The sequence below is a fragment of the Gymnogyps californianus genome, chromosome 1, assembly GCF_018139145.2.
Source record: "Gymnogyps californianus isolate 813 chromosome 1, ASM1813914v2, whole genome shotgun sequence".
Classification (NCBI taxonomy): Eukaryota; Metazoa; Chordata; class Aves; order Accipitriformes; family Cathartidae; genus Gymnogyps; species Gymnogyps californianus.
In genome coordinates, this window is record NC_059471.1 from 602,234 (window position 1) to 674,010 (window position 71,777).

Consider the following 71,777-nt stretch of genomic DNA (forward strand, 5'->3'; position numbering starts at 1 on the left):
TGCGGTTCCCGCCCTGCCGCTCCTCTCTCCTCCGCCGACTCGCCTCAAATCCTCAGCCGTTTGAGGAAAGCCTTCGCGGCACCGGCAAAACCAAAGAGAAACGCTCGGCCGAGTTACTGTGAGATCCTCGGAAATTTGAGCCTGAGCGGACCGCTTAACGAGTCTCTCGCCTTTTCTCCAACCGCTCGTGGCTGTGCAGCTTCGCCCCTCTGGAAAGGGGCGCGGCCCCTGCCAAAAAAAGAGGAAAAAGTACATGCTGACGTATCGCCCAAATCCTCCGCCCGCTCGCGGCACTTCCTCTCTCCTGCTCCTTCACCTCGGCCGCTCAGAGTCAGATTCTTCGGTCCTCTGTGCCGAGCCCTGCCCGCTACCTGTAAATCTGAAACAACAAAGTATGATTTTAGCTACGTCAATAATACGACACCACAAAAAAGCGCTACTTCAGCACACCGGTCATCGCTCACCTTGCCAAAGTCCGCTCCGGTGCGGATATCCCGCTTCATACATCGATTTGCATCTAGAAAAGCATAAACTGAAAAAGCATAAGCTAGTCAGAACCGCCGACAGTTGTGCCGATCCTCCGACATCGGACGCCGGCCCGCCTTCACCCGGCGCTCCGCTCGCCTCTTCTGTCGTCCTTCGGCACGCGGCTCGTCGCTCCGCGTTGGAAAAACCCGAACAAACCGTGTAAAGCGAGTCACCCAGATGCTGACCGATAGCTTGGCGAGACCAAAGGTCTGTCTTCTTTTTGCATGTGCCTTCTAACTACACCTGGAAAAAAAAAAAAAAAAAAAAAGAAAAACCAAACCCCAGATATTGAGCCCCACATATACAAGCTAAGGCACATTCAAGATTCAACCCGCTCGACCGCCACGCAAACTGCCGCTCCCAGAAGGCCGGAGTCTGACCTCTGGCACCCGCAAAACACAATGAAAACAACTCTGTGGCAGCTGTCTACAGCTACTTGCCCAGAGATGAACCGTACGGTCTTTGCCAAAAGAATCTGAGCAGATCGACATATTATCACAACACCGTGCCTTGCTACACCATATTGCTACACCCCTGGGCAGGGCAGCTCCGACCCCGACGCAGACCGACACCGCACACAGACGCCACAAATAACGTGACCGTGAGACACGAGACGACCGTGAGCGAGAAGACCGACTGCCGTAGGGAAGATGTGGCCGACAGAAGCCCTACGGTGCCACGATGGCGCAGATGCTTTATAGCGGCCTTGAGAAAGAGAGGCGACCGCTGCGGCCTGCGAGAGAAAGCTACCGTCAAAACCAGAATGATGGATGCATAAGCCAGGCTTTAAGACCTAAGACCGTTAAGAACATGGGAACGAAACCCCAGAAGACAACTGTACAAACAGAACTCTCAAGAGCGGAGCCGCAAGCGCCGCCTAGCTCGCCACCTCGAGAGATGACCGCTCAAAAACATCTATGGCACGACATGTGCCAGACCGATCCACGCTTTAAGCTATAATTGCAAGACAAGAAGGCTCGATGGGCGCTATGCCAATGAGGCGATGAGCTCGGGACTCTCGGGAAGGCTACCGAGGTGCCTGCCGATCAGAGAGCTACAAAGACATTAAGACCTGATAAAGGTACGGTATAAGACACAGAAGACAGACTACACAAACTACACAAACACAGACGCAGGCTGGAACTGCCCTGCCCACGCTAGTCTTGTGCTGAAAAGTTCCTGGACGGCCCTCTCCCCTACGCTAACTTCAAAACCCCTCCCTGCAGTTCCCGACCTCGTCCCCTCCCCCGGGGCCCGCTCCCCATCGCTGCTCCCTCAACTTAGCTTTCAGAGGGCCAGGGGTCTGAATCCATCCTCGACAAAAAAGTCACATTGGCTAGCCGGCATGTTCCTGCAGTTGCCGAGCTCTTCATCATCTGCAATAAAACCAAAAGACAAAACAGTGCTGACAGTCAGCATCGCACTGGTCAACGCCAACTTCTTCCGCAACACCTCCCTCCTCAAAAGGGCCGTAGCATTCCCCTTACCCTCATCGTAGCTTGTGGCTACTAAGATACTGAGACACACCAACGTACGATTGGGCTTGAGAAGTCACCGGCCCCGTGATCCTCCTTGCTACTACCCAGCTCGCCTCAAATGCCCATCCAATTCCAATATAGACTCTTTTTGCTATTCCACCTACCCCTGACTCTACACCCCTGGGCAGAGCAGCTCCGAGCCAAACACACACACGCACAGACCGACACCACAAACAATGCAACTCAAAGATGAGAGAAAACTCTCAGCAAGAAGAACGACTCCCGGACCGGAGATGCTGTCAGGCAAGGAGACCTGCAAGGCCGCAATGGTGAGGCGGGGAGGCTCTACGGCAACCCCAGAAAAAGAGTCTAACGTGACGGCCCGTTACGAAAAGTTGCTGTCAAAACTAAGATGATGGATGCGCAAGAAGCCCGGCTTCAAGACCTAAGAACGTGAGGACGCAGGGAAGAAGCCCCAGTCCGTGAAAGCGGATGGCTATAGAACAGAGCTGCTGACACAGCCTGGAACAAGAGAGCAAAGGAGGACCGACCGGAAGCTGCCGAGAAGCAAGAACGATCCACGCTTTACGTTTGTTACGCAAGAAAAGCGGCACCCGATCGGCGCTACGCCGATGCGTACGGGCATTCGAGACCCGAGGGATGGTGCCAGAGATGCGTGCCGTGCCCCTCGAGCGCAAAGAGGACATTGAGACCTGAGGAAGGTCTAAGACACAGAAGACAGACTACACAAACAACACAACAAGACAGACACAGGCTGGAACTGCCCTGCCCGGCACAAGATAGCGTCATGCTGAAGAGTAACCCGCTCCCTTATGGGCCCAAAGGGGACCATTCCTGGACAGCCCTCTCCCCTACGCTAATTTCAAAACCCCTCCCTGCAGTTCCCGACCTCGTCCCCTCCTCCCAGCCCCTCCCCAGCCCTGCTCCCTCAACTTAGCTTTCAGAGGGCCGGGGGTCTGAATCCATCCTCGACAAAAAAAGCCACACCCATATCAGCTAACTGGGAGGTTCCTACAGTCACCGTGTTCCTCTTCTTCATCTGCAATAAAAAACCCAAATAGTGCCAGCAGTAAGCATCACATCGATCGATGCCGACCTCTTCCACGACACCCCCTCCTCAAATGCGCCGCGGCATTCCGCTCACCTGCTCGTTCCAGAGTTGTACGCTGCAGCCATCATTGCTTGTGGCACGTAAGATATCGAGAAAAAAAAGAGTTACTGTTGCGCTTCGGAGAAGTCACCGGCCCCGCGCTCCTCCTCGCTGCTACCCCAGCTCACCTCAACTGCACGTCCAATTCCAAAGGCAGCCCGCAGGGCACCTGCAAGACCAAAGAGAAATGCTTAACCGAGTGGCCATGTAACATTTTGCTATTAGACACCGACCCGGCCCACAACCACCTCGCCTTCTCGGACCGCTTGTCAGCATGCGGCTTCGCCCCTCCGAGCCTGCTTGCGGCATCTGAAAAAAACCAAAGCAAAAGGCACATGCTGAGATACTGCCCAAAACCACGGCCTGACCGCACCAATTCCCATCTCCCGCTCCTTTACCTTGGCTGCTCGCTAGCCCTGCTTCTGCTGTTTACAGGTTGCCACGTCGAGGCTCGGGTACCACCTATAAGAGACAAACAACAAGGGATGCTTCTAACTTCACCAACAATATGACACCTGAAAAATAACTGCTACTTCAGCCCACTAGACAGGGCTCACCTTGCCCGAGTCGGCTCCAGTACCGATATCCTGCTTTGCTCATCGCTTCACACCTTCAAAAAAAAAAAAAAAAAACAAAAACCAAAACCACACACACCACACAACAACAGACCACACACCATAATGTAGTCATATAGCCACCAGTCCCATCTTCCCTCCAACACCACACGCCGACCTACCTTCTCACAGCGCTCGACTCTCCTCCATTGCTCTTTGGGGCGTATCTTGTCCCTCTGCATCTGAAAAAAATTATTAAACAAGTCACCCAGATGCCGATCAATAGCTTAACAATTCCAGAGGTCTTGTTTCTATTTAGGAATACCATCTAGAGTCCAGCTACAGCTTGCCATTAAAAAAAATAAAAAATTAGACCAAACTTTAAGCCCCATACATACAAGCCTTCACACCTTTGAGATTCAATCTGCTTCACTACCGCTGAACAGCCCCTCCCAGAAGGCTCCAATCATCTCCATAAAACGCTACTGAAATGACTGTCCACGCAGTCTGCCGACAGCTACTCGATCTGAGATGACCGTACAACCGTCGCCTAAATGGTCTAGGCATATCAACATATTAACCATAGACTCTTTTCGCTATTCCACCTACCCCTGACTCCACACCCCTGGGCAGAGCAGCTCCAAGCCAAACACACACATGCACAGACCGACACTACAAACGCTACAAACAATGCGATTCAAAGAGGAGAGAAAACTCTCAGCAAGAAGAATGACTCCCAGACAGGAGACTCTGTCGGGCACGAAGACCTACAGGGGTGCAACAGTGAGGCGAGGAGACTCTATGGCAGCCCCAGAAAAAGAGTTGAACATAACGGCCCGTTAAAAGAAGTTACTGGCAAAACAGAGATGATGGATGCGCAAGCAGCCTGGCTTCAAGACCTAAGAATGTAAGGATGCAGAGAAGTCATCCCAGTCTGTGACAATGGATGGCTAGAGAACAGAGCTGCTGACACAGCCTGGAACGATGCCGCAAAGAGAGGACCGACCGGAAACTTCCAAAGACGATCCACGCTTTAAGCTTGTAACACAAGAAAAGAAGCACCCGATTGGCACTATGCCGATGAGTACAGGCATTCGAGACCCTAGGGATGGCACCCGAGGCGCACGCCGTGCTCCTTGAGCGCAAAGTGCAACGAGGACATCGAGACCTAAGAAAGGTCTAAGACACAGAAGACAGACTACACAAACACAACAAGACAGACACAGGCTGGAACTGCCCTGCCCAGCACACGCTAGCATCGTGCTGAGAAGTAACCTGCTTCCTTTAGCTGCCCAAAAGGGACTGTTCCTGGACAGCCCTCTCCCCTACACTAACTTCAAACCACCTCCCTGCAATTCCCGACCTTGTCCCCTCCTCCCAGCTCCTCCCCAGCCCTGGTCCCTCAACTTAGCTGTCAGAGGGCCAGGGGCCTGAAGCCATCCTCTACAAAAACTACATTGGCTAACTAGGATGTTCCTGCAGTCAGCAGGTTCCCCTTAGTCATCCGCAATTAAAAAAAACCCCAAAAAACCACAAACAGTGAAGGCAGTAAGCATCACATTGGCCAGCGCCAACCTCTTCCACAACTCCCCCCTCCACAGAAGCACCATGGTGTTCCGGTCACCGGCTCATTCCGGAGTCAGACACTACAGCTGTCATTGCTTGTGGCACCAAGATACACAAAATTATCATTGCGCTTGTGCGAAGTCACCAGCCCCATGCTCCTCCTCACTACTACCCCAGCTCACCTCAAATGCTCATCCAATTCCAAAGACAGCCCACACAGCACCTGCAAAACCAAAGACAAATGCTTAACCGAGTGGCCATATAATACTTCGCTGTTAGACACTGACCCAGCAGACAACCGCTTCACCTTCTCAGGCCGCTTGTCAGGATACGGCTTTGCCCCTCTGAGCCTGCTTGCGGCACCTGAAAAAAAACAAAGCAAAAGTCACATGCTGAGATACTGCCTGAAACCATGGCCTGCCCACACCGATTCCCATCTCCCATCTCCCACTCCTCTTCCTTGGCCGCTCGCCTGCCCTGCCTCTGCTGTTTACAGGTTGCCAGCCCACAGGTGCAGCCATGGCCCCTTACACCCACTATGTAACCTGCTCCCCTGGACTCTGTGACAGCCACTCACCAAGTACAAAGGGCTACAAACACAGCCATGAGTGCAAAAGAGACAGCAAGTGTTTATTCATTAATGCGTGTAAGTCCCAGGAGTGAGTCTGCTCTGGGGCTCGGTGCCTGTACATGCACATTTCCCCTGGGACAACCCGGCAGTCATTAGTGGAGCAGCAGATACAGATAATGAAAATAGAGTGATGGGGAGCAGAACAAGAAAAATAAGATGAGGGAGAAGGACTGAGGAGCAGAGAAAGAAAGGTACAGGGAAAAGGACAGTGAGATGGAGAAATCAATTAAAAAAAGGGAAGAGGAGCCCTGCAGGGATGTGGCAGAAGAAAAACAAGGTCAGGGAGCAGGACAGAGGGAAATAGAAAAAATGATGAGCAGGGAGCAGAACAGATGGATCGAGAGAGAAATTGAATGAGAGGAATAAAGAAGGCAGGAGGGAGAGCAAAAGACAGGGAACAAGCCAGAGGGATTGGGCGGGGCGGGGGGGAGGAAGAGACACACAGATGAGGACAAAGAGATGGAGAAAGATTAAACAGTGATGGACTGCAGGATGAGAGAAAAGGCCAGGGAGCAGGACACAGGGGAATAATGGGACAGCAAGCTGGGCAGGGGGCTATAGCGAGAAATGACGGGACAGGCAGTGGTATGGAGATATACAGACAAAAAGTTATGGGGAGATTGGAGGACAGAGAGAATAAGAGAAAAGGAACAGGGAGCAGGGCAGAGATGGAGAAAAATCCAGAGATGGGGAGTGCAGGCAGCACCCACGGGTCCAGAGGCGGGGGGGTGGGGTGGGTGCATTTCACACAGCAAAAAGCTCGCATGGGGAAAAAAGCTCGTGTGGGGAGGAGCCACAGATGGACACGGGGGGCGGGGGGCAGGGAGGGGGAGGAGGGCAGGAGCCACAGACAGACACAGGGCGGGGGAGGACATGCATGGGGATGACCTACACGAGGGGGTCCACCTGGGATAACCTGCAACAGATAATCTAGAATATCCGTTTAGACAGATACATATTTCCACATATATCTATTTCCACATATTATATAGAATATCTGTTTAGACATAGACATATTATCTCTATTTGCACATATATCTATTTCCACTTATTATACAGAATATCTATTTAGACTATGTATCTGTAGACCTATTAGGTATTTTGACACTTGAGCATCTTTTTAGACATCTCCACTTAGACTTACTATGTGTTACACAGTGTAGTGTAGATAGGTCTACCTATTCAGACTTTTTTCTATGTTAAATTTCTTCATATATAAAATATCAATTTTTTGCATTTTAAAGTCCTTTAATTTTTAATTTATATATACATGAGGTTTTTTTTATTTTAAATACAAAATATAACTATTTAGAATTTTTTTTGTATTCTAAAATCCTTTAATATAGTAGATACAGGTTTTTATTTTGAAATCCTTTTATATATATAAAAGAATATTATTTTTCAATATATATAAAAATGAGATCTTTTTCTCAACACCTCATACCCATATTTACGGTTTGTTGGTTTTTTTTTTTTTTTTTAAACCCCCATCCATGAATTTTCAGGCATTTTTGGGCTGTGACCCCCCATCCACCACTCACCTGCTCCTCTGCCACATTATCGATCCCCCCAGTGACACTGGGGTGCCCCAAATAACATCATCACCTCCCCAGGCCCCCCCAACCCCCCCCTTTTTATTCAACCCCCAAAAAAGGCACAAAATGAGAGAAGCAGCCCCAACTAGCAGCTCATTACTTTAATAATGCTATTGACATATGTACACGCCCCCCCCCCCCCCCCCCCGCCAAAGGGGGCTCTGCTAGAAAAATAAACGGGAGGCGGCCCCCCCCCAAACAGTTGCAGCCCCCCAGCCCCTGTCCTGCAGGCTGGCAACTGCCCCACGGGAGGGTGAGGAGGGGGGGGCAGATGGGAGTGTGCCAGAGGATGGTGCCACATCTCTTGCTCAGGCTCTGCTCTGCAATGTTCCCCCTCTGTTCCCATGCTGGGACGGGCTCCCCAGGGCAACAAATGTCCCTGGTCCCTCCCCACCAGACAGCCCTTGCTGCCGCGCCTGCGGGACACCCACTGCAGACAGAGCCAGGAGCCTCCAGACACAGGGCTGGCCCCTTACGGTGAGTATTCTTAATGACTGGCAGGTAAACCTGGGCTGGGGGGTATCTATTGAGCATCACGAGACGCTTACACCACCACATCTGAAAAACAAAAATCCCAAACTATATTTCAGCATATTAAAATGACACAGAAGTAGAGGAATTCAGTCAGAATAAGCGATAGGATATATCTATTTTCCATAATTCTCTTGGCTGTACTGAAGCATGCAGAGGAACATGTTTTTATGATATCTCAACTGTTACAACTGAGAACCCCAAGACCTGTGATGCCATCGACTTTTGGAAGACATGTTGTGCTTGGGTCTTTGGAAGGAAGTAAGTTTTCTCTTTTTTTTTTTCTTTCTTTTTTTTTTTTTTTGTTTTTTTTTTGTTTTTAAGAGTGAAAAGTCTTGCTGCTGGCGACTTCTGCTACCAAGCACATCATCTCTGAAGATCCACTCTGATGGGAAGTTCATAAAATGCAACTTCTTTGAATGAGAAAGATTTCCATTTTGGAAAATTTCTTTCCAACTGAGGTCAAAATTACACACTGTAGGGCAGTGGTCCCCGGTCCCTCAACTTAGCTTTCAGAGGGCCAGGGGTCTGAAGCCATCCTCAACAAAAAACACATCAGCGAACCAGGATATTCCTGCAGTTGCCAGGTTCCTCTTCATCATCTGCAAAAAAAACAGTGCCAGCAGTAAGCATCTTGTCAGTTGACACAGACCTCTTCCACAATGCCCTCCTCCTCAAAAGGAACACGGCCTTCCACTCACCTGCTCTGCAGGAATCCCAGTGTCGGATGCTGCGGCCGTCATCACTTGCGGCACCTACGAAACGAAAAGACAGAAAACTACCATTGCGTTTGCAAGAAATCCTCCTCACTACTACCCAGCTCACCTCAAATGCTCATCCAATTCCAAAGGCTGCCTGTATGGTGCCCACAAAACCAAAGACAAATGCTTAAACTAGTTACCATATAATACTTTGCTATTAGACACCGACCGGGCCGACAACAGCCTCACATTCTAGAACCGCTCATCAGCATGCAGCTTCACCCCTCCAAGCCCACTTGCGGCACCTGAAAAAAAACAAGAGGCACATGCTGAGATACTGCCCAAAACCACAGCCTGCCCATACCAATTCCCGTCTCCCACTCCTTTATCTCAGCTGCTCACCCGCCCCACCTCTGCTGTTTACAGGTCACCACATTGAGGCGTGGGTACCACCTGTAAAACACAAACAACAAGGGATGCATCTAACTTCACCAACAGTACAGCACCTGAAAACTAACTGCTACTTCAGTTCATGTCCTGGTTTCAGCTGGGACAGAGTTAACTCTCTTCTTAGGAGCTGGTATAGTGCTGTGTTTTGGATTTAGTGTGAGAATGATGTTGATAACACTCTGATGTTTTAGTTGTTGCTAAGTAGCACTTAGCTTAAGTCAAGGACTTTTCAGTTTCCCATGCTCTGCCAGCAAGCAGGTGTGCAAGAAGCTGGGAGGGAGCATAGCCGGGCCAGCTGACCTGAGCTAGCCAAAGGGGTGTTCCATGGTATGGAATGTCATGCCCAGTACGTAAACACGGGGGAGTTGGCCGGGAGGCGCAGATCGCAGCTCTGGCATCGGTCAGCAGGTGGTGAGCAATTGCATTGTGCATCACTTTTTTTCCCCCTCCCCCCCCCCCTTTTTTTGTTATATTCCTTTTCATTACTATTATTATATTTCATTATTACTATTGTTAGTATTATATTTTACTTCAGTTATTAAACTGTTCTTATCTCAACCCACGAGTTTTACTTTTTTTTTTTCTCCTTTCCTCCTCCTCACCCCACTGGGAGGAGGGAGGGGGAAGCAGCTGCATGGTGTTTAGTTGCTGACTGGGGTTAAACCACAACAGTCCACTAGACATGGTTCACCTTGCCCAAGTCAGCTCCGGTGCCGATATCCCGCTTTGCTCATTGCTTCACACCTTCAGAATAAAAAAAAAAAACCACACCCAAACCATAAGGTAGTCATATAGCCACCAGTCACATCTTCCCTCTGACACCACAGGCCGCTTACGGTGCTCTGCTTGTCCATTCTCTGTCACCCTTTGGCACACAGCTCGTCCCTCTGCATCCGAAAAAAAAAAAATTAAACAAGTCACCCGGATGCTGATCAATAGCTTAACAATTCCAGAGGTCTTGTTCCCATTTAGGAATGCCATCTAGAGTCCAATTACAGCCTGATATTAAAAAACAAAACAAAAAAATAGACCAAACTTTAAGCTCCACACATACAAGCCTTAACATCTTTGAGATTCAATCTGCTTCACTACCGCTGAACAGCCCCTCCCACATGGCTCCCCATAAAACACTATTGAAATGACTGTCCACACAGCCTGCCAATAGCTACTCAATCTGAGATGACTGTACAACCTTTGCCTAAACAGTCTAGGCATATCAACATATTAACCATGGACTCTTACTGCTATTCCACCTACCCCTGACTCTACGTCCCTGGGCAGAGCAGCTCCAAGCCAACCACACACACATGTAGAGACCAACATTAGACAGAACACTACAAACAATGCGACTTAAAGATGAAAGAAAACTCTCGGCAAGAAGAATGACTCCCGAACTGGAGATGCTGTCAGGCAAGAAGACCTACAGGGCCGCAACAGTGACATGAGGAGGCTCTATGGCAATGCCAGGAAGGAGAAGGAAAAAAAAAAAAAAAAAAAAAAAAAAAAAAAGAAGTCAAACGTTATGGCCCATAACAAGAAATTGCTGTCAAAACTGAGACGATGGGTGTGCAAGAAGCCTTGCTTAAAGACTTAAGAACATAGAGGATGAAGGGAAGAAGTCCTAGAACAGAGATCCGAGAAAACAGATCACTCAAGATCAGAGATGCTGACGCAGGCTGGAATGCTGCTGCAAAAGAGGACTGACCAGAAACTTCCGAGACGCAAGACCGATCCACACTTTAAGCTTGTAACACAAGAAAAGAAGCGTCCATTTAGCACTATGCCGATGAGTACAGGCATTCAAGACCCTAGGGATGGTGCCCAAGGCACATGCTGCACTCCTTGAGCGCAAAGAGGACATCGAGACCTGAGGAAGGTCTAAGACACAAAAGATGGACTACACAAACTATGCAACAACACAGACACAGGCTGGAACTGCCCTGCCCATGCTAGCATTGTGCTGAAAAGTAACCTGCTCCCTTTACCTGCCCAAAGGGGACTGTCCCTGGACAGCCCTCTCCCCTACACTAACTTTATAAACCCCTCCCTGCATTTCCTAACCTTGTCCCCTCCCCCCCAGCCCCTCACCAGCCCTGGTCCCTCAACTTAGCTTTCAGAGCACCAGGGGTCTGAATCCATCCTTGACAAAACAAACAAAAAAAGCACACAACCACAAAACACCACATCAGCTAACTGGGATGTTCCTGCAGTCACCAGGTTCCTCATCATCATCATCTGCAAAAAAACCAAAAACAAAAACCACCCCTACCCAAACAGAGCCAGCAGTAAGCATCATGTCAGCCAACGGAAGCCTCTTCCACAACATCCCCCTCCTCAGAAGAGCCGTGGCATTCCACTCACCTGCTCATTCCAGAGTCAGACGCTATGGCTGTCATTGCTTATGGCACCTAAGATACCAAGAGACACAAAATTACTGTTGCGTTTGCAAGAAATCACCAGCCCCATGATCCTCCTCACTACTACCCAGCTCACCTCAAATGCTCATCCAATTTCAAAGGCACCCTGCACAGCACCTGCAAAACCAAAAGAGAAACATTTCACTGAGTTGCCGCAGGATACTGTGGTCTTAGACACCAACCCAGCTGACATTCGCCTCACCTTCTCAGACTGCTTGTCAACATGCTGCTTCACCCCTCCGAGGCTACGTGTGTCACCTCCAAAAAAAAAAAAAAAAAAAAAGGCAGATAGCACATGCTGAGATACTGCCTGAAACCACGGCCTGCCCTCACCAATTCCCATCTCCCCCTCCTCTACCTTGGCTGCTTACCCACCCTTCCTCTGCCATTTACAGGTTGCCATGTTGTTGAGGCTTGCGTACCACCTGTAAAACCCAAACAACAAGGGATGTTTATAACTTCACCAACAATATGACACCTGAAAAATAACTGCTACTTTAGCCCACTCGTCATTGCTCACCTTGCTTGAGTCAGCTCTGGTTCTAATATCCTGCATTGCGCCTTCAAAGTTAAAAAAAAAAAACAAAAAAAACACACCACCAAAACACCAAACCATAAAGTAGTCATATAGCCACCAGTCACATCTTCCCTCTGTGGTGGGTTGACCCTGGCTAGATGCCAGGTGCGCACCAAAGCCGCTTTATCACTCCCCCTCCTCAACTGGACAGGGGAGAGAAAATATAACGAAAGGCTCATGGGTAGAGATAAGGACAGTTTAATAAAGCAAAAGCAAAGGTTGTGCACAAAAGCAAAGAAAAGCAAAATATTTTATTCTCTACTTCCCATCAGCAGGTGATGTCTGGCCACTTCCCGGGAAGCAGGGCTTCAGTACGTGTAGCGGTTGCTCTGGAAGACAAACAAATAACAAATGCTCCCCCTTCCTCATCCTTCTCCTAGCTTTTATTGCTAGGCAGACATCATATGGTATAGAATATCCCTTTAGTCAGTTTGGGTCAGCTGTCCTGGCTATGTCCCCTCCCAAGATCTTGCCCACTCCCAGCCTACTGGGGAGGGGGGGCAATGTTGGAGAGACAGCCTTGATGCTGTGCAAGCACTGCTCAGCAGTAGCCAAAACACCGGTGTGTTATCAACACCTTTCTAGCTACCAATACAGAGCACAGCACCGTGAGGGCTGCTGTGGGGAAAATTAATTCCGTCTCAGCCAGACCCAATACACCCTCCGACACCATGGGCTGACCCACCTTCTTATGGCGCTCTGCTCGCCTCTCCTCCGTCGCCCTTTGGTGCACAGCTCATCCCTCTGCACCGGAAAAAACACTATCAAACAAGTCATCCTGATGCCGAGTGATAGCTTAGTAATTCCAGACGTCTTGTTTCCATTTAGGAATACCATCTAGATTCTAGCCACGGCAGGCCAAAGACCAAACACTAAGCAATACACATACAAGCCTTAACACCTTTGAGATTCAGTCTGCTCTACTGCCACTCAAGCAGCCTCTCCCAGATGGCTCCAGTCGTCCTCACAGCATCTCCACCAGCTTCTGATGGCTACTTGCTCTGAGGGGGACTGTACGGCCTTTGCTTACAAAGTCTGGGCATATCAACATATTAACTATAGAATCTTATTGCTATTCTTCTGCTGACTATGCCCCCAGGCAGAGCAGCTCCAACCCAGACACAAACATGCACAGACCAACACTGCACACAAACAACACAAATGACGTGACCCAGAGACATAAGAAAACTCTCAGCAAGAATTAGTCCTAAAGGGAAGACACATTTAAGTGAGAAGACCTAGGGGGCCACAAGGAAGAATCTATGGCAGCCCCGGAAAAGTCAAATGCCACGGCCCATGACAAAAGGATATAGCTGGAACTGTGACAATGGATGCACGAGAAACTAGGTTCTAAGACCAAAAGGATGCAGAGAACAAGAAGTCACAGAAAAGGGCTCCATGAAAACAGATCGCTCAACAGAGGGTATGCTGACTCTTCCTGGATCACCACTGCAAGAGGTGACCGTCCATAAACTTCTCAGATGCAAGACACACAAGACAGATCTGTGCGTTAAGCTTCTAACACAAGAAAGGAAATGCTCATTTAGCATTATGCTGATGAGTTGAGGCATGCGAGACCCTCAGTATGGCTATTGATGTGCCTGCCTAGCACTAAGAACAATAGGAACATCAAGACCCAAGTAACATATGGCATAGTACACAGAAAACAAGCTACACAATAACACAACCATGTGCTGGAACTGGCCTGCCCAGCACATGCTAGCGTATCGCATAAAGGACCCCAGACCCTCTCTCTGCTCAAACGTGTCCTATTCCGAACTGCCCTCTCAGCTACACAGAATTTAAAACCCCTCCCTGCCACCCTGCGGAAAGATAGCATCGGCCCCTCAACTTAGCTTTGAGAGCGCTGGGGGTCAGATCCATCCTCAACAAAGACCACCTAGGCTAACTAGGATGTTGCTACGATCACCCAGTTCCTCTTCATCATCTACAAACAGAGTGCCATCAGTCAGTTTCACACCAGTCAACACTGACCTCTTCCACAATGACAGCCGCCTCAGAAGCACCATGGCATGCTGCTCACTTGCTCCCAGTCTAACACTAGATGTTGTCACCAGCATCTCCCGTGGCAGCTAGAAAACCAAGGAGACAAAGTGACCGTTGTGCCACCTGCTCTCAAACAACATGACGGCTCAAAAATAACTACCACTACGGTGTAGTGTCGCACCTTGCCCCACACACTTGGGGGTGGACACCCCGCTATGCACATGACTTCGTGAGTTGTTTCACACCGTCAAAACAGAGTGTTAACAGGTCATATAGGCAACAACAATGGAACTGTTCCCTCCATTGTTGCATGCCAACCAACAATGGCACTCCGCTCGCCATCTCCCTTTGGTGTCCAGCTCCCTACTGTGCCTCTGCAGCAATAAAATTAAACAAAGTTAACTGGATGCTGACAAATACCCTAACAAACAGTAAACCATCTCCGTTCTGACTTCTTTGCTCCACTAACCTTGTCAATTGGTGCTTTTCACTCCGATCTGCCATGCTGAGTCAGCTACATTAGCAAGTTCAAGAAAAAGAAAAACCATAATACCCATAAAAAGTATACAGCCATCCTTCTTCTTTCCCCCACCCCAATAGCCACATCCAGGACTCACCCTTTCCCCCAGCAGACTAACATGGCTCTGCTCACCTCCCGTGCCACGCCTCTGGGGTCAGTGGCCGCATCAGGCACCCGCTCATACAGTCGGTCCATCTCTGATGTCTCGGGAATCATTAACTTTGATGCCGGGCCTGCCTCAGGAACATGCAGAGGCGCACACAGATGTTACACACTGCTTTCCAAAAAAGAGAGCCTGCCATGCAAAACAGACTAACAAATCCCTTTGACTAACTTACATACTCAGGCAACACAAAGAGACCCCGAAAGCACAAAACACAAGCAATTGACCTCACCTCCCCCATTGCAGCCTGTGATGCCATCTGCTCACTTTTGCTGTTGTGCCTCACTTGACTGTCCTGCTTAGCCTAGACTTATTACTTAAACTGCAAGAATAAGTCCAACCACCCATCGACACACTAAAATTACAGTTACTGCCAGATTACTCAAGTATAGGCAGAGACCAACAGAGCTCAAAACTCAGGCCAGCAAATGCCAAAAGAGGTACGGGCAGCAAATGACTGTGGCTGGTGTAACGACAGACTTTCCCTTTATGGGTAAATAACTCTTAAATGACTCCATGAACTGCAGCACAGAGAACCTCTCAGTAGGCAGTATTGCTACTATTAGCTAGTATTAGATAACACTGCACTATAAAGTCTTAAGCCAAAACTGCATAGTAGTTACAGAAGACCTGAGTTCAGACAGATGCTGAATATGACTAGATCCTCACAAAATGGAGACGTGCACCAAAATCTAATGGAGACCCTTCAGACCTAAAAGCTTGATGAGAACTGCTTCTGGCCAAAATATGAGCTTGAGGAGGAAAAGCCAAAGGCAATGAGGACTGAGCTATTAAAAACTATGTAGAAAAGTATGCATTACTTCAGATTGTGGGATGGTTCTGCCAGGTGGATCCAACCTGGGTGCCTGGATGTAATGCCTGTCAAGTGGTATCCATGATATCCCTCACGCCTCAAAAGTATCAAAGGCTCCCCACTCCTGAACCATGTTTTGTGTGTCCGAACCCACCCCCTGCGGCACATGACCTGGCCTCCCCATGATGAAAATCAAATGGAACGAATAAGGACTCTGCTTCGTCACCTTGGCCTCCTGAAGATGCTTGATTCATCCACTGACAACACAGATATCCTCATGCTACTTCTCGAACGTGGGCTGGCCCTTGGATGCCTGTACTGCTAAAGGAAATAAAAACGATTATGCTCTGATAGCCTGCTCGATCATCCTCTTGAAGAACAAGAAATATAAAGGAAGCTACCATCCCGATCACTACATAAAAGGAGTTTGTGCAGTAGATGACTGAGCCCACCCCCGTAAATTAAAAACTCTGCTACAACCCCGCTTTGCTTTTCAGCAGCGGTGCCCATCATTGAGGTGTCCCGAAACCCTTTGTGAGTCGCCGGAAGAATCAGATAAAAGTAGTTCAAAACATCTGTCAAATAAGATATGACCTAAAAACATAGGTGTAACCCACCTTATCCCAAAACCAGACAGATAGCTGGCTTCCTCCCACACAAAATGTACATCTTGGACAACTTCACAAAACAGAACAACATTACACCAAACAGAACAAAAACCTTGCCCTCTGACACTCTGAAACAGATTAGTGTACCCACATAATCTATACTTTGACAACGAAGTCAAGCCACGTACTTGACTTCCTCCTCGCAGTCAGCCCCGCAACGATGAGAGAAAGCCCGACACTACCTCCCCGATGGGGAGGTACGCCACAATTGATATCGCTAATGCATTTTTCTCAATCCATTTGGCAGCAGAGTGCCGGCCACAGTTCACTTTCACTTGGAGGGGCGTCCAGTACACCTGGAATGAACTGCCCCAGGGGTGGAAACACAGCCCTACCATTTGCCATGGACTAATCCAAAATGCACTGGAAAAAGGTGACGCTCCAGAACACGTGCAATACATTGATGACATCATCGTATGGGGCAACACAGCAGCAGAAGTTTTTGAGAAAGGGGAGAAAATAATCCAAATCCTTCTGAAAGCCGGTTTTGCCATAAAACAGAGTAAGGTGAAGGGACCCACACAGGAGATTCAGTTTTTACGAATAAAATGGCAAGACGGACGTTGTCCTATCCCGATGGATGCGATCAACAAAATAGCAGCTATGGCTCCACTGACTGGTAAACAGGAAACACAAGCTTTCTTAGGTGTTGTAGGTTTTTGGAGAATGCATATTCCAAATTATAGTCTGATTGTAAGCCCTCTCTATCAAGTGACCCGGAAGAAGAACGATTTTAAATGGGGCCCTGAGCAACAACAAGCCTTTGAACAGATTGAATGGGAGATAATTCATGCAGTAGCCCTTGGGCCAGTCCAGGCAGGACCAGATGTTAAAAATGTGCTCTACACCGCAGCCAGGGAGAATGGCCCTACCTGGAGTCTCTGGCAGAATTCCAAGCACTCTGCTTCCCTCTCCTCTCCACCACTCCCGTCCTGGGAAAATGCTGATGAGAATACAAAAAACAAAAAACAAAACAAAAAAAAAAAAGAGCCAGCCACAGGGACCTGCATGTCAAAAGATGGCCAACTTTACCTGCAGGAATATACAAAAAAACCCTGGAAAAAAAAAATCTAACCAAAAAAACAGAAAAGATGAAAAACACAGAATGCTGAAAAACACAGGACACCTGTACCACGCGGCAATCAAGACAGCCCAAGGGATGAAGCCAAGAAGATGAGAGGCCCGACGCAAAAGTGGTGAGAAACACCCAAGCCCCATTACCTACAAAGACCCCTAGTGAATTGCGGAGGCAGTCAGCTGATAGAAAAACCCACAATGGCGTGATGCAGTGACTCAAAGATCTAAAATGGACACCTTATGACTATAGAAACTGGTGCTACAAACACAATGGATAAACAAGGACAAGAGAACATAACTGCCATGACTAATACTAGAGCAAACGTCATTGGACAGTTAAGAAAAAAGGCAAAACTGGGAATAGAAAAGGCTTGCATGCCCAGGGACTGCGATAAAGGACCCCTGGCTGGAGACTTTTATGAGCACAAATAATATGCATCCTCTTCTCCAAGAAATTCCAGGGAAGATAGTGACAGACACCTGTGCTGGAAACAAGCACCTAGTCCATGCTTCTAAGTACTGATAACCGTGATATTCAGATGGATGGTTAAGGGATGGATACAAAGATTCAGTCAGGGAATGCAGTAAGTAAAAGGCATAGGGGAGCAGAGATCTCAGAGTTGTGGAGGGTATATTTTAATGTACCTAATGCTTTCTGAGATGAGACTTGTCCAATGTTCAGCCCTGGGAATTGCAATGTTGTCGTGGTTTGAGCTGGGATAGAGTTAATTTTCTTCTTAGTAGCTGGTAGAGTGCTGTGTTTTGGATTTACTGTGAGAATACTGTTGATAACACACTGATGTTTTAGTTGTTGCTAAGTAGCACTTACCTTAAGTCAAGGATTTTTCAGTTTCCCATGCTCTGCCAGCAAGCAGGTGTGCAAGAAGCTGGGAGGGAGCATAGCCAGGACAGATGACACAAACTAGCCAAAGTGATATTCCATACCATAGAACGTCATGCTCAGTATATAAACAGGGGGGAGTTGGCCGGAAGAAGCGGATCATGGCTTGGGCATCGGTCAGTGGGTGGTGAGCAATTGCATTGTGCATCACTTGTCTTTTCTTGGGGTTGTTTTTTTTTTTTGTTATATTCCTTTTCATTACAATTATTATATTATTATTCTTAGTTAGTAGTGTATTTTATTTTACTTTAGTTATTAAAGGGTTCTTATCTCAACCCACGAGTTTTACCTTTTTTTTTTCCTCCTCCCCATCCCACTGGGAGAGGGGAGGGGGAAGCGGCTGCGTGGTGCTTAGGTGCTGGCTGGGGTCAAACCACGACAGATGTGAAGGCCCAGACGGTTTACACTGCATCCCTCTTGACTTTGTCATACCTCCCATCAGCTGCAGAGAGACTAAAACAGAACAAACCTTACTGACACTCAAATCCAACTGCAAAACCAACCTGAGAAAGACTGATGAACCCACCTCCCTTTCCCAACCATCCCCCAGCCCCAAAACTTTAGAAATCCCTTCTCTTCTCCTGAGCTGTCAGGGAAGGAATCCTACTCCTTCCCAACAGCTCCTGCCCTGTATTTACACCCCTGAACCTTCTGTGTTGGCTGCTCCTTGGGAGCTGCACTTCTGAGCCCTGCCCCGCATTCTGCTGGCACCTCCTATCTTCTGTCTTCCCACAGACTCCAGGCTAACAAAGTAAGTGAATTTCAGACAGTTATAACCTACAAAGGGGCCCACTGCAAACTGTAAAGGCTCTAGGGACAACATAGTAGCCCACAGGCAATCAGGAAAGGCCATGAACCATCCCATAACCTGAAATTCCAGGAAAATGCAATGCACCTAGAATAAAATTAAAAAAAAAATGCAAACTGTTAAGCTATCTTGCCACTCCTGAACACCCAATACAAAATTACTGACCTTAAAAAAGAAAAGCTGCATACAACAAATGTACTTTCTACTACATATGCTGCTTAGCCTTGACTTGTCCTGAAGCTCTTACCTCAGACAACTCTGCTCCTCCAAATGTCGAAACAAATTTACCCAAATAGCTTAGTCAGCTCAAAAGCTGCAACTAACTGAAAGAACAGCAGAACACTGACACCAAAGAAGACCACAAGCAGAATAAGTTCCTTGATGAGAGGCCTGTGGCTTATACACCCCTGGGCCCCACCCACCACCTGGGAAAGGCGGGGGTGAACCACCCAAAGGCATAAAGACAGCCAGAGGAGCAGCAGCAAGTTTTCTATCTGCCTTACGTTTACAGCAAGAAAAGCACTGAATAGAGAAATAGACCCTTACTAGAAATAACAGTATCTGCTCTTTTACTACAACTTTGTCTGTCGTGCCAGCAACACGGCCGGGTAGGTAATTAAACTTAGTTTTACTGGGACAAATGCTAACCTTCCTTTCAATAGATAGAACCAGTTTAAGAGCATACTAAGCCATGTGGGAAAGTAGTTAATTAAATGTAATAACAACATTGTTAGCAGAAACTATGTGTTTCAGTTTCCTATAGAAAAAGCAAAATGCTATGTGATTACAATTAATTTCTAGCAAGATTACACATATTAACTAGCTTCTACCAGAACTACGCTCTGGACATGGCTGAATGACAAAGCAGAAATAGATCCCATAAGAATCCCTTACCAAAAATATCTCTGGTTGCAAAGTGAATTATTTATGGTAAATCACCAAGAATTCCAAGTCACTGAGACTCCCCAATGATCTCTCCGACTGACTCCCTTAACAGAAACAGATGAGTCCCAAAGGACAGAAAACACCAAAAAAGAATGGAAATACAAGAAATGCATCAGAAACTGTATGAAGCAGCCTAATTAACACCTAAGTAGCTAGAACAAAAATAAATTGCAAAACACAACAAAAAAACACCAGGGGAGATGTGTCGATAAAAATAGATGAAGGCTATTGCCTTCTCTAAAATACTCAAGAGGAGGTCTGAGCTGACAATAGACATCTTTGGGGTACCAGGTACCAAATAGAAACATATAAGACATAGACAACAAAAAGACTGCTCTGGAACACAAATATGGCTTCGGAAAAGGTTCTGACAGAACAAGAGGCATTGTCACAGGGATTAGAGAGGTCCTGAAGGGGCCAGAGAGACCAAAGAAGTCTTGGGGATGCAATGAGGAACTCAAAAGTGAATTGAAGCCCAGCAAAAGCTGTCAGAGACTCTGGAATGAAGCGGAGCCCCACATGGGCCTCAGCAAAGCCCGGCAAAAGCTGTCAGAGAACTGTAAGGCAGCAGGGTGCCTTGCAAGTCTAGCCAAAGCCTGGCAAAAGCCCCAGGGCACTTGGGAGAGAAGCAGGGCCCCTTGTGGGCCTCAGCAAAGCCTGGCAAAAGCCATCAGACACTCTGGAAGGCCGCAGAGCCCCACATGGGCCTTGGCAAAGCCCAGCAAAAGCCATCAGAGACTCTGGAATGCAGCAGGGCCCCTTGCAGTCTTCAGCAAAGCCTGGCTAAAGCCATCAGACACTCTGGAATGAAGCAGAACCCTGTCCAGATGGTGGCAAAGCCCAGCAAAAGCCATCAGATGCTCTGGAAGGCAGCAGAGCCCTGTCCAGACACCAGCAAAGCCTGGCAAAAGCCCTGGAGTACTCTGGAGAGAAAGAGGGCCCCTAACCCTCTAACCTTCACCTAAGCTTATGTCATGGTTTAACCCCAGCTGGCAACTAAGCACTGCACAGCCGCTTGCTCACTCCCTGCCCCGTAGGATGGGGGAGAGAATCAGAAGAGTACAAGTGAGAAAACTCGTGGGTTGAGATAAAGACAGTTTAATAGGTAAAGCAAAAACTGCATGCGCAAGCAAAGCAAAGCAAGGAATTCATTCACTACTTCCCATCGGCAGGCAGGTGTTCAGCCATCTCCAGGAAAGCAGTGCTCCATCACACATAACGGTTACTTGGGAAGACAAATGCCATCACTCCAAACGTCCCCTTCTTCTTCTTCTTCTTCGTCCTTCTTCTTCCCCCAGCTTTATATGCTGAGCATGACATCATATGGTAAGGAATATCCCTTTGGTCAGTTGGGATCAGCTGTCCTGGCTGTGTCCCCTCCCAATTTCTTGTGCACCCCCAGTCTACTCACTGGTGGGGTAGTGTGAGAAGCAGAAAAGGCCTTGACTCTGTGTAAGCACTGCTCAGCAATAACTAAAACATCCCTGTATTATCAACACTGTTTTCAGCACAAATCCAAAACATAGCACCATACTAGCTATTATGAAGAAAATTAAGTCTACCCTAGCCAAAACCAGTACACCCTAACTCTAACCCTTACCCTAACTCTAACCCTAACCCCTAACCTTTATGGCCCTAATGCTAAGCCTAAATTTAACCCTAACCCCTAACTCTTACCCTAAACCTAATTAATCTAACCCTAACCCATAACCCTAATGACCCAAACCCTAACTGTAACCCTAACTGTAACCCTAACCCCTGACCCAGTAAACCTAAACCTAACTCCTTTCTTTAATTCCTAACCCCTACCACTGACCTTAAAGCCAAGCCCCTGGACTTTTTATCCCACTAACCCTAATTTCTTAAAAGCCTATGGTTCCAATGAGCAAGGGTTATGGTGTGCTGGGATTACATTGTGCCAGGTTTTGGGGGTGCTAAGGTTAAGGCAGGGTTGGCTGAAAAGTGTTAGTGTTATGGAGGGATTTAGCGTTCTGGGGTCCTGGGGTTTGGGGGGTATTTTTGCTTATCTTGCATTTTTTAGTTTCTTTTTGAAGGAGTCCAATTTTAGCTTGCTGTCTATTTTAGGACTAGGACAGTGGGTTTGGGTTTGCATACGATATGTTTTCTGGGTGTTTTTTTGGCTGTTCTGGTGGTTTAGATTGTGTTTACAGTCCTTTAAACATCATTTCTGGTTAAATGTGGCTGACTTGGGTCATCATGTATCATTTGCATTTCTGTCCAACTCCATTCCGGTGGATTTCAAACCACTTAGTGGCTATTATGGACAACTTCCATTCCTGTAGAACGCAGTTCCAGTGTCATTATGTAGTTTCCCGTTATTATCACAACTTCCGGTTTAGATTGGACCACTTCCTGTAGTTTTGCAGGACTTCCGGCCAATAGTGACTGACTTCCGTAGGACTAACGGGCACTTCTGGTTTCCCAGGCCAACCTACAGCCCACAGAGTTCCACTTTCGGAGGACTAACAGGCACTTCTGGGTTACTCGGAAGACTTCTGGCCCCTAGAGAACGACTTCCGTTGAACTAACATGCACTTCCGGTGTTTTGGGAGGTCCTACGGTCCGTAGAGGTACACTTTCAGAGGACTAGCAGGCACTTCTGCGTTTTAGGGAGGGCTTCGTGGCATTCTAGGCTGTTCTGGTCATACATCTTTGACCTGAACCTCATTAGCACAAAAATACACCTCGCGGCACATTGCGTGGCTCAACATGGCCGCTAGGAAGCCCAGTGCTCGAAGACTACACCTCCCGGTATGCCGAGCAAACCAATGTTGCGGCCTGGTAGCGTAGTGCCCAAGGACTACATCTCCCGGCATGCCCTACTGGCCATCATGGCTGCTTGGCGGTTTTCTGGTGGAAGACCTCATCTCCCAGCATGCCACGCTGACCAACATGGCTACCCGGAAGCCCAGTGCCGGAAGACTTCTCCTCCCGGCATGCCGCGGGCCCCAGGGTGGTGTGAACTATAGCCCTCCGGGGACGCCGTCCTTTCCCCCTGCCCTTCTCACACCCCCGTGTAGGACCCAGAAGCCGCCACAGAGCCCTGAGCCCAGCCTCGGGAACCCCAATACCGGCCCGGGGCTCACCCGCGATCGGCCCCGGTTCGCTCCGATAACTGCTATAGCCCCCCCCCACACACACACACAGCGCCCCACTCCTCTGGTAGGGTCCCGACCCGCCTCAGGCCCCCTGCATATGCTTCACGACCTTCCCCAGGGCATCCTTTTCCTAGCGATCCCCCTCCACTTTGACATGTCCCCGACCTGACCCGGGCTTCCGTGCAGCACTACTATGGCCCGTCAGCCCTCTTACCCCAACCCAGACTCCATCCAGGCTGGTCCCAGTGCCCAGACATCCCTTCATGCCTGGGTGTGGCCCTTGCACTACCCCGGTGCACCACCTTCCCCCATCACGGCCCCTAGCTGCCCACCACCCCAGTGCTGCATCCTCCTCCAGCCCCAATGCTGTTCTCCCTGGGCCCTGTCCTGGTGCATGCCCGGGCTCCATGTGTCACGTTGCCTGGGACATTCCCAGTTGCAGGGATGCCCTGCCCTGTTCACCTTCTCTGCGGTTTGGTCTGGATCCATGGTCTGGATCCTTGCCAGCAATGCTTGTCCCAGACTGACCCCAACATGAGAACCCTGAGCAGTACAGCGCCATCTGAGCATGGCCCTTCTGAGCAGCACAGTCCCCCACGCCCACCCTCACATGCAGCTAGTACAGACAGCCCCCATGGCCCACAGCTACAGGCCCATGGGGAACAGGGGGCCATCACCATTAACCCCCAAGCTGGGGCTACCAAGAGCTGGGTAGCAGAGGTGTGCCCCAGCTCTTGAGAGCAGTTTGCTGAAAGTTAAATGGAGAGCCCCAGGGTGGACAAAAAGGAAAAAGCAGTATTAAAGGTGACAAGAGAGTAAATGCAGAGCACTGCTGTGCAACAAAAGGAAAGCAAAGAAAACCACCAGGGGATGACAGGGAAATGGAGGACAAAACAATGACCCTGGAGTACACAAAAAAGCACTTGAAAAATCTTGAGACAGGGGAGAAAGTTAAACAGGGAAACTTTGTGGCATACTGCAATACAAACACGTGGCTCAGGGGTATGCAGAAAGGCACACGGAGGCCTCAGGGCAACCCAAAAATGTGAACTGAGGTGTTCAGAGGGCAAACGGAGGGCTCTGGGGCACTACAAAATACAAATGAAGGGTCTTGGTGCATACCAAAAGGGCCATAATGCATTCTGTGGGGATCAATGTGGCTGATGGAAATTGCCTGCAGGCACTCCCTGTTCCTGTCGAAACCCCATGTTCCAGAACCACCCACATAGGCCTCAGCCTCAGACACACTGGGAACATCTCAGTTTGTTGCAGGCAAACTGAGGAGCAGCCTGGAGACCTCACACAGCTCTGGAAGGTGATGGGAAATGCCATCAACAGCCCAGAGCGTTCATGGCAACACAAAGGAAATCTGCCACAACCACATGAACAGCATGGGGGTTCTTCAGGAATCCCCAGGGACCCCAAAAGGGTCCAAGAGACCTTGGGACCAGCTTCCACTCCTTCAGATCCAATGGATAACCCCCCTTCTCCTGGCTACTGTCTTCTGGCACTTTCTATCAAGGCTAAAGGGACTGCAGGAACCACACACAAGAGTACAAAGAATGAAGCAATTGTTTATTAATGCACATAAACAACATCTGGCAGTAAGTCTGCCATGGGGCTCAGTACCAATACACTGCCCCTTCTCTTTCAATACCCTAAGAGCCATTAATGGATCAGCATTCATGTCTGCTGAGGAAGGGCCAACTCCTGCTGCTGCCTGTGGTGCAGCAAGTCACTGAGTAGCTGTCAGCCACCCCCCACACTCCCCAAACACTTTTCCCTTTCGGCATATGTCGTGGTTTAACCCCAGCCGGCAGCTAAGCACCACGCAGCCGCTCGCTCACTGCCCCCCACCCCTGGGATGGGGAAGAGAATCAGGGAAAAAAAAACTCGTGAGTTGAGATAAAGACAGTTTAATAGGACAGAAAGGAATGAAAAACAATGATAATGATAATAATAATAATATGACAATAGCAATACTAAAAGAATTAAACTATACAAAGCAAGTGGTGCACAATGCAATTGCTCACCACTCGTTGACCGATGCCCAGTTAGTTCCCGAGCCGCGATCCCCCCTCCCAGTTAACTCCCCCCAGTTTATATACTGGCCATGATGTCATATGGTATGGAATAGCTCTTTGGCCAGTTTGGGTCAGCTGTCCTGATGGTGTCCCCTCCCAGCTTCTTGTGGCCCTCCAGCCTTCTTGCTGGCTGGGCACGAGAAGCTGAAAAATCCTTGACTTAGTATAAACACTACTTAGCAACAACGAAAAACATCAGTGTGTTATCAACATTCTTTTCCTACTAAATCCAAAACACAGCACTATACCAGCTACTAGGAAGAAAATTGACTCTGTCCTAGCCGAAACCAGGACAGCATAGGATTCAGATCTTATGTTTGAGATGAAAATCCTGCTCTCACCTGTCTGCATTTCTCCCCAACCCCTAAGACTAGAGCCCTGCAAGAAAATTTCACATCTCTTTGGTCATTCACCACCTCAGCAGTGTGACTGAATAGGTCATGCCAGCACTCTATCGAACCAAGACCTAAGATCTGAACACAGAGCCAAATGCTGACTGTCAAAGGGGGAGGTTACAGTAGTGATCCTAACCAGAAGAATATTGTACAGGAGTTAGTGATCCATTTAACAGTTAACCTGAGAAGGCGCAGGCCTGGTGCTGTGCTATGTGGCAAATAAAGCTTGGCCTTCAAGCCTGTGTTGTGCTGCACATACCCCTTGCTCACAGCATAATGTTAGCCACCTAATAATGGTAACAAAGGAACCTGTAGACAGCTCCCACTTGGCACTGGCAATTACATCACCTGCATGTCCTTCTCTTTATCAAAAAGCAGCAGGTTCTCAAGTGAACATCCTTTTGTTTGACAGTAGAAATGATGAATGGTATTATTTTGTTCTACGAAAATAAGAGCTCGAGACACCAAGTTGTTGGTGGAACCTCTCCATAAGCAGGATCTGCACTGCATGCCGTGCCCTGATGGGAGGTCCCTCTAACTCGGCACAACTCCACGTTGCCAGCATCTGAAGGGACATAAGATTACCTATATTATCCTCTTTTTCCTTCTGGTCTTAGCTTCCATAAATGGCATTTTAATCAATACCTTACATAGTCTGAGTGCTTTTCTTAATGAGATCACAAAGAAAACTAGCTCCAGTGCACTACTTCTGTGAACCTGTTTTGCATCTTTTGTTTTCTTACCTTTGCATCCTGTCCTGACACAAAGCGGCAGGAACCTCTAGTATAACAAAAGGGCAACAAGGAATATAGGTGATCCAGCTTACAACCTGAATTAATTCCATAGCCTGCTAGCGATGTAAACTGGGAAGTCCTTCATGGATTCATAATGCAGTTCCTAGCATGACCTGATTCATGTGCCTTCTGCAGCAGGGAGACCATGTTCAAGTGCATCAAGTTGCAATTCCTCTTCTGTCTCCTCCCAAACACCTCAGTGAATTGCACTTCTCATCTTTTTTATTTACACGCTCCCCACCTGAGGCCCTGCCGAGTCACAGGACCTCCCCAATCTCCTCCAGATCCTGGACATTGGCCATTCACAACTGAAGGAGGAGGGAGCTTGATGGGAAACGGAGCCAAGTGACTGCAGGGCCTACTCCTGCTCCAGTGTCTGCCAGCTCCTTGGATACACTCCAGGCCCAGCAGGTGCTCTCAAAGGCACTTTCCTTTGTGTACCCCTTTCCTTATCACAGCCAGTAGAAGCCATGCAGAGCCACTGAGGTTATTCCACCTTCTCCTTAATTTCATAGGTTTATAGACACCTCTTCTCACTGAAGAATTCAGAAGGTAATCTGAATTTTGGATGCCTACAGACGTAATCCCAATCAGCAGCCTCAACCAATTTTGGTACTGCAATAGCTTTAGAGATCTCCCTTTCTCATTTTCTAGTTTATACACCAAGGAGTTTCTCTAGTAGTTTTCCACAGGGCTTTCCCCAAAACAAAAACCTCCCTGAACTAATTTGGTCATCCTGTATAAAATATATATAGACAGAAGTGTATGTCTCTTCTCAAGAACATCATCCTAGTTTGAACATTGTGCTCAAACACTGTGTTCCAAGCACAGCCTCCTCACCATGCCACCTTCTCAGGCATAGAAGAAGAGTTCAAATGTTAGCAATGAGGCTGAGCTGTGATTTCACGTAGCAACCCCCCTGCCCCTCTTTTATTGGTATGTCATTACGCTCCCAGGAAACAAGCAAGGGCTACAGCTAGCAGGGTCTGAGCTGCTGGCAACAAGAATCAGAGGAGCATGAGTGTGTCATATCTAGACTAGACACGACCTTTTGAAACATTCAAGTATGATCTATGATACACTTCCTTTCACTTATTTAATTATGCTTGACTGAACATTTCCAATGGCTTTTTGACTCAGTGGCTTCACTGTACTTCCAACTCAGCACTGTGCAAAGTCATGTCCCTTTTGAAAACAGCATTGTTCCTGATTTCACCTCTAGGGACTACTACTGTCACCACAGAGCTACTTTTGAGATACTTTATTTACAGCAACACAAAGAGCAGTACAAAAAAAAGACAGATGACGTATGCAACCTCTTGTCATAACTGTCCCTCCTAATTCTACCTTTACAAATGCATTCTGGATACAAAACCTTTGTGGAAACATTTTGCTGCTTTTGGACCTACAAATGAATAGATGTCTCACCAGTGCAGCAGCATGGTTCAGTCCTGTTTGGTCCCAGTCAGTGGCTGGTCAGGATGTTGCTGACGCTCAATGAGACAGGCTCTGGGTTCAGGTGTGTCCCAAAGGAGAAGCAGTTCCCACCACCGCCAATAAGTAACAACTCCTTCTCATTTGGCAGAAAGACACTACTGTGATTATGTAGCATTAATGGCCACTCCAGATGCTCCTAAAAAAGGAAAGGAGATTTTGAACACATGTGTACCTCATACAATGCTGTAGAGATACTTCATATGGTACCTTCATTAGAAAGTTAAGAAGAGCCACACTGGGTCCCATGTAGGACCATTTAGTCCACTATACCACCCACAAATGTGGGCAAAAATAGATAGCTAGAGAGCACAGGAACAAAGAAACCATAATATACTCCTCTAGTATACTCCATCCACCCAACAACTTGCAGTTCAGTGATTTTTAATGAGAGAGAATGTCTTTCTACTCCCTGAACCTTAATGTTTTCCCTTCCAAGAACATAGCCAGTCACTTTTTGAATCCATGTAAACCTCTGGCATTCATGTCCTGTGGCAAGGAGTTCCAGAGCTTACCTATGTTTCATATGAAGCACTCTTTTGAAGCGTATTGCCTGCCAGCTTCTTTCAATGTCTCCTAGTTCTTATATTAGAAGAAGCAATGAACAGTCATGCCCTCTTCACCACAAAGGAGACAGCCTGAAGTATATAGTTATACATCTGAAGTCCAAGAAACATCTGATTTATAACCTGTATATCTGACAATCTGAAGAGAAGCTCTTTCACGATGACCTCCAATATTCGAAAGCTCAGGAAAGTGAACTTTGGAGACACTCTTGTTGCAGACAACAGACTGTAGCAGTAACAACACTGCTGTGTTGGCAATTCAGTTATTGTTGGGGCCACTGGAATCTGAAGAGGGCAGGTTGTAGAGGCTTCTGTTGTAAAATGCTCAAAACAGAAGGCAACTTTTATGAGGGTACCCTTGTCTATATTCCTGAAGAAAGGTTAAGGGGTAGTGATTAAGAGAGATGTATCTGCCCATGGTAACTGTTCCATGGCTTTTTCAAGCACAGAGAAAGCTGCCAGCCAATTGTTTTGATGCTATCACCTTCTAACACATGTATCAAAGCAGTAATACTAATGGTACCCAGTACTGCACAGAAAATCACTGACAATTCCAGTCTTTCAAAACTTGGGACCAATCCATATACACTGTACAGTACTATCAATACTTTAGCATAGTACTGATAGGTTCAAAAGCCTACAAAGTTTTGCCTAAGTCAAAGCGAACAGCTCATAAGCAAAGGCAGCTACCAATCCATCTACATCCACTTATTCAATGTAAACAAAAAAGTTCTATGCTTTTAGATACAACTTTATTATCACTGTACCCATCCTCACCGCTATCCAACAAGAGTCCTGTTTTATCTAAAGGACACTAGGCCACTTACAACTTCTGCGATAGAGAGTAAGAAAAAACTAAACTACATTTACGCATACTTCATGCTTTATGCCCTCAGGAAAATGCTGCAAGGTCAGCCAGATGCACACATACTGCCTATTATAAAAAACAGACCAGTCACAAATTCCAGTTTCACCAAGGACAGGATCCATATGTACAGATATCTAAAGAAATTTATTTCTTTACATAAAAGATAAATAAAAACTTGTCAAGCAACAGAAGCTTTCTCGTAGAATTATAGAATCATAGAATGGTTTGGGTTGGAAGGGACCTTTCAAGGTCACCTAGTCCAACCCCCCTGCAATGAGCAGGGACATCTTCAACCAGATCAGGTTGCTCAGAGCCCCATCCAACCTCACCTTGAATGTGTCCAGGGATGGGGCATCTACAACCTCTCTGGGCAACCTGTTCCAGTGTTTCACCACCCTCATCATAAAAAATTTCTTCCTTATACCTAGTCTGAATCTACTCTCCTTTAGTTTAAAACCATTACCCCTTGTCCTATCGCTACAGGCCCTACTAAAAAGTCTGTCCCCATCTATCTTATAAGCCCCCTTTAAGTATTGGAAGGCCGCAATAAGGTCTCCCTGGAGCCTTCTCTTCTCCAGGCTAAACAACCCCAACTCTCTCTCAGCCCATTCTCACAGCAGAGGTGTTCCAAGCCTCTCATCATTTTTGTGGCCCTCCTCTGGACCCGCTCCAACAGGTCCATGTCTTTCTAGTACTCCAGGCAGTATTATCACAGATGAGGGCTACTAACAGATTTAGACTAAGTTCTGCCCAGAGTATGCCAAAATCCTGCTATGTGACATCACCTGTATGATTGTTCTTCACTGAATCACAGAACAGAATCACAGAATAGTTGAGGTTGGAAGGGACCTCCGAGTATCATCTAGTCCAACCACGCCTGTTCAAAGCAGGCTCAACTACAGCAGGTTGCTCAGTACCTTGCCCAGTCAGGTTTTGAATATCTCCAATGATGGAGACACCACAGCCTCTCTGAGCAACCTGTTCAGTGTTCAATCACTCTTAAAGTTTTCTTATGTTTAAGTGGAGTTTCCAGTATTTCAATGCTGTTTTCTTCTTGTACTTCAGGCAGCAGCTATAGCACACAGCAATTTCCACCATGAAGTTTTTAATGACATTATACCACAGACCTCCATAAAGACTAACTGAGGCTCTGGTTTGATCTGCTCTCCTCTTCCACAGACATCATGAAATTACTATGTTTCTGTCCATCTCAGTTCTGCTCCCCCGGTCTGGAATAGAGCAGCTCCATGCCCTCCAGTCTTCTGCACAGCCAGACTCTCCCTCTCTTAACACTATTATGTTCTCTGGGCTGGTAAAAGCACTTCAAAATTAGATTCTACCTTAATCAGGAAATGTTTATTCCACTCACAAATTTGCCTACTTTGCATTCCCTACTCTGTTTCAGGGAATAGCCCTAAAGTTACCACATTCGTTCACACAACACTGTTTAGCCTGAAAGAAAAATTTCAGTACTTACCACGTTAATTGTATAGTCCAAGCAGAGACCAGTCATTAAGTCAATGACAGTGATGCCTGGCACAGAGGATGAGTGAAACCACACTCCACCAACAAGCAGAAGTTTTCCATCATGCACATGTGCAGTATGTGAATACCTGTGAGTTCAAAATGAGATTGAACTCCATTAGTAAGAGAGGCAGGTAGAGACAGGCCAAAGATTCACTGCTGAATGCCTTGTATTTACCTCGGGATGAGAGGAGGGTGTGTCTCTACTGTCTGCCACTGAAAGCCATGTTCAAGCTCCCTCAGAAAGAAAACTGAACCTAAGGGCTGCTCAGCTGCTCCCAGACCTCCTGCAATTAGCACTCCTCCTTTCCAGCTACAGGCACTGTGAGAGTGACGGCTTTCTGGTACTGGACCCTCAACAGGAATCTAGGAAAACATAAGTCCAAGGCTGAAGTTTGCCAAGCTAAGTGTCTTCTTCATGTCCAGGCTCTTAAATGATGTCTTCCTGTTACATGTCCTGTGGGATGTAACATTCCGTCCTGCCGTAGGATAGGAACAATTGCTGGAGGGGAACAGAGTAAGCATGATAGGGAACAATCAAAAAAACCCCAACCTACACATATTCCTCTAGGGATGGCTAAGTAGAAGCGTTTCCATTTACACTATCTCCAGTATTTCTCTGGCTCTCAGTATATTTAATATCGTTCAGTCTTTAGAGAGTTTTATTTCTGCACACTTATTAGAGGTAACTTTATTTGCATTCTTGCATGCTGCTTTCTGTTCAAGACATGCACCTGAGAACTGCAAGTTTACAAACACATTGTCGTGGTTTAACCCCAGCCAGCAAATAAGCACCACGCAGCCACTTCCCCCTCCCCCCTCCCAGTAGGATGGGGAGGAGGACAAAAAAAAGGTAAAACTCGTGGGTTGAGATAAGAACCCTTTAATAACTAAAGTAAAATAAAATACACTACTAACTAAGAATAATAATAATAATATAATAATAATTGTAATGAAAAGGAATATAACAAAAAAAAAGAAATAACACCCAAGAAAAGACAAGTGATGCACAATGCAATTGCTCACCACCCACTGACTGATGCCCGAGCAGCAATCTGCCCCTCCCGGCCAACTCCCCCGTTTATATACTGGGTATGACGTTCTATGGTATAGAATACCCCTTTGGCTAGTTCAGGTCAGCTGTCCCGGCTATGCTCCCTCCCAGCTTCTTGTACACCTGCTTGCTGGCAGAGCATGGGAAACAGAAAAATCCTTGACTTAAGGTAAGCGCTACTTAGCAACAACTAAAACATCAGTGTGTTATCAACAGTATTCTCACAGTAAATCCAAAACACAGCACTCTACCAGCTACTAAGAAGAAAATTAACTCTATCCCAGCTGAAACCAGGACACACAGGGACTAATGCAGTGACCAGCAAAGCAGGCGATCAGTGGCTCAAACCACAGAGCAAGATAAAATGCTGAACTGCAGTACTAATATGCAGAAAGAAAACCTTTAGTGCAAGCACTAAAGGAAAAAATGTAAGATGAGGGGTTTAAAGGAATATCATAGCAAACAAGCTGTGGAGAAAATTTTGGAGGCCATCTGGTCCATCCCTTTATCCTAAAGCAAATGCAACTATATCCATTATCATCTGGAGAGATGGTTTAATAGTTTCTGAAAGTCTGTAGTGACAAGAATTTCTCACTTCTTTAGGCAGTCTACTGCAGCACTTTACTATCTTCAGAATTAATAGCTTTTCTTAGTGTCCACTTGAAGGTGCCCTTTCTATAGATTCCTTGTACTACTCAAAGTAAAAATGGAGAACAACTTGTTTGTCCTCTCTGCAGCTATATTTTACACATTTGAAGATTTATTTCTATCTTGAGTCTTCTCCAGACTCAACAGCTACAAGTCCTTCAAAATCTTCCCCTGTAAGGTATGTGGTCTGTGGTTTTTAAACTCCATCTTTAATAAACTGCAATGTGTTTTTCACAAGTATTTCTTCCATGTCGAAGTAATTTTCAATTTTCATCTTGTCCACTAATGTACTATTGAGCCTACTCTGCCTGATGTTAACTGCCTATATAATATAAATACTCTTTGCTTCATTGTTCTTGTCATTAATAATTGGACCCCAGGACTGATCCTGTGGGACACCACCATTTCCACAGAGCGTGATTTCTAAGTATTCTGAAAGTCTGATTTCCAAATAATTTTGCACTACCCTGCAATACTCATGTTTAAATCACGTCTTCCTAGTATGTTATGAAAGTGTCACACAAGATGTGTCGAAGTCCTACTAAAGTCATGATACATACCCTTTCTTTAGGACAAGATCTATGCCATGCCATAGAAACATAAATAATATTAAACAAATTACTTTTTGAACTCTTGGTGGTGGTCACTTGTCGCCCAATTATCTTCCAGATATTTACAGTCTGTTACTATTAGTTTCTGTATTTTTGAAGACCTGAGATGAAGTTGATTTGGCTTCCGTAAAAGAAGTTCAAAGCATATGTGGAGGGCGAGAGCATCTGTTTCCTTAAGTTTATTGAGTCGCAATCACTTTCAATGCCAATGAATAATAAGTAAAGGGGGAACCAATAAACAAAAACACACAGACACACAAACCTGATAGACAAGGGATAACGGAGACAATGCCAAAGATCAAAAGTCTCCCATCACTAATCCCATTATGAAACTCCAGGCATAGCTTTGGAGAGGACCAACCTGGACTTTGCAACTGAAGGGGGAAGTGAGGAACAAGAGGATTCGGAAGACTCAAGGGAAGGCCTGTGGGACTAAAGAAAACTTATTAAGCAATGTTTAGGAGAACGGGACCATTGGCAAACAAAGAGGGGGAACAAACAGAAAAGGGTATAAAAGGGGTCAGCTGCATGTAAACAGTCACTAGTCAGTACACTTGTCTGACTGAGCTCTGCACCTGATCAATCTATCTTGTTGATTAAATCCTTTCTTAACTATCTCTCTGTGTAATGTCGCTCTCTACCCCATGCATGTGAGTGATGCAAGGACCAAGTGCCTGCAACTGCAGAGACAAGCATTAGTGAATATAGAGCCAGCAAATGGAGTCAGAGCGGGGAAGGGAAGCATTCCTGGGCCTTTTGTGCCAGCAACTGGAGCAAGGGAGGGTCTCAGCATCAGGAGTTGGAGGGGCCACAGATCTTGGGAGCATCTTCATGGCTCTCAAAGACTTTGTGTCCAGAGTGCCAGCTACTGGGGGGGCCAGTGTGAGTGAATTTGGGACAATGAACTGGAGTCAGACTGGGGATGTAAGCACCCCTGGGCCTGTGGCGCGACTGGAAGTCTCAGTGCCAGACAACTGGGACAAGACCACCACAGGTCACAGGACCTGTGCATGTCCCAGATGCAACTACTTGGGTGACCAGGGCAACTGAATCAAGTGAGAATCTCAGCACCAGCAGCTGGAATAGGACCATGGGTCACAGCACCCATGTGCCTTGATGCCAGCTGCTGGAGGGGGGACCACTGCATTTGTATTTTCCCTGAACCTTATGTGTATGTCAGTGTGCATCTCCAAGTCTTGCTCTCGAGACCTTTCACCATCTTGGTCGCCCTCAAGAAGAGAACCATAGAATCACAGAATCAGAGAATATCTCGAGTTGGAAGGGACCCATAAGGACCATCGAGTCCAACTCCCTGCTCCTCACAGGACTACCTAAAACTAAGCCATATGACTAAGAGCATCATCCAGACGCTCCTTGAACTCTGTCAGGCTTGGTGCCGTGATCACCTCCCTGGGGAGCCTGTTCCAGTGACCGACCACCCTCTCAGTGAAGAACCTTTTCCCAAGGTCCAATCTGAACTTCCCCTGACACAGCTTCATTCCATTTCCTCGTGTTCTGTCGCTGGTCACCAGAGAGAGGAGATCAGCACCTCCCCCTCCGCTGCCCCCCTTGAGGAAGTTGTAGACTGCGATGAGGTCACCCCTCAGCCTTCTCTTCTCCAAGCTGAACAAACCAAGTGACCTCAGCCGCCCCTCATAAGTCTTGCCCTCAAGACCTTTCACCATCTTGGTCGCCCTCCTCTGGACACACTCTAATACTTTGATGTCCTTCTTATATTGAGGTGCCCAAAACTGCACACAGTACTCGAGGCGGGGCCGCACCAGTGCAGTGTAGAATGGGACAACCACCTCCCTCGACCGGCTAGCTATGCTGTGCTTGATGCACCCCAGGACACAGCTGGCCCTTCTGGCTGCCAGGGCACACTGTTGACTCATGTTCAACTTGCCATCAACCCAAATCCCCAAATCTTTTTCCGCAGGGCTGCTCTCCAGCCTCTCGTCCCCCAATTTGTATGTATAACCAGGATTACTCCGTCCTAGGTACAGAATTTGGCACTTGCTCTTGTTAAATTTCGTACGGTTGGTGATTGCCCAGCTCTCTAGTCTATCCAGATCTCTCTGTAAGGCCTCTCTACCCTCGAGGGAGTCCACAGCTCCTCCTAATTTAGTATCATCAACAAACTTACTTAATGTATATTCGACTCCTGCATCCAGATCACTTACAAAAACGTTAAAGAGCACTGGCCCTATAATTGAGCCCTGCGGAACCCCACTGGTGTCTGGCTGCCAGCCTGAGGTAACCCCATTTACTGAAACTCTTTGAGCCCAACGCGTCAGGCAATTGTTCACCCATGATATTATGGACTTGTCTAGCTGTATGCTGGACATTTTGTCCAGAAAGATACCGTAAGAGACAGTATCAAAAGCTTTGCTAAAACCCAAAAACCCCACATCTACTGGCTTCCCTTGGTCAACTAGATGGGTGGCCTTGTCATAAAAGGAAATTAAGTTAGTTAAACAGGACTTTCCCCTTGTGAACCCATGCTGGCTATGATCAATGACTGCACTGCCTCTCAAGTGTTTTTCAGTAACTCCCAGAATAACCTTCTCCATAATTTTAACAGGCACTGAAGTGAGACTGACAGGCCTGTAATTACCAAGGTCTTCCTTCTTATCCTTCCTGAAAATTGGGACATTTGCCAGCTTCCAGTCAACTGGGACCTCTCCAGACTCTGAAGACCATTGAAAAATAATGGAAAGAGGTCCCATGATAACATCAGCCAGCTCTTTCAGTACCCTGGTATGAATCCCATCGGGCCCCACAGATTTAAGTGCATCCAGCTGGAGCAGCAAGTCTTGAACAAGTTCAGAATCAGCTGGGAGTTTATCATTCCCCGACTCACGGTCTTCCAACAGTGGGCTCCAGGGGTGCCAGAGTCCACTATCGGTGTTAGAGACAGAGGCAAAGAAAGCATTAAAGTCTCCACTTTTTCTATGTCCCTATTTGTGAGGTGACCGACCTCATCAAGTAACAGACCAATGTTATCTCTGATCCTCCTTTTGCTGTTAAAGTATTTAAAAAAGCCCTTTTTGTTGTCCTTCACAGTACTGGCCAGCCTGAAGTCTAATTGAGCTTTGGCCGCACAAATTTTCTCCCTACAGTGGCAAACAGCATGCCTGTAGTCCCTCTGTAGTCCTCCTGTGTCACCTGTCCTTGCTTCCAATGTCCATACACTTTCCTTTTCCACCTAAGTTCTAGAAGACCCCTGCTCAGCCAAGCCAGCCTTCTGCCCCACTTGCTTGACTTCTGACACTTTGGAATTGCCTGCTCCTGTGCTCTTAAAAAGTGATCAGCATTCATGGACCTCAATGCCTTCAAAAGCAGATTCCCAGGGGACCTTACTAACTAGTTCCTTCAGCAGCCCGAAGTCCCCATATCCAGGGTCCAAGTTTTGCTGACAGTTCTTCTCCTATCGCCGACAATTTGAAACTCAGCTACTTCATGGTCACTGTGACCAAGACAGCCACCAATCACCACTTTGCCCATGAGTCCTTCGCTGTTTAGAAACAACAAATCTAGGAGGGCACCTTTCCTAGTTGGCTCCTTTAGTACCTGCACCAAGAAGTTATCTTCAATGTGCTTCAGGAACTTCCTGGACCTGTTTGTGTCTGCTGTATGATGTTCCCAGTTGATGTCTGGGAAGTTAAAATCGCGCATAAGGACAAGGGATCTTGAGAACCCTTGATCTAGAGATATCTCTTAATTCCTTATAGAATAATTCATTGGTGTCATCGTCCTGGCTGGGTGGTCGATAGTAGACTCCCACAACATCTGCTTTATTTGCTTTCCCCTTAATCCTTACCCAGAAGCTCTCAACTGTGTTGTTGCCAACTACAAGCACCATACAATCCAACCCCTCCCTTATATACAGCACCACCCCCCTGCCTCGCCTGCCCCGCCTATCCCTCCTGAAGAGTCTATAAGCATGAATCATGGCACACCAGTCACAGGACTCATCCCACCAGCCTTCTCTTATGCCAATGATGTCGTAGCTCTGGGACTGGGCCAAAGCTTCCAGCTCCTCTTGTTTATTCCTCATGCTGTGCGCATTAGTATAGAGACATTTCACCTGGGTAGCAGCATGTTCCCATCGGAGCTCTGCCTGGGAAGTTACATCAGTTGCGGACATAGCCTTCTGCCGAGTGGATACCATTGCTCCCTGTTTGAGCTGGCAAAGTTACAGTGCCCTTCGACACAAACTGCTGCGCCACGCCCTTGCTGACACGCCACGCCCTTGCTGACACGCCACGCCCTGTTTTCCTGCCCTGGTCACTAGTGCTCCCTAGGGGTTTCTTTTATAGGTGTGGGGAGTTGGCTGCCGTTGCTCCTGGCCCTGTCTCTGTGCTCCCCTGAGGTTTCCCCAGTTCAGGAAACCTCCCTGCACACCGCGCTAGAGCGTTCACTGCGGATTGTGCCGGCACCAGAGCTGCTTGCCTCCATGACTGAGAACGCTCACGGGGAAATCTTATCAACATGTATAAATGCCTAACGGGAGAGATGAAAGAAGACAGAGACAGAATGTTCTCAGTAGTATCCAGCGACAGGGCAAGAGGCAACGGGCACAAACTGAAATACAAAAAAATCCACTTAAACATAAAAACCCCTCACATTTTACTATAAGGGTGGTCAAGCACTGGAAGAAGTTGCCCAAAGAGGTTCTGGAGTCTCCACCCTTGGAGATAATCAAAACCCAACAGGACAATATCCTGAGCAACCTGTTCTAGTTAGACCTGCTTTAAGCAAGGGTGCTGGACTAGATGATCTCCAGATGTCCCTTCCAACCTCAACTATTCTGTGAAGACTGTATTCCACTAAATAGCAAGGTGTTTAGAAGTTAGCTCTAACTCTAATCACTGTGGAGTGTGACAGTACTGCTAATGCCATCCGCTACAATATGGTAATACCACTGTGATTTAGTTGGGCTTCCAATACAGCAGCATGCACCTATACTCCCCAGGGCCTCCCTAAGTTCTTACCACAGTGCAGGAAAGTTCTTCAGTGTGCAGGAAATACCAGTCCCCTAGCACAGGCTCCACAGCAGAGCGGCCACCATACAGAAACAAGTACTTCTCACCTACGGTAAAAGACAACCAGGTGAAAAGAGAAGTTAGAATTTGGTATGTCACAAAAGCAAAAACTTCTGTTTGCATAGAAGGGAAGCTGACCGAAGACAGAAATTAATGCAGTCAGGCAGAAGTTTTATACGCTATTTATATTAAGACATCCTGCAACCCGACGAACATTTCCAGACTTTAGCAATAACTGCAAGAAATTGTTTCATAGATACAGGAATTAGTCTTGTATCTAGATCTTTTATAAGACACATGGAAGACTAAATATTTTTACTAAGAAGCTGTATTCTTTACGTTTGTGGTCATTCACAAGACCCCCATCATCCACTTACATTGTGTAGTTTCTGAATGTTTAAGGTCTGAATGGAAATCATACACTATAGTCTCAAAACCAAAAGGAGAAAACATGTTTTTTAATATACCTAATGGACTTCAGGAATGAAAATTTAGGCAATGGAAAGATTACCCCTGTAGAACTAATAAAACTAGAAAACCCTAAGTATATCAATCATAGCAACACAATGACATCTATTTATCCCAAGAAAACAGATAAATCCTCATAAGACAACAAGAATGTGTATTTGTTCATACAAAAGGGAAATAATGATAATTTAAGTGTGTAGAGGTTAATCTGGAGAAGCCTCAAAAAGGAGGTACAAAAGGTGCACAAGTACTTTGGGTAGATGTCAACAATGTGTGTTAACTGCACTATGCCCTGTCAGCTCACTTCTTCATAATGGACTGTGCACATAACACAAGTGTTGGTCGCTTACTTCAGCTACAAAGCAAAATCAAGGCAAAAATAAGATGATACAATACAGTCTGACAAAGACAAAAACCAATGTATTTTTTATAAAATTTTATTTACTCATTTAGCATTTGCTTCTTTGATATAAAATTTTGACTGTAAGGCTGAACTCTAAACTACATTACGGTGTTAATTAAACACTGCTCCACAAATTCAAAGTATGCTCCAGACTAGACTAACAACTGCTGAACAATTTCCCTGGTGTTCCCCTTCAATAGCTCCCTGCCAGCTAGTGGAGAATGAAACAGCTTAAAAAAGGACAGCTTTCACCTCCTGAATTCCACTAAGTCCCACCACTGACTTACTAGCAACTGCTGAGGTTTTTGCCCCTTACAGTCAATATCTTTTACTAGACAAACCTTCAGTGTGCCATTGCAGGGCTTGATTCTAGACCTATTCAGAACTACTGAATATTTGTCAATTGCTACTAGAAGAGTAATATTTCTTCTGAGGCACTTCTCCTAGATAAAGAGCTAGGGATCCCACTCCATAATGCTCCAGAATTAAAATATTATCCTTCAGAGAGGAAGTTCTGAAACTTCTTTCTGGTGTGATCAAGCATGAATAACTTTAGCCATAAATGATCTCAAAGAATCAGTCTTCCAGAACAGATTACTTCCCTAGGTTTCAATTCTACTTAACACTGGGGATTGTGTGCTATATGAAATAGGAAATTATCATATTTCAAGTGTCAAGAAGAGATCTCAAAGCCTCTTTTAATTTCTTTTCTGCTGGCAGGCTTGAGAAGTGGGCTCGTGCGAACCTCATGAAGTTCAACAAGGCCAAGTGCAAGGTCCTGCACCTGGGTTGGGGCAATCCCCAGTACCAATACAGACTGGAGGATGAATGGATTGAGAGCAGCCCTGCAGAGGACTTGGGGATACTGGTAGATGACAAATTAGATATGAGCTGGCAATGTGCACTTGCAGCCCAGAAAGCCAATCGTATCCTGGGCTGCATAAAAAGAACTGTGGCCAGCAGGTCGACGGAGGTGAGACCCCACCTGGAGTAATGCATCCAGCTCTGAGGTCCCCAGCACAAGACAGACATGGACGTGTTAGAGGGGGTCCAGAGGAGGGCCACAAAAATGATCAGAGGGCTGGAACACCTCTACTATGAGGACAGGCTGAGAGAGTTGGGCTTGTTCAGCCTGGAGAAGAGAAGGCTTCGGGGAGACCTTATTGTGGCCTTTCAATACTTAGAAGGGGCTTATAAGAAAGACAGAGAGAGACTTTTTACCAGGGCCTGTAGTGACAGGACAAGGGATAATGGTCTTAAACTAAAAGAGGATAGATTCAGATTGGACATAAGGAAGAAATTCTTTACTGTAAGAGTGGTGAGACACTGGAACAGGTTGCCCTGAGAAGTTGTGGATGCCTTGTCCCTGGAAGTGTTCAAGGTCAGGTTGGATGGGGCTTTGAGCAACGTGATCTAGTGAAAGACGTCCCTGCCCATGGCAGGGGGGGTTGGAACCAGATGATCTTTAAGGTCCCTTCCAACCCAAACCATTCTATGATTCTATGATTTACATAATGGCAGAACAGTATGTGCCATTCTGGTTTTTGTTGCTTTACTAGTAATTCTTAATGCTAAGAATTCTTAACATTTGCTTTGCTTTTCTTTTGAGCATCTGTTTATCATTACAAAGCCTCCCTCACTAGCAGTGCTATGTTACATGCTAGAAAGCTCACCTGCACACCCACAGAGGAGCACAGAGGCAAAACAAGGTGGGGGAACCCAAATAATATCCTGCCTCAGCTACTTCCAGACCCATCCCAGGAGAGCAATCAAGCCATAAAAAGCTCATTTCCTCATGCACAAGAGGAGCACAGAGAGGCAGTGGCAGCTGTGCAGGCAAGAGAACCCCAATTACATGCTTATAGAATCAGACAATCTGTCCCGGCTCCTCCCAGAGCTGCCCCAGGAGAACGATCAGCGCCGCTGTCCACCTGTGAAACCCATCAAAATGAGTGAACAGGAGCAACTCTCTGGAGCACCTTTGAGGGGGTACTGCCTAGGGGTATGGGACACATTATAAGATGCAGGGGAAGAGCATTTGGGGTTTGCATAAGACTCATTATGGGATGCTCAGGAGAGGAACCAGAGGCAGGAAAAGGGATGGATTTAGACGATTCGGGGAGGTACAAACACAGAAGACAGAGGGATAAAAGGATAAAAAGGGCTAGTCACATGTAAACAGGTTGCTGGTCAGTATGCCTGTCTGACCACATCCTGCACCTTACACAGGAACAGCTGAAAATGAGTCTTTTCATTTGTGGGTAGGTGTGTTTGTCAGAGGGGAGCCAACCAAATTGCAGTTGTAAGTATATATTGTACCACTTTCAAAAATGCATTATGAGCTTTTTTTGGCACTATACAATCGTATATATTTTTTGATTCCTGCCCTGCATCTAGAAAACTAACAAGATTGCAGCTCATCTATAATAAAAGTCATTATCACAAGGTATCTGTTTGTATAGGTTCTGTAACGAATCAACTATGTATTAATGGCATAGATAATTGAAATCCTGCTCAATTGTTGGATCAACCCATTCAGTTGCTCGGTTCAGGGAACTCAGCTGAGACTGCTCAGTCTTTCCCTTTTGTCAGATTTAGTAAAGCCTCTCACAAGTACTTTTGGACTTGACAAACAAAAAAGGCACAAGAAGAACTAAGTAGACATAATAAGAAAAATACATTCAAATGAAGTTTAAGCCTGGGGAAAAAAAATCACCACTGGAACAAAATCTTTACAAAATGTAAGTAGATTCTCTAAAGTGGTGATGAATCTATCAAGATCGTATTCTTTCCAAAATGTTCAGCAAAAAGCTATTGTTTCAGACAAAGGAATACAATGCACCAACATTAACTGTATAGCCTGTACTACATAAGAAGTAAGGCTATATCATGACAACTTGCCTTCTAGATGTCACTGTCTGGACAGGACTGTCCCATATATTCTGGAATTTGTATACCTCTGCATACCTACAGCTATTTCCACTCTTCCCAGGCTTTTTACCTTTGAATATTACTTCAGTTGTACTGTGTCTCCAACGCAAAGAAGCTGGTTCAGCACCAGGCTGCAGACTTACAAGCTCCACTGTAATGTCATCTGGGTCCGAGGCATTACAGGTTTCAGGGAACTTTAGCCACAACATTCCCAAGCCTGCACTTGATGGGGATGTTCGTCCTCCTACCACCAGGGCCAGACTGTTTGAGAGACATGACACAGTATGGTACAAACGCTCATCTGTAGAGATACAAAACATCATGGTTCACACTGATCTTTCTCCCATGAAATTTATAGAATCATAGAATCATTTAGGTTGGAAAAGACCCTTAAGATCATCGAGTCCAACCATAAACCCAACACTGCCAAGTCCACCACTAAACCATGTCCCCAGGTGCCACGTCTACACATCTTTTAAGTACCTCCAGGGATGGTGACTCAACCACTTCCCTGGGCAGCCTGGTCCAATGCTTGACAACCCTTCTGGTGAAGAAATTTTTTCTAATATCCAGTCTAAACCTCCCCTGGTGCAACTTGAGGCCGTTTCCTCTCGTCCTACCACTTGTTACTTGGGAAAAGAGACCAACACCGACCTCGCTACAACCTCCTTTCAGGTAGCTGTAGAGAGCGATAAGGACTCCCCTCAGCCTCCTTTTCTCCAGACTAAACAACCCCAGTTCCCTCAGCCGCTACTCATAAGACTTGTTCTCTAGAGCCTTCACCAGCTATGTTGCTCTTCTTTGGATGCACTCCCGCACCTCAATGTCTTTCTTGTAGTGAGGGGCCCAAAACTGAACACAGTATTGGAGGTGCGGCCTCACCAGTGCCAAGTACAGGGGGACGACCACTTCCCTAGTCCTCCTGGCCACACTATTTCTGATACAAGCCAGGATGCTAGTGGCTGCCTTGGCCACCTGGGCACACTGCTGGCTCATGTTCAGCCGGCTGTCGACCAACACCCCCAGGTCCTTTTCCGCCGGGCAGCTTTCCAGCCACTCTTCCCCAAGCCTATAGCATTGCATAGGGTTGTTATGACCTGAGTGCAGGACCTGGCACTTAGCATTCAGAACCTTCAGATCTCTTTGACTGCCAGAATAATTGCGCTGTGACATCACTTTTCCACTAGACATTATTTCATTGTTAGCACAAAAACATCTTCCTTATGCTTGCCATCAGTATGGGAACTCACCCCATCTTTTATCAGGATTTTCCTTTTTCACACAGGCAGCTTTCCAGTAGCCTCCATGCTTAATTAGCACATGAAAATTTCTCATACGGCAGTGCTGTCCATCCTCCTCCCCAAAGCCTCCAGTGGTGAGAATCACATTGGGTTTTATAAGAACAGAGTCGTGACCATAACGTCTCAGGCCAGAAATTTCAGACTGCATTGCACACACTGCTGCAGTGATACTCCCAGCCATCCTGACAGGACCATCACGATGAGGAACTGTAAGCCAAAGAGAATCAAAGAACTTATGCACAAACAAGAACCAAGGACTACATTTTAAATGAGAGATTAAGCAAGTCTGTTCAGCTCTTCAAGAAGAAAAAATTGTGAAGTGAGTTGACAGAGCACACAGACAATCTGACATGCCCTAGAAATCAAGCTGTAATGGTTTAAACTACCACTGTGCCAACTTTCAACTTCTGCTTACTGCTCCCTCAGCTCCTGACACAGTTCTGACACTGCTTTAATGGGGTGGAGGTAAGACTGGCTAAGAGACTGCAGTGTCCTAAACTGCTGTAGCAAGATAGGAATCACCGCAATACCTTCAAAAGGAGTACCTTTCTGATGAAGATAATATTTGGCTACTTAAATAGCAAAGAACAGCAGAAAAAGAACAAACACCTGGAAGCTAGATTTCAAAGTTTCTTGCTGGATTTTGATCCTACCTTCACAAAAGCTTTGAAATAAAGTTCTAAAGCATGACGAATAATCTCTGTTAATTCCAATGTTCCTACTATAAGAGAGTATTTTCAGTTATCTAAATATCTTCTCTCTAAATACTTTATCCCTTAGTATGAAACAAGCTTTCAACACAGGACTCTAGCTCACCTACGCATTGTACAAATTGTTTTCTTTTCATCAGTTTTGAATTTGCGTCTTCTTTGTTTTAATCAAGTGCCTTATTCTTGTGTTATAAGAGATGATGAGGTGGAGGAGAAGCAGCGCTCAGTCTATTTTTTGTATGCCATACCCAGAAAAATTGCCTGTACTGAATGTTGTTTAGTACAAGACCCTACTTTCTATTGTTTGATGAAGTAAAAAATTTCATCTCCTTGGGCTTAAATGTCTTTCTACAGATGGATCTGTTTCAGACTGAGGTTTTTTTTCATTTCAGAAAATATACTTACCATGCTCTGTTTGGAAGATTTAGTACTTGCACTCTCTTGAACAGGGACCACATACTGGTATTTGAGACATACCTTTTGCCATTCCCAGTAAAAAATATCTAAGCATGGATAATTTACCAGACTTTGAAGGTTCTTGCTATCAGTTTTGAATACAACAGAGACAGCAGCAGAAAGATCCTATTCCTGTCTCTAATGAACGAAGTGTCTTCACTGTATTAATGTCAGTTAAGCAAATGTCAGATTATTTTTTTAACTTAAGGATAGGTCCTATGCGTTTAGGAGCCTTTAAGGTTTTAACATAAGGACCAGTGACAATCACACAGTATTTTTAACCACATCCACATTCATTTAGCTTCGATTTCACTACACATTTTCACATCTAATCAAGACACAACACAATGGATTCAGCGGCCTTGTTGGCTTAAGGAATGCCACCCTGCCTTATCCTTTTCCAGCTGCTTTTCCGGCTCCCTAGAACACCGATTTCGACTTTCAGTTGCAGACAGAACTACTTGTGGTGCTATACTGTGAACAAGACTAGTGGTGAAGCAGGTTAAAAATAACCTTCTGCTTTCCACCCTGAAAAACGAAGCAAGCAGCCAAAAGCAGGAATTTCTTGGACTGCTACTGCTGCCAAGTCCTTTTTATCATGAAAACACAGTCTTGGTCTTGGCTTTTCCCCAGCTGTACCACTTTTCTCCCATCTAAAAAAAGCAACATACAGATTTAAAAGCATTTCAGAAACAGAAATACTACATGTACAATTCCACCCACAGGGGATAAGAAAACAAAAAACAAACTTCGTGACACGGTCCTGAGTGCTCTGCTGGACAATACTTTGATAGTGCAGTAAGTAAAACATAACAACCTTTTGGGAGCTGGAAGGATAGAATGGCTCAGAGAGCCATGTATGGAGGCAAGTGGGAATAAACTGAAAAGGGAGAGTCTGTGGGATCCCAAAAATAGGAGGAGGAGCAGGGTAGACTGGCATTGCAGCCATGCACTGGAGGCCCCCATGTATAAACAGAAGGAAGAGCTGTTCAGTCTGGAAGGTTCAATAAACTGAAAGAATGAAACTGATCAGAACCACCAGAGTCAGGATGTGGCCCTGGCCTTGCTATGGACAGCAGAACCATTGTTAGAAGGATGGAGAAAGCGACTCAGATGGCAGCATCCCATCTGTTCCTTCCAGGGTTTTACTGCCTCCTAACATCTCTCGGAGAAGCCTGCATGAGATAAAAGAATACTACGAAAACTAGTCAGTATGTACCTGTCATATTGGATAACAACGGAGTCCAGGAAGGTTCCATCCCCTTTGATGCGGTCAAGACAAAGTAATGAGAACATTTCAGATGCCACTCCTGTAGCAAGCCCAAAGAAAAAAACAAAACCAAACAATCCTCCTCAAAATCTTAGAGCAAGCAGTAGTAAGGATCTCAGAATGGCCAGGGTGATCAAAGACCAACCTAGCCTCGCACTGTTTCCAACAGCGGCCAAAATCAGAAGACTAAAGTTGAATTTGAGAAAGAGCAACTGTGTAAATACCTTCCTCATCCCAATCTTCAAAAATGTACAGCTCAGGGATTTTCTAAGCAAGAAGCTGTATCTTTGTATTGAACAATCCTTGATGGATTTCTCATCCATGAACCTATCCAGTTGCTCTTTGAACTCACATAAACTTTTATCATCTGTAACAAGCTGCGGCAAGGAGTTTCATAGCTTAATTATACCTTGCATGAGGAACTTTTTTTTTTTTTCCCAATCAGCTTCCCTTTATGTTTCCCAGTTCTGATCATAGAAAAGAGTAAGGGCTGTATACCAGAGGGATTAAGGTTTCTTAAAGGTCATGGAATATAAGCGATCCCAAAGAAATCACAAACATTCAAAGGTCCAACACGGTCTCTGCTGGCCTATAATACATAAATATCATTTCTAGTCTGGCCTTGGAATCACTCAGAGGCAGAAGCACAAGCAAGAGGACTGTACAGGAAGTCAGTAGCAATACTAGAGTGCGCCCTGGCTTTTATAGACATTAGTGAATTGAGTATGTTCATTCCCATGGGGTGGGATATATTCAGCCAACTATGTGACTACAAGACATAAACATGAATTTAAAAGGCACAAGCAACCACAATATTAGCATCATTGCCCCAACTTCCACAAGAAGTAAAAAGCATCTTTTGAAAAGTGATATCCAAAAAATTAATGTAAATATTGAAAATGGAATAATCCACTATTTGTCCCTACACAAATTATTCTAAAAATTAGTCGCCCTCAGCACTAAGTGTGTATTTTACATTTCTTATCTAATTCAATCAAGCTTGTTTCCAGTAAGACCTGGATCTTACTTTATCTCAAAGGCTAACTGTAGAGCTCTCTGTTATCACGTATCTTACTCCTATTGTATTGGGTTTGCGTGGCAAGGTTTTGGTAGCGGGGGGGCTACAGGGGTGGCTTCTGTGAGAAGCTGCTAGAAGCTTCCCCTATGTCCGATAAAGTTAATGCCAGCGGGTTCCAGGACGGACCCGCCGCTGGCCAAGGCCAAGCCAATCAGCAACACTGGTAGCCTCTGTGATAACATATTTAAGAAAGGGAAAAGAAGTTACAGGGGAGTTGCAGTTGCAGCAAGAGAGAGAGGCGTGAGAATATGTGAGAGGAACAACTCTGCAGACACTGAGGTCAGTGAAGAAGGAGGGGGAGGACGTGCTCCAGGCGCCGGAGCGGAGATTCCCCTGCAGCCCGTGGTGAAGACCATGGTGAGGCAGGCTCTCCCCCTGCAGCCCATGGAGGTCCACGGTGGAGCAGATATCCACCTGCAGCCCGTGGAGGACCCCACACCAGAGCAGGTGGATGCCCGAAGGACGCTGTGACCCCGTGGGAAGCCCGCGCTGGAGCAGGCTCCTGGCAGGACCTGTGGACCCGTGGAGAGAGGAGCCCACGCTGAAGCAGGTTTGCTGGCAGGGCTTGTGACCCCGCAGGGGACCCACGCTGGAGCAGTCTGTTCCTGAAGGACTGCGCCCCGTGGATCGGACCCATGCTGGAGCAGTTCATGAACAACTGTAGCCTGTGGGAAGGACTCACGTTGGAGAAGTTCGTGGAGGACTGTCTCCCGTGGGAGGGACCCCACGCTGGAGCAGGGGAAGAGTGTGAGGAGTCACACTGAGGAGGAAGGAGCGGCAGAAACAACGTGTGATGAACTGACCCAAACCCCCATTCCCCATGCCCCTGTGCCACTCGGGGGGGAAGGAGGTAGAAAGTTTCGGGAGTAAAGTTAAGCCCGGGAAGAAGGGAGGGGTGGGGGAAGGTGTTTTAAGATTTGGTTTTATTTCTCACTATCCTGCTCTGATTTGACTAGTAATAAATTAAACTAATTTTTCCCCAAGTCGAGTCTGTTTTGCCCGTGACGGTAACTGGTGAGTGATCTCCCTGTCCTTATCTCGACCCACGAGCCTTTCGTTTTATTTTCTCTCCCCTGTCCAGTCGAGGAGGCGGACTGATAGAGCGGCTTTGGTGGGCACCTGGCATCCAGCCAGGGTCAACCCACTACACCTATGCACATTTTCCAGCTTGGACTTGTGTACGTGTTAACCTCCTCTATAAGGAAAATGATAAAAAGTCTTTACTTTCTCACTGTATGAGCAATTGCCTTGATCTGCAATAATTCTTGTAGCAGAGCAGATCCTGCATGTTGGCAAAATAAATGCAAGCACATTAAATTGTTTTCATACTGCAGGCTGTTAGACTTCTAGAGAGAATTATAAACAGAGAACTGCAAAATCAAAAGGAAAACTTCTAGCAAGTATTCTACAGGATACTGATCTCAAAGTTACTCAGTTTCTTTGACTTACCTTCTTTTCTAGACTTCAAATAGTTGCAAACTTTGCCAGCAGTTAACATAAAAATGGCAAAGAATAGAGTCATAGTTAAATTTCAGTCATTAATACAGGAATGGCTGTACAAAGTCAGACCAAAAAAATTCTGAAACTAGTAACCTGTATCCAACAAAGACAAACAGTAAGAGCCTACGGAAATGCAAGAGAGCAGGACAAGTGCATCTACTTCCCCCAGGAATGTGTCAAACCATTTGCAGTCAGGAACCTCACATCGGGTGTATTTTTATGTATTCAGTAATCCTCAATGGATTTCTCTTTCATCAAAATAATTGCCCCTTGAACCCATGCAAACTTTTAGCATCTACTACAACATCTTTTATACCACTAGCTAGTTTGCTATGCTAAGACTGTCTCCCTGAGAGACCACTCACTGAGGAAGGAAGAAGAAGCTTTTCTAACACCAAAGAGTCTTCTTCCAATGCTACTTGCCCCAGCTTCACATGGAGCTTTCTGTGAGCTCTGCACTAACTAAGGCTGATTCAAGATCCTTTCTGCCTACATGAACACCTATGCCTCAGCAGCTCTTGTACAGAACTGTGACCATAAGAATTTGCAGACACCTTATCATGTTAAAGCCAGGTCACTGGTGTTCAGAATAAAGGAGGGTTACCTCATATTCATCAAAAGGCTCCAGGGCCTGCACTCTTTGCTGCTCATCTTCTGGAGTACAACAGGTGAAAAACTCATTCATATCCATGACGCTGCACTCAGTCCAGCCCTAAAACAGAAATCCCTCAAAATTATTACCTCTGGAAGGATAGAGACTCACTTCCCACAAGAAAACAAAGACTCTAAATTAAACACCTGCATGAGCCTTTAAGACTGTCTAGCTGGAACAACAGCAGCCCAGAATCCAGTAAGGATAGATCTCTTACCTGTAAAGCTCTTAAGAACTTAATTTTATTATATCAAAAGTCTCAAAGGAACCCCTCTTGCCTTAATCCCATACCAGAAAGCAGGCTGCAAGCTGGTTGGAAGGACCTTCAAATGACACTAGTCATGCTACTAGAGAAGGCGGTGTGTCAGCCTTGGCCCTGTCTGCTTCAACCCATAACTGACACAGCTGATGACTTCCAAAATTATTTAATGTTACAATGTTTCCCGGGTGAATCATGCTTCATGTGTGCCCTAGAGCTGCAGGTACTTACCTTTTCAAAAAAGCGCCTCTGCTGTGCCTCACAATCCGGGTACCGTGCCAAAGAATAAAGTGCAGAGTTCAGCTGGCTAAAATGCTGCTGCATGACACGTCCAAAGGGGTCCTCTGGGTGCATCTGCTCATACAGCAGAAAGCATGCCTGAGAGAAATGCTCTGCTGCCCACTGAATCAAGGCATCTGACCTGTCAGGCAGATTGTGCATAAGATATTAAATAATTGAGGGCCCACCTATCGTACGGCAGATGCAATATATCTTCCTGCAACACCATAAAGCATGCTATTAAGGCATCCTGACAGAGGTAATACACAAAAGAGAATCCTGTGCTGGGGACTTAGGAACATCTCCTCCCCCATCTGTGCAGAGACTTCAGGGGATGAGAAGAACAGAAAACTCAAAATCACTCGTTCGAGGTTTTTCTTCTTCTTTTTTTCCCCCCTTTTAGGATGTCATGTGGACATCAATTACCCCATCACAATTATGATGTAAGGAGCTGTTTGGGACTTCCACAGAATTCCTGAGGCTTTAGTTATAAGACAGCAGGTCTCCCAGCCCCAGGTAACGTATATACAAAGAAGCTTGTTCTTTTCATTTCACCACCTAGCTAACAGAGGATAACTGAACTGACCTGCTGTTTTCCATGTAGGTGAGTACCACCTCTGCTATGAAGAGGGTGGGAATTTCATTGTCCAGTCCTGCTTCCTCCAAGGCTCTCTCCAGCTCAGACAGCTCTGATAAATCCACTCCTAGTAATTTATAATCCCCTCCAGAAAAGGTAATGACTCCTGGGAGACAAAAATGATACAATCTCACTACACTGCTGATGCAATACTGAGACCACAAGGGACAAACAGGAAAATCAACCCCACAGGCAATCGCTCATAAGGCTGTGCCCATCAACTCAATTTCTTTGGCACATGTACAAGAAAACCCTCATCACTAAATGAACCATAAAGGGATAGGGTCAGAAACAATCTATTAAATGCAGACCTAAAACTCCATTATTCCTAATGCAAATTTCACCTATAGATTTCTCATAGAATTATCACATTTACTATAACAACAAAACTTTATCATATTTACTTTAACAACATTTTTACAGAACCACTATAATTCAGAAGCAAATCTTAAGGGCTCTCATTTATAGACCTTTCAGTTTAGGCTAAGAAAGTACCATTGCTTTGATAGAATTTGAATGGTTTGCCTCACAACTGTAAAACCATTCTCAAATTTTTGGGGTTTGTTTTTTTAAAAAGATTTCATTTCTGTAAAATGGCATTGAATCCTGAACCAGCACATGCTAGCTCTCTGCAAACAGCAGGACTAGTCTCACAGATCACCGTTCTCAGAAATAAGTTCCAATTTATGATTTGCAAGCATTATCATGGCATACCTCTGTACTCCATAAGAATATCATAAGCTATAGCTTGTTGACCTGTTTCAACCAAAACCAAATCATAAACAAAGCGAACTGTAAAGTACCTTTAGAAATCACCTATTCTATGTCTCTGTACCAGTTCAATCCAACAATTATACCTGTCCTGAGAACTGTTAATCTACACTGTTCTCAAAGGCATCCATTACTGGAGGCAAAATGGCCTTCTTTAGAAGCCCACCCCAGTGTTCCCTGTTAATTTCTTCTAACAGCTTGTCTACCCATCACTTCCTGCCCTCTGGACACAGAGAATAGGGTATTCCCAACTCTTCTGACACCTGCCTTTTAGTTGAAGTACTTGAAGATTATTGGTATGGACAGAATTCTTTGCCACAGGATGCTGCCAATATTAAAAATGTGAATGGATTCAAGAGGAAACTGAACAAGCTCATGGAAGAGCTACTCACTAAGACTTGTTCAACTGCTCATGGCAGCCAGGGACTTGTGCTCTGCACCTAGCTCTGTAGCTGTTTTCCATCTGTATTTAAATTGATTATTACAGTCTAAACGTAGCAGCTTACATATGTCCCTACTGTATTTTATTCCACATTTTCCAGACCATTCATGTACTTTGTCAAAATCCTACTGTCATCCACCATATTACAACTCTCCCTGTTTCCTGCTGGTTTATTACATTTCCACCTTCTATAGCATATCATCTAGAACATTAATGGAAACCTTGAAGGAAATCAGATGCAGGAGAAACCTCCAATGAACCCCATACTTTACATTCCTCCATTTTGCCACTGAACTGCCCCTCAGTACTTAGCTGGCATAATAATCCTTTCAGCTCTGCTTATATTCTACAGTAGTTTCATAAGGCTCATTCTTTCCTGCCTTGGAGAGGGAAAAAAAAAAGTCAAGTAACATAACGACTAATGTTTTATTACACTGAAGACACCTAAGAGTCATACCTTCTCTCCTACCCATAAAGCCCATAAATCACAGTATAATTAAGGTTGAAAGGGGCCTTTGAAGGTCATCTAGTCCAACTCCCTGCTCACAGTGGAGTTTTACCTGTATCAGGTCGCTCAAGGCTTTGTCCAGTCAAGCTCTAACTATCTCTAAGGCTGGAGATTCCACCACCTTTCTGGGCAATCTCTTCCCGTTTTTAACTACTCACATGGCAGAAAAAAACCAAAACATTTTCATTATACGTAACTGGAATTTCCTTTGTTGCAACTTGCAACCATTGCCCCTTGACTGTTTGCTTCATGCCTCCAAGAAAAGTCTGGCTCCATCTTTTCTACGCTCTCCCATTAGGTAGTTGAAGACTGCAGTAAGATTCACCTCCCTCCCTTCCTCCTCTTCTTAAGGCTGAACAAATCCAGTTCTCTCAGCCTCCCCTCCTATGTCGTGTGCTCCACCACTTTATCATTCTCATGACTGGACATGCTGCAGTTCACCACTGTCTTTGTACTAGTGAGCCCAAAGCTGGACACAGTACTTCAGAAATTGTAACAGAAAGAAACTGAACTTGGTTTGATATAATCCACTCCTGACAAATCCATTCTGGCAGCTATACATCTTCTCGTTATCTCCCAATGCTTACAAATGATTTATTTGTTCCAAGTTTTTTCAGAAAATGAACATGCTTTTCATGTACAACTTCATAGTTCCTCTACCATCATATCTCACTTTTTAAAGGCTGAAGCTATGTTTGCTTCTTCTAAACATTTCATATCTAGAAAACCTTCCATAAATATCATACCTAATCCTTCCCCTCCAATATCTCCCACCAGTGCTGACAACTCTTCCATTCTTTTGATCAGAGTAGCTTTTTGGCATACCACATTTGGGAAATCCACCTCATATACCACAGTGTGATGCAGAAGACCTATGTCCTTCAAACGGAAGTATAAGGAGTCAAAGCCAGTACCTAAAGACACGATCTGCAGAGAAAGTATCAGAAAAAGTTATACTCAACTCTAGCAGCAGTCTGAGCATCTAGGTGTGAAAAATACTCAATAACATCATCTGCAGAGTGACAAAATCAGGCAATCTCCTGCAAGAGGTTGAAGAATTTTGTGTAGCTACTGCCCCCTCCCAGATATTTCTGTCAAAGTGACAAATGGACAGCCACAGTAGTGCCAGATTCTCTGTGCTCTTCTGGGAAAGGATCACAACAGATGCACTAATAAGCTACTGCAGTGCCAAGATGCCAAAAAAACTTTTCACACATATAGTGGAAACTGCCAGTACACCCAAAGAAAATGCACCTGTGTCCTAGGGTGGCTTTGGGTCTTCAGCAGGAAGTCTTGAACACAGTGATCTATAGCACGGGTGCGGATGTAATAACCCCTGTGGAATGAAATTCAGTTGTAATCACTGTCCAGAACCCTATTTCTCCAGCACTGGCATCCTCCCCTTCAAAAAACTGATCTCTTCTCTCTCAGCTTCTACCCAATAACCCCACATTTATAGACCTGCACTGGGAGATGTCTGATGATTTTATCATATCTAGAGCTTGTTAATAAATACAGATCTTCTATATTCAGTAAGTGTATTAACCAACAAGACTATTGATAGCCCAAAGAAAACATGTATATATCTTAGCTGGACGTGTTCCGTTTTGCATAAATATTCACTGGATGAAAAAGTATGAATCCAGACAGCTAGGATGCTCCCCTGCAATGTGGGTGGCCAATACCTGAGTTCCTGCCCCAAATCACATGCCATAACAATATGAAGTTAACTCCTTTACTTACAAGGGGCTATTGGGTATAACAAAATGAATGACTGTGTGCAAATGCAGTGAGAGGGGAACAAAAAAGGGAAGAGAAGCAAAGTCAGGAAAGGAATTTAATTCTCTGTTTTTTGAATGAATGGAACTAAGTAAGTCTCACTCCTGGAAAGTGTTTACCATTTGCCTAGTCTGGCAGGGACTGGTGCCTCTTTTTCCTTGGCATTCTCTTTTAGTTAGTTTCATCATGTCCCCACCAGGCTTACCAGTTCCTATCACCCCCTTTAACAGTCATGTGATCATCCCCATGCCTCACAGGGACTAAAGATTTCACTAGATATTCTAAGATGTCCCAAAATTCATGATAACAGTGTTGACAACTGCAATACATAACTCTTTCTATTAATTTAGTTTGGCATGCCAATGTCATGTGACAAGTCAACACAGGCTCAGCTTCCTGACCTGATGAGCAACACTCGTCTTCATAGGCCTGCAAGATTCTGCTTGAATACGGCTTTTTTTTTTCCCCTGAATGAAACTCCTTTGGCAATTCACAGTCATTTTGATTGCATTAAACTATTAGCCTCATATTATGTAAACTCCACTACCATATCAGCATAGAACCCTCTACACATACACATTAAAACATTCATGCTTGTGTCCTGCAAAGCTCCAGAGAAGACTTACTGGTCAGACACCACTGATTCAAAAAGATAATATTGTCTCCCTGAGCCACCAAATACCTTACTGAAATTGTAATGTTCTTGAGAATTAATGAGAAAACTATTGACGTGCTAACATTTTTAGTACGTTAGTTTTCAAATCTTATCTAAAGTAGTTTTCAGCAGCATTGAATACTGGAGTTAGGAACCAGTCTGGTGACACATTTTACTCAGGACAAAGCTTTCAATTTTTGCCCACAAGCCATGTAAAATTATACTAACAGTCTAAAAAGGTTACATTACTGAGAGTGCTCTCCAAGTTGCCACTCTGTCACTATGTGTACTTTCCTTAAAATGCATTTTAAAAAGCTGTGCCTTAAACAGAAGTGACAACTCAAAGGGCCTGAGGAATCGCGAGGGCCCTTCTGCAGCCTGAGACGAGAGAGGCCGCGAGCCCCACGCGTGCCGGGCGCGACCCGCTGGCGCAGGCATCGGGGCTCGGCAGCCACAGAAGCCAAGGGCCCCGCGCAGCGCCCGCTCCTCACCGGTGGACAAGCGGCGCTCGCCGCCGCCGCCGCCGCCGCCCCACCAGGAGCCGCAGGAACCGGTCCTGGATGTAGCCCCGCGCCGCCGCCGAGCACTTGCTGACGACGCTGCTGCCGCCGGTGTCCTGGACCTGCCGGGACAAGGACACAGCGGTGACGCAAGGCCGCGGCGCCGGCGCTTCCGACCGACACCACGGACCGAGAAGCGCCCGGGCCTACCGGGGCGGGACGGCAGGGCCAGGCAGCGCCAAGCGGGCTGCCAGGGGAGGGAAGGGCAGTTCCCGCCGGCGCCGCCGAACCCCGTTCACGTCCCAGCCTCCCCCCCCGCGTCTGCCTCCCCTCATCCCCGAAGCCAGTTCAGGCCCCGCCACCCGGGCCCCGCCTGCGCAGAGACACCCGGCAGGTCCCCCGCGCGAAGGGGCGGCGGCGCCCGGCCGGGAATCACTCACGGCGGCGGGGCGCGGGGCGCCCGGACGCCCGCGGCCCATCCTGCGCGCACCGGGGCGCCGCGCCGCAGCGACGGGAAGCGCGAGCGCACCGCCGGGCGCAAGCAGTGACGCGCCGCGCGCGGCGCCCGGCCGGGGAGCGTTAGGGGCGGGGAGCTGCCAGTGGAGCGCGCCCCCTGGCGGGCCCGCCCTGCCCGCCCCCCATAATGCAGGTCCCGTCCCCGGGCGACTGGCCTCGACTGGCCGCCCCCGCGTGGGGTCCGGGCCCCGGGTTCCCGGCCTGGCCGCCCCACTCCTAGCGCTGCCGCCGCGGCACCCGGCGGACCCGCGAGCGCAGTCCCGTACCTGGGCCCGGTAGCGAGGGAGGGCCAGGAGCACGTCACCATGGCAACGGGCAGCCTCTGCGCGGTAAGCGGAGGGGCGGGGGGAGAAGCGCTGCGTCAGGAGCAGGGTGCGGAGGTGCCCGGAGGGTGCGGGGCTCCCTGGGCGGGGTGCGGAGCTCCTTGGCGGGGTGCGGCGCTCCGCAGCGCGTGCGGGGCTCGCCGGAGCAGAGTGCCCATCTCCCAGGCGGGGTGCGGAGCTGCCCGGAGCGTGTGGGACTCCCCGGGGCAGAGTGGCTGTCTCCTTGGCGGGGTGCGGCGCTGCCCGGGGCGTGATGCAGAGTTCCCTGGAGGGGTGCAGAGCTCAGTGGAGGGGTGCAGAACTCTGTGCAGCAGGGCCCACAGTAGTTCTGCCCATGCTCTGTTCCCTGTGCTGCAGTTTAGAGTAGCGCTGGCACTGGTGACTTTGTGTGTTTTGGGACATGGCTTCTTCAGGGTTCACAAGCTGGCAGTGTTCAGGACAAACAGGCAGGGCCATGGGAGTATCTGTGGTAGAGGAGGTGAATGGTTCAAGAGAAATTCTCTTTAGGATTTGTACTAGGAGTTGTACAGGAGCTTTGGTAGCCTGAGCTATGTAAGATGTCACGAGTACTACACTTACTGTCCTATTCAGTGTCTCTACACATTTTGCACTCCACAAATTAGTATATTGTACATTAAATAAGTTACAATCTCAAAATGTCACTTTTATAGAGAATGGTCAGTATGCATATTTCTAACTGGGACCCATAAAGCTCAATCCTCCACCCAGTGCTAGCTTTTTATCAACAACCACATGAAAATTTTTATCCTGAGGTATATTTATTAGTGTTGCCTTTTAGGTGATTCCTGACATACCTGAAGGAGCTAGTCCTAGCTGCTGCAGTTATAGTACAGGATACAGTACATTATGGTAGCTTCTATATTTCTATTTGTATTCTAGATGTGTGCACAGTTTCTGCAGAGATCAAGGCTTCCTTTTCCTCCAGGTTCCCTTTTCCTAGCTGTTCATCATTTTGTTGATCTTGTCACATCTCTGGGAGCTGGAAATGATGTTTTGATTTAGTTACAGGTTAAGTGTTACAGGGAATGCTAGCACATCCTGCTGGCACTTCAGATCCTGCAGGATTTCCAATTATACTAGCATCCTGAGAATTATGATGGAACAAAACACATGGCAGCAAGTTGGGGACTGGCCACTGAACTCACTGCATCCAGCCATCCCAGGAAGTCCTTTTCAGTCCTACGTTTCCATATCCATAACAATCTCCTGTGCAAACTCTGTGAGCTGACACTGGAACATGAACTGGGCATCTTGGGTTTAACACAAGAACACAGACCCAAATAGGGTTTTTTGGGGGGAGGGAGCGCTGGGAGGTTAGTTTCCTGTCGTTAGTACAAGGCACCGCATATGTGCTCCGGGAAGGGAGTCTCTATATCAGATTTCCCTGGTAAAGGATGAAAAGGTGGTGTGCAGCCATTCTTGGGTCTGCGTGTCCAATCCCTAGCTGTCACAGATATAAAATCCTGTAATCACTCATAATTTTATCAGGCTCTAGTTTAGAAGCAGATGGGATTTTTGCTTCTATGTCCTTCTTGGTTTGGAAGGATGTTTTGGAGCCTGATTGCTGTAATAGCTAGAAATCTCCTCCAGATTTCTTGTCACATGTATTAATGGCCAATTTATATCCATTTATTCTTGATTCACAGTTAGTCTTAGCCTGAAATTGTTCCTTTACCTTTCTGGCACTGACTGCAAGTGTACAAGCAGACAGATTTATCACCTCTTGGTCTGTGTTTTGCCAGACTAAGGCTAGCTAAGCAAGTACTGCTAGTGGGAAGTAGAAAGCTTTTAAATACATTTCTGAGAGGGGATGGATGCTGTGTGCGGAGGGTATGCTGTCATAGACCTGGCACTTCCCTCTGGTTTGGACATCTTCACAGGCTGACGTGGGGGAGGGGATGCCTTTTCCCTGGTGTGCATGGGCAACTTTCCCCTGCCTCGTCTCTCCTCCCGCTCTGAGGATTCCCCAGGGGCTCTGCACGACATTCAAAGCTTGTGAGGAATGCACAACTCACCCCAAATAACAGAAAACACATAGCAGAGCAGCACAGGCATCTAGGGGCCCCATGCTGCTCCCTCCACCCCCAACTGGGCGGGCGGTCTGAGGAGAGGGGAGTACATAATGAAAAGCATTTGCTGCAGCAGCTATCTATAGTCTTTTGTGTTTGGGAGCGGGCAAGGGACAGGCGTGGCCCAGCCTGCCTGACCTCAGAGTTGACGTCAGAGAACCCCAAATGAATAACAGGGAGTGCTCCAGAGAGAGAAGCACAGCCAGGCTACCCAGCATGGAAGGTGAGACCCCAGCACCACTAAACAAGAGAAGAGATAAAATGGGAGGTATTGTTCCCACAGAAGGGTACTCTGTATCCACAGTATCAAGACTCTGGCTTCAATTCAAGGTGGGCCAAAGAAGTTTGAGTCTTTCTATGGGCTGACTCAGCAACACAAAATCTGTGCTTCTGATCTACTACAAGCATTTTCCCTTACCTGTTCTGCTTTCTTAACCACTTGGATGCATGCTGAAGGTTATCAGTTGCAGCACGGTCTCTGTATCAGCTTGCACCTAGGAAATGGTTCTAGGAATGATAAGGTTACAGATCTGTGTTGTGCTAAGCAGTAGGACTGTGCCTTAAAAGTATTGCTACGCAAAATATTTGGTTCTAACGCTACTGATATTGTCCTGTTGCTCCCAGTCACTGCAAGAGCGGAGGGCTGGATTCATCTGCCAATCTAGGACAACGTGGTAAGAATTGGATCCAGGAGAACATATGGTATAAGTCTCAGATCTCGATCATTTTATTGTAATGTAATACCACAGAGAGGCCTCAGTGACAGGGCAAGGCCTTGTCAGGCTAAGGCCAGTGCGGCAAAATGTAGAGATAAACAACATAACTTGTAAGTCTTAGGTGCACACAGAAGTCTTGAGTATACAACCTAAATATTTCACAAAATACATCTGTGTCATCAAAGAGGCTGTGATTAACAAAACAAGATACAATCACAGAATCATAGAATGGTTTGGGTTGGAGAAGACCTTTACAGATCACCTAGTCCACCCCCCCTGCTATGGGCAGGGACATCTTTCACTAGATCAGGTTGCTTAAAGCCCTGTCCAAGCTGACTTTGAACACTTTGAAAACAATCACAGGAACCAACTTCCTAGTCATTGTTAAGAATGTAAACATCTCAAAAAAAAAATCCATCACTGTCAAGGAAGATACTGTGATTTTCTCATTCTTTGGTGTTCAGTGGAATCTTTTCTCCTTCAAAAAGAGTGATGGAAAGGAAGTTTAGAAGATATCGTTAGATACTAATGGCAGTGATGTTGGAAGTGGAGAGAAGAAACAATCATCCTGTGTCTTGTCAGAGAAGTTAGGAAGTGCAGGAAACAGTTGTGAGAACTTTTAAAAGGTAAAAGAAGTGGTTTGTTTTATTGTCTTGTAGAAACTGTGCAGTAGAGAAGGGGGAACTGAGGTAAGGATATGGCTAAAATACTAGCCAGGAGGGATAACATTTGCAAAGGTATTGTAATGGACTTAGATTTGTGAATCAACAAGGAGGGTGAAAAGAACCAGCTGAGGAGATGTGAGGACAAAGAATGTTGAGGTGGGGTTTTGTTTTTCTTTTGTTTTTGTTTTGCAGAGATCTTGGACCAAAGGATCTTGGGGAATTACCAGTGCATTGATATTTATAGGATGAAAATGACATGTCTTGTGAAACTGTTGGACACTTAATACAGTATCAGCCCTGGGCAAAATAGTGGAACGGTTGACTGCACATTGTAGGAGGGAGTGAGGATTGTCATTAACTATACAACCAATATACATTTCTGAGCAAGATAATTATATGTCTGTTTGGAATACCACCAGTGGAGATACGTTGATATCCTAGGAGGTTTGCTTCCCTGTTTTATCCCCACGTGATATTGTGGTCTTTTAAAATCTCCTTGTTAATAATTCAGAACTTCATTAAATGATGTTGTCCATTCCGTGTTGAAGGACAAGAGTTTGACCTTAGGCACTGCTATGATCAACTCTTTCTGGAAAACTACCAGAACTTTCCCAAAAATGTCTTGAAGTCTTCTTGCAGGAGGATGCTCATATGCTTCACGTGATACCGACCTCCACTCTGCCTTTCATCTGCTTGGTGGGAGGCATTCTTCATCTCCTTATCCACCACAGAGTTCCTGTACTGCCTGCTGCTTTCCCTATTTTAAGTAACACATTACCAAATGTATTTGTTGCATTTACGTTCAGTGATTCTCTACATTTTGTGAATAAACATGGATTGGGGTAAAGCACCCATGATACTTCTGATAAACTGATATGGCACTTTATGCTGTATTACACTTATGTTTGTGCTATTCAAAGACCTTATCACACCGTCTCAATTTGCTTTTTCTCTCTGAACAGGTCAAACTCCAGTTTGAGTTATTGTCCAGAGTGGATTTTTTTCAGAGGTATGAGCAAGATAGGAGCCTTTAACTTCCATTGAGGGAAGTTTCAAAAGTAACCTTTCTGCCTGTGTTTAGGGGCCTGATGTATGGGGGTGCTGCTCCTCCAGCTGCTTTAATCAGCAGACTCAAGCCTCTCAGAGCTCCCTTTGTGTTTTAGAGATAAAGACCCTGCCTTGTTCTTCTCTCCAAATGCAAAAATTATACACTGGCTGTTTCATAGTTTCTTTGGTGACTTGAAAGCCTTCAAAAATCTGACTCTTATATTGTTTCCTCCTCAAATCTCTGTCTCAATTCCCCATCTGTAAAATGGGGATAAGACCAAATTTCGTACCTCCAAGGGGGGAAGCATGAGGAAAAAAAAAAGGGATTTTGGCACATCAGAGATAGATAAGGGATTTCTGTAAGGCATTTGTCAGTAGTACATGAAGAGCTGATTAAACACTGAGCAGTAATTCATCAACTTTTGACTTAAACTCTGTTGCTGTATTTTGCAATGGATGATTGTCAGCCAGCAGGGTTGTTTCTAGGAGAGTCCCACAGAGCAGTTCACACTTACAGATTGATGGCTGTGTCCTGGAAAGAGGGAATTAAAGGTGTTATTGATTGCATTAGATGACCAATGGAATATGAGTTCTCAGTTTGATGAAATAGCTAGACCAAGAGGTATTTTGAAGAGTATATAAAAAGGACAATATAGAATAGAATTGAATAGAATAGTTCAGTTGGAGGGACCTACAACAATCATCTAGTCCAACTGCAAAGAAGGATTGGTATTACATATGTATATTTCATTAGTATAATGATTACTGGCATAATGTCAGTGTTCTGACAGTGCCAACCGTATCCTGGGCCGCATCAAAAGAAGCGTGACCAGCAGGTCGAGGGAGGTGATTCTGCCCCTCTACTCTGCTCTCGTGAGACCCCACCTGCAGTACTGCATTCAGCGCTGGGGCCCCCAACATAAGAAGGACATGGACCTGTTGGAGCAAGTCCAGAGGAGGGCCACGAAGATGATCAGAGGGCTGGAGCACCTCTCCTATGAAGGCAGGCTGAGAGAGTTGGGGTTGCTCAGCCTGGAGAAGAGAAGGCTCCGAGGAGACCTTATAGCAGCCTTCCAGTACCTAAAGGGGGCCTACAAGAAAGCTGGAGAAAGACTTTTTACGAGGTGTCATGGTTTAACCCCAGCCAGCAACTAAGCACCACGCAGCCGCTCCCCCTCCCCCTCCCAGTGGGATGGGGAGGCAGATCAGGAAAAAAAAGTAAAACTCGTGGGTTAAGAGCAGTTTAATAACTAAAGTAAAATAAAATATTATACTAACAATAATAATTAAAAAAAAAAAGAAAAGGAATATAACAAAAAAAAAAGAGAGAAATAAAACCCAAGAAAAGACAAGTGATGCACAATGCAGTTGCTCACCATCCGCTGACAGATGCCCGAGCAGCGATGTGCCCCTCCTGGCCAACTCCCCCCAGTTTATATACTGAGCATGATGTTCTGTGGTATGGAATATCTCTTTGGCTAGTTCGGGTCAGCTGTCTTGGCTCTGCTCCCTCCCAGCTTCTTGTACATCTGCTTGCTGGGAGAGCACGGGAAACTGAAAAATCCTTGACTTAAGGTAAGCGCTACTTAGCAACAACTAAAACATCAGTGTGTTATCAACATTATTCTTGCACTAAATCCAAAACACACTGTACCAGCTACTAAGAAGAAAATTAACTCTATCCCAGCCAAAACCAGGACACAAGGGCATGTAGTGATAGGACAAGGGGTAATGGCTTTAAACTGAAAGAGGGTAGATTTAGATTAGATGTAAGGAAGAAGTTCTTTACTGTGAGGGTGGTGAGGCACTGGCACAGGTTGCCCAGAATGGTTGTGGATGCCCCATCCCTGGAAGTGTTCAAGGCCAGGTTGGATGGGGCTTTGAGCAACCTAGTCTAGTGGAAGGTGTCCCTGCCCATGGCAGGGGGGTTGGAACTAGATCATCTTTAAGGTCGCTTCCAACCCAAACCATTCTATGATTCTGTCATTCTGGGATCAGCATTTCAAACCCATTCTGGTTACAAGTTGAAAGGAGTTCTGGTTTGAGGTCTCCCCTATATTCAGAGACTGAAGGCACAGAGTCTCCTTAGTTTTAAAATGGTTGTAAAATTAATCAGTATGGAACTACAACAGGACTTTCAGAAAATGAAGTCCAATCTGTATTTGGACTGTGAGTAAATTTTGTCAGGGTCCCAGGTATGTGATGTCTTCTGTGTTCCTCTGGCAGGTGACACTATTTCTTACCAATTTCCTGATGTTTCAAGGATCACCAGTATTATATTGCCATGTTTGCCAGCAGACATAGTGCTTTTTCCCCAAATTAGACTTCCCTATCCACATAATGTTAACACCAGAATCACATTCACCAATTTCTTCCTAGGAGGCTCAGATGAACAGGACTAGCAAAGGGAAAGTATCTCTCCAGTGTACTAACCCCCAATTCTGCAACTTCGCATTCTCTCAGCTTCGTCCTGGTATTATCTCTGCTCCCAGGAACTCATAACCTAACACAGACTTCTAGCCAGTCTCCAGGGAGTCTCTGGTCCATGAATTTCATCTTGTTTATAGCATCTGAGCCACGATGTCATCACTTTGGGGCCCCACACATAGATGGCAAGGGAGGAAACAATATAAATTATGCTGGCCCCTGCTTTCTTGTGGTGAGATCTGTACTTGCCAGAAACTTCTAGCCTTTGTTCTGGGCTGGGAATGGGTTTCATAATGGAGAGGGAGGCACTTTCTATTCTGAGTGGAGAAAGCAGTACAAAGGAAGGTTTTAATTATCTCTCATCAGTACAGAGCAGCCAGGCTGCTTGCAGTTGCAGCAGTTGATGAACAGTGCAGTCCCAGTCCAGTGAGAAGGGCTGCAGGAATGGAGCATGTTCTCACCCCATGGTGAAGGGGTCCTTGTTGGAGGATGAGACAAATTCTTAGTAAGATCCAGAATGGAGCTTTTCCCAAGAGGAGAGGACTCCCTCTGCCAGACTCGGAGCAATAGAGTAAAGCAAACACCAATTAGAAATGGAAGGGAAGCACAACAGGCTTTTCTCACCTTTGTCCCATCTCTCAACTCTGCTTGAGCTGACATTGTACTATGGAGAATGGCACTCTGGGCTTATCCTTCTAACCTGTCCTAAGGACTAACGTAGAGCTTGGGCTACTGCTGTTCATAACCTAGCAGGGAATGTTGCAAACATGTGGAGGATGTTCTTGTCTTCATTTTTATGCCTTGCCTTGCAATCATGTTCTTCTCCTCCAGGGTAGCCTGGTACAGTCCAGCACTTTGTGATCCTGCTATGAAAATTATCTCCTCAGCATTTTTCAAATGCTTTGAGAGAGGGTTCTTGTTTATGTGCCATTCATACTTTTTTATTCTTCCTGTCTTGCTGATGCTGATTCTTCATCTTGTTACCCTTATCTGTTTGTGGTTCACATGACCTTTGCTAGATCCTTTCTCTGCCTTGTTTTTGCTTTCCCATTGTAAGTATAAAACTAAATCCTGCATCCCTGTTGCAAGAGCTGCTACTTCCTTCCCTCCCCCTTAGTTTGATTAATATTTCCTTCCATCTTTTCTGCTTACTCACCAGGTCATGTTGCTGATTTTAACATCACCTTGCCTTCTCCTGCTGTTTCTGAAATGCCCTTTGTAAAAAATGCATCTGTCCCTGGCAGGGAAGGGAATGGGAAGGTTCAAAGTTTTACTTACTCCCTTGTCCTCAATTTCAGGTTCCGTAGCCTGTTTTAGCTCATTCCTCCAACTCTTTCCTCCTCCTGCTTTTAGTTCTTTCTTTGTAAGAGCTCTCTGCTTCCTCCCACAGGAAAGGAATAAGAAATAACCTCTTCTTTCTCTTTGCCTTGCTTTCATTCTTCTCCTCTTTCTTCTCCTCATCACAAATGCAGAAATTTCTTACCTACTTTATTCTGTTATTGTAATCCCAGGTAACACATTCTAAGGATTTCAAGTGCAGCATTTCAAAGAATTTATGTGACTCTCTCATCGTTTGCTCTAGAAGGGAAGATGAAGTTTGTAGATGGTTTTTTAACAACGAATAGTGAGTTTGCAGCACAGTGGGCTCTGGACTTCAGCCTCCAAGGCTACAGGACACAATGTGAGTGAGACATAAAACCTGTGATGCACAAAATCACTCAGGCACAAAGCAAAAGTGCTGTGAGATGTGTTAATTTTCTGTAAATGGCACTTAAACCTTATATTTTGCTTCTTTATTTGAGAAATAAAGAATCAATAGTAAGGATAAAACAGAAGACCTGTAGTTGTGTGTAATGTAGGTGAGGGATAATGTTTCTCAGAATTACAGGGTTCTAAAAGCTGCATATTGTTCACTCTGTCACATGGCTGTGGCTGAGAATGCTAAAGCAACTGCACGTCCCAATGTTTCTTAGGTGAGTGATGTTGGATATGTTGTCTCTCAAAGTGCAGATCTGGACACTGGATGGGACAGACCTGGGAAAGTGCTAAGAAGAGTCTTTCACCTTTGACAGTAATGAAACCAGAAAATATTATTCTTATTCTATATTAGAATAGTTCCACTTGGAAGGGACCTACAATGATCATCTAGTCCAACTGCCTGACCACTTCAGGGCTGACCAAAAGTTAAAGCATTAAGGCATTAAGGGCATTGTCCAAATGCCTCTTAAACACTGACAGGCATGGGGCATTGACCACCTCTCTAGGAAGCCTGTTCCAGTGTTTGACCACCCTTTCTGTAAAGAAGTGCTTTCTAATGTCTATTCTAAACCTCCCCTGATGCAGCTTTGAACCATTCTCATGTGTCCTGTCCCTGGACACCAGGGAGAAGAGATCAGCACCTGCCTCTCCATGTCCCCTCCTCAGGAAGCTGTAGAGAGCAATGAGGTTGCCCCTCAATCTCTTTTTCTCCAAACTAGACAAACCCAGAGTCCTTAGCCACTCCTCACAGGACATGCCTTTCAGCCCCTTCATCAGCTTTGTTGCCCTCCTCTGGACACATTCAAGTACCTGAACATCCTTCTTAAATTGTGGGGCCCAGAACTGCACACAGTACTCAAGGTAAGGCCTCACCATCGCTAAATACAGCGGGATAATCACCTCTCTTGACCAGCTGGTTATACTGTGTTTGATGCACCCCAGTATGCGGTTTGCCCTCTTGGCTGCCAAGGCACACTGCTGACTCATATTGAGCCTGCTGCCAACCAGCACCCCCAGGTCCCTTTCTGCAGGGCTGCTCTCAAGCCATTCCTCTCCCAATTTATACTTGTGTCCAGCATTACTCCATTCCAGGGGCAGAATCCAGCTTTTGTTTTTGTTAAATTTCATGCCATTGATGATTGCCCAATGCTCCAATCTATCTAGATCCCTCTGCAAGGCCTCATGTCCCTCAAGAGAGTCAACAGCACCTCCCAGTTTAGTATCACCAGCAGACTTACTAATGGTGCATTCAACTCCTGCATCCAGATCATTGATAAAAATATTGAACAGAACTGGCCCTAGGATTGAGCTCTGAGGAATACTGCTGGTGACCGGTCGCCAGCCAGGTGTAGCCCCATTCACTACAGCCCTTTGAGCACTGCCATTCAGCCATTCAAGCACCACGTACTTGCTCATCTCACAGTTGGACAACTTAACCAGAAGGATACTGTGAAGGACAGTATCAAAAGCCTTACTAAAATCCAGAAAAACTACATCCACCACCTTCCCTTCATCCACTAGGCGCGTGACCTTATCATGGAAGGATATCAAATTAATGAGAGAGGACTTTCACTTTGTGAACCCATTTTGACTGTGCCTTGTCCTTTAAATGCCTTTCGATAGTACCCAGTATGATCTTCTCCATAATTTTTCCAGGTACTGAGGTTAGACTAACAGGTCTTTAGTTTCCTGGGTCTTTTCTCATGCCCTTCTTGTAAACTGGAATAACATTGGCTAGCTTTCAGGCAGTGGAGACCTCCCCAGACTCCCAAGACCTTTGGTAGATGGTTGAGAGGGGTCCTCCTGTAATATCCGCTAACTCCTTCAGTACTCTGGGATGAATCGCATCAGGCCCCATGAACTTATGAACATTCAACTGATACAACTGTTCCCTTACAATTTCAGTGTCCACAAATGGAAAGTCAGTGTTCCCACAGTCGTGGTCCTCCAGCTCAGAGGACCAGGCAGCCCAAGGTCTGTCATTAGCATTAAAGACTGAGGCAAAAAAGCATTGAAAGCATTCTGTGAGTCCTCTTTCAGCATTAGAGGTAATTGGTGCAGCAAACATGCCCATCTACAATAGGAAAGAAGAGTGCTGAAGACTTCAGTCTAGTCTCAAATATCTTTCAGCGTGCATGGAAGAAAGAAGTAGAGGATGCCAGGGCCAGATGAAATCAGGAAGCGTACAGCTTACATAGCATACTTTAGGAAGCAAAAGCATAAACTGTCTCCCTGGGTGTCCAAGCCTGGAGGGAGATGCTTCAGACAGAAATGTATCCCAAATGAACAGTGGCAGCCATCCACTATTCTGCCTTCTTACTACCCACCTATTTTCTCAGCCATGCTCACATTAGATCAAGAGCCTCACAATTGTAACAAAGGTACATAATATTCAAATCAGCTGCACGAGTCAGCCTTAATAAGAGGGGAAGCAGGAGAGCTCTTAAGTGCCCTGCCTCCTAGTAGATCAATACCTGAGTATGTAAAAATTAATGTTGCTCTGCAACATGCTAACAGGCAACTTTTGGAGACTTGCTGTTCTAAGAAAAAGACCCACACAGTTAAGATCCACAGAGGAATTATAACAAAAGGAATTAGGTCACAAGAATAGAGAGAGAAACAAGAAGTGTTAGAGAAGAGTCTCTTGCAAAGGGAAGTGGAGAAGTAGAAGGTGACTTGCTACAGGATTCTATGATGCAGCTCAAAAGCATCTGAACTGGCAACAGCAGAGCACCCTACATTAACAGGAGGCATCATTCACTGGTCAGTGTGCATTTTTCTGTCTCTAGCAAATGTTTCTGTAAACTGCTGCAACGAAACTACTGCAATACCTGCAGCATTATGAGAGTTTAGCTGAGCATCCCTCAGTGATGATTAGGATATACCCACAGAATTAAAGCTTGGCCTCCTTCTGCACAGTACCAGCTCAAAGCCTCCAGATCAAGAATAGACCCATTGGATGTTTTACCTTTTGGACTGATGTCTTAATTTATGGGGTATGCATTTCACATCCCTCTACATACATGTGGAGGGCATTTCTTAAACTGATGACAATAATGAAAGAAAACCTTTTAATGTGAGAAAATTTATGCCCAAATCCTCAGTAATTTGGTTTCAAAAATTAAGATGGAATGAAACTATATTTCACTTTCTCATAGAAGCAAGAAAAGGTGTCTTAGTCTGTGTACAAAGCTGCTAGTGGCATTCTGGGGAAGTGTCATGATATGCTTCCTCTTTTCTCATGTTTTTCTAGGTATATCCTGTCAAAGAGAGGACACTAGGCTAGATGGATCTTTGGTCTAACATACCATGATTATTCTAATGGATATGTTATAATACATAGAATATATATTAGAATCATGTATATTTGTATACATATGTTTATAATTTGTATATATAAACACACATACACACCACCACCCCATACACACCTCTTAGCTTTGTCAGTACTGTTTCTAAGGCATTTTTTTCTCTTTTGGATACTGATGGGGAACATGACAGCTCTTTGGCGGGTATTGATGGTTTACTGGAGGGGGGGGTTGCCTGCAATTTTAGAACTGAATAGATATAGATGTAAGAACTTGCAACACTCTAAGAGTTTGCCAGCTCTCCCTTTTGTATAACACAAACACACAAGCTCATGAGAAACATTGTAAAGTTTTTCTTTTATAAGACATCGCGTCTCAGAAAAAAACCAGGAAGATGTCTGTATTGAATCACAGAAGGATGCTTAGTGAGTAAATATAGGCCTACACTGTTGAAATAATACTGATTTTTTAGGATGGTGGGGGAGAAAGAACCCCTGAAAGTTAAGTTTCCGCCATTTCTTGGACAAAATGTTTGTTTTAATGAAATCAGTGCAGCTTCACTGAGTTACACTTGGTATGGCAATACACTTCTGAAGAGTTAGAAATGATACTTAAAATGCCAGTGGAATTACAGGGATGAGTAATCATCTAAGAGTAAAAAAAAATCTGGATTTTTCTGATTCCTATACTATTGTGACCCCTGCTCACATGATTTTACTTTGAACACTTTTTCAGGTTTGTCAGATCCATGATGAATGGAGAATGCTTAAGTTGCTAAAGATCATATTTTGCCTTCATTAAAGAACCACAGAATCTGGGTTGGGGCAATCACCAGTATCAATACAGGCTGGGGGATGAATGGATTGAGAGCAGCCCTGCAGAGAAGGACTTGGGGATACTGGTGGATGAAAAATTGGACATGAGCCAGCAATCTGCACTTGCAGCCCAGAAAACAAATCATATCCTCGTCAAGGATACAATATCCAGGTTGAGGGAGGTGATTTTCCCCCTCTGCTCTGGTGAGACCCACCTGGAGCAATGCATCCAGTTCTGGGGTCCCCAGCACAAGACAGACATGGACATGTTAGAGGGGGTCCAGAGGAGGGCCACAAAAATGATCAGAGGGCTGGATCACCTCTCCTATGAAGAAAGGCTGAGAGAGTTGGGCTTGTTCAGCCTGGAGAAGAGAAGGCTCCAAGGACACCTTATTGTGGCCTTTCAGTACTTAGAAGGGGCTTATAAGAAAGACAGAGAGAGACTTTTTATCAGGGCCTGTAGTGACAGGACAAGGGATAATGGTTTTAAACTAAAAGAGTGTAGATTTAGATTGGACATAAGGAAGAAATTCTTTACTGTAAGAGTGGTGAGACACTGGAACAGGTTGCCCTGAGAAGTTGTGGATGCCCTGTCCCTGGAAGTGTTCAAGGTCAGGTTGGATGGAGCTTTGAGCAACCTGATCTAGTGAAAGATGTCCCTGCCCGTGGCAAGGAGGTTGGAACCAGATGATCTTTAAAGATCCCTTTCAACCCAAACCATTCTATGATAACCACAGAACCACAGAATCACAGAATGGTTGAGGTTGGAAGGGACCTTTGGAAGTCATCTTGTCCAATCCCCATGCTCATGCAGGATCAGTGAACTACAGATCTCCTCAGTGAGCTTCTTTAGACTCATAGGTGCAAATCAATTTGGCCCACTGATTTTAAAAAGGATTTATTATTGCTAGACTACTGTTTATTATCTTCTAATGTTTTCATATTGTATCTCACACATACAAAAGAGAATTTTGACCAACTATTCCTTCTTGGCATCATTAACAGTTTTACTATTTCCATGTAACAGACTGCCCTATGCTGGATTTCTTTTGTTCTTAGTTTACTTCAAAAACAAAAGCGTACCATTTTTATTATCTTTAGTGCTGCCAAGATTTTATTCTTTCTTTTTCCCTTGGCTTCAGTTTTACATGACCTAGGAATTATGTCACTTAGAAATTATCTATTTCCCCTTCCTAATTGCCTCCTTTTCTGTTTGCAGGATACAGGTTTGACTTACGCCAAAAGCAGGCATGTTCCCATAATTAAAGCTTTTTTTTGCAGTCCATGGTAATGTAACACTGAATATTCTTATCCTTGAAAACTTCCAGTCCTTGAATCTTGTTGACCCTTTTGTTTAATTATGTCTTGCAATTATAAGGTCTACAGTTTAATTTCATGTGTAACTGTGGGTTTTATCTTCAGAACAGTAGGATTCAAATTAATCTGGGATACAGTTGCTAGCATTCATAAATCATAAAACCACAAAAAGAGTACTGTGAATCAGTCTGTCATCTTGTAAAACACATGCCATAGGACTTCCCTGAATTATCTCTTCCTTGACTTACTAACATACATTTGGCAAAAAAAACAAAACAAAGCAAAACCACACACAAACACATTTTGATTCAGGAGTTACCAATAACCAGAAATTCACAACATCATTAGTTAAGTTGTTCATATTGTTAATTACTTGGGCTGTTAAAAGTTTGTATCCTGCTTTTGAGCTGCATTGGTCTGTTTTATAAGATTCCATCCAGGACAGTTTTGCATTCTGTTACAATCAAGCTAATGGACCTGTAATTGTTCAAAATACTTTTTAAGAAATCTCTTCCTAAACATAGGTACTGCATTAGATATTTACCAAATATTTCACCTCTAATGTGGTAGAATTGGTTAAAAATTGCTTCCATTATCAATTGCTGCAGTTATGTATGCCCATTCTTTCCATTCTGGGACGCAGAGGCAATGTAAGAATGAAATTAAAATTAAATTCTAATTGTTTCCATCTGAGAAATGAGCATTTCCATATCCTTATTACTACTAGCACCTATGCTTTTGACACTATGCTTCTCAGGTGTAGAAATCAGCCTCTTTTCAATTTCTATAGATTCTAAGTTTATTATCTTTTTCAAGTAGTTGTTCATACAGGGAAGTCTGGTGCCTTAGCCAATGAAAGCATGATATTGGGCCTCAGTTCAACAACAAAACAAACAAAAAAGCTGGTTGAAATTTTAGACTGTTAAAACATGGAATGGGATTCAGAGTGTTGAAGTACTGTAACACTGCATTAGAGAGTCCTGTAGCTTCAAAGGGAACAACAAAAGACACCTTAGCCAACGTGCTAGAATCCACCAACAATGTGAAAACTTGCAATGTTTGAGAGGGCAGTATTGGCTGTAAAATGGCTGTTGGTAAGTGCTGTGGTGATATTTCAGTGATTCTGTATATGAGATGAGGAGGAAGCTGGAAATCAAGAACGTATCGTGTAGATAATTGGGATAATGGGATTTATGTGGGATGATGTTTTCCATTACCAGCCCCAAGTAGCAACAGACAGCTTGTCTGTGATTTCTGAGAGAGCTCTTCATGCACAAGTAGCAGTTCAAGCTAGTATTACCAACTTGCATTGCTGCGGTGTGAAATGCAAATGCTGCCTATCTTTGGGGTTTCAGATCAATCCAGATTGTCTATATCCCCTACTTTATACTGGGCCATCAGTTCAGGGAAACCATTTCTATTTTGTTTGGTCAGTTGTCAGGGTCCAATACTCTCTGACCAGGTTCTTTTAGAAATTCCACACAAGGAGGGTTTAATGTTTGGTAGCCAATTTACTTATTTTACTATACTTGGCATTACATGGGATTTGATTTAGCAGAATGATACAACAGTATACTAAAATCACAACACAAGCATAGTGTAGCAATTGCAATATACAGTTGAATCTCAATATAAATGTGATTCCCATTACCAGTCTCTATATGCTCACTGTCACCATGCTGGGCATCCCCAGTTACTGGGGAAGGTACACATGGGTTGAAGCCCACTCAAGCCCATTGCTCTCTTCAAAGTTCATTTTGTTGGTTGCTCAGTTGTTATATTCTGTGTTGGGCTAAGCCATGTATATACTTAGCCCATGCTTGTCTGGCTATCTCAGGAAGACATTCACACCTAACCACGTAAACATAAAACAAGAGTTTCTCTTAGAC

At 45.6% G+C, this 71,777-nt stretch overlaps 2 protein-coding genes across 12 annotated transcripts; both read right to left on the bottom strand.

The window, feature by feature from the left end:
* Positions 1-8,385: 8,385 nt before the first annotated feature.
* On the bottom strand, positions 8,386-52,821 carry LOC127029420 (tRNA wybutosine-synthesizing protein 4-like). 11 transcript variants are annotated; one of them, XR_007768185.1, is made up of 26 exons: positions 52,719-52,821; positions 50,201-50,357; positions 49,567-49,756; positions 49,029-49,136; positions 45,796-45,886; positions 43,360-43,617; positions 42,180-42,410; positions 38,257-38,354; positions 31,125-31,312; positions 30,900-31,035; positions 27,923-28,127; positions 15,930-16,021; positions 14,859-14,959; positions 14,195-14,292; positions 12,885-12,943; positions 12,143-12,528; positions 11,998-12,047; positions 11,825-11,880; positions 11,699-11,739; positions 11,567-11,613; positions 10,042-10,092; positions 9,897-9,949; positions 9,158-9,208; positions 8,956-9,060; positions 8,756-8,809; positions 8,386-8,656 (listed from the first exon to the last, which is right to left on the bottom strand). XR_007768185.1 is itself a non-coding variant. In XM_050915040.1 (12 exons), exons 1-11 carry the CDS (start codon positions 52,765-52,767, stop codon positions 27,960-27,962), a joined length of 1,674 nt encoding a protein of 557 aa, XP_050770997.1. In that variant the 5' UTR covers positions 52,768-52,821; the 3' UTR covers positions 25,304-26,265; positions 27,923-27,959. The 11 variants fall into 11 exon arrangements, 3 of the variants coding, with proteins under 3 accessions (XP_050770997.1, XP_050770998.1, XP_050770996.1); XR_007768186.1 differs by having other exon boundaries at positions 15,930-16,024; XR_007768187.1 differs by lacking the exon at positions 14,195-14,292 and adding an exon at positions 18,639-18,802 and having other exon boundaries at positions 15,930-16,024.
* A 133-nt stretch (positions 52,822-52,954) lies between these two features.
* On the bottom strand, positions 52,955-55,385 carry LOC127026144 (tRNA wybutosine-synthesizing protein 4-like). The gene is made up of 4 exons (XM_050911231.1): positions 55,347-55,385; positions 54,898-55,028; positions 53,227-53,308; positions 52,955-53,116 (listed from the first exon to the last, which is right to left on the bottom strand). Exons 1-4 carry the CDS (start codon positions 55,383-55,385, stop codon positions 52,955-52,957), a joined length of 414 nt encoding a protein of 137 aa, XP_050767188.1.
* Positions 55,386-71,777: the final 16,392 nt, after the last annotated feature.

Bases quoted from the DNA above. Each gene is read 5' to 3' on its own strand.
- LOC127029420 (XM_050915040.1), bottom strand. From the start codon at position 52,767: ATGGAAGAGTTGTCAGCACTGGTGGGAGATATTGGAGGGGAAGGATTA. The intron at 42,411-43,359 runs GTGAGTTCCCAT...GTATCTCTACAG, and splicing joins AAATCCTGATAAAAGATGGG to ATGAGCGTTTGTACCATACT. The intron at 31,313-38,256 runs GTAAGAACTTAG...ATGTTTTCCTAG, and splicing joins AAGAACTTTCCTGCACTGTG to ATTCCTGTTGAGGGTCCAGT.
- LOC127026144 (XM_050911231.1), bottom strand. From the start codon at position 55,385: ATGGGCCGCGGGCGTCCGGGCGCCCCGCGCCCCGCCGCC. The intron at 53,309-54,897 runs GTGAGGAGCGGG...TTCATTCCACAG, and splicing joins CGAGCGCCGCTTGTCCACCG to GGGTTATTACATCCGCACCC. The intron at 53,117-53,226 runs GTGCATTTTCTT...ATCCTTTCCCAG, and splicing joins AAAGCCACCCTAGGACACAG to AAGAGCACAGAGAATCTGGC.